This window comes from Silene latifolia, chromosome 1 (assembly GCF_048544455.1).
Source record: "Silene latifolia isolate original U9 population chromosome 1, ASM4854445v1, whole genome shotgun sequence".
NCBI lineage: Eukaryota > Viridiplantae > Streptophyta > Magnoliopsida > Caryophyllales > Caryophyllaceae > Silene > Silene latifolia.
This window is the reverse complement of record NC_133526.1, coordinates 150,566,508-150,638,596: the sequence shown is the minus strand read 5'-3', so window position 1 is coordinate 150,638,596 and position 72,089 is coordinate 150,566,508. Positions and strand designations below refer to the sequence as shown.

The 72,089-nt window shown below is 39.1% G+C and overlaps 1 protein-coding gene and 1 non-coding gene across 2 annotated transcripts; one reads left to right on the top strand and one right to left on the bottom strand.

The window, feature by feature from the left end:
* The first annotated feature begins 18,569 nt into the window (after window positions 1-18,569).
* On the top strand, window positions 18,570-19,498 carry LOC141658068 (uncharacterized). The gene is made up of 2 exons (XM_074465367.1): window positions 18,570-18,719; window positions 18,803-19,498. Exons 1-2 carry the CDS (start codon window positions 18,570-18,572, stop codon window positions 19,496-19,498), a joined length of 846 nt encoding a protein of 281 aa, XP_074321468.1.
* Window positions 19,499-45,786: 26,288 nt separating this feature from the next.
* On the bottom strand, window positions 45,787-45,893 carry LOC141620572 (small nucleolar RNA R71). Its single transcript, XR_012531995.1, has one exon. It is a non-coding gene; the product is annotated as a small nucleolar RNA R71 (small nucleolar RNA).
* Window positions 45,894-72,089: the final 26,196 nt, after the last annotated feature.

The window sequence follows — 72,089 nt, the reverse complement described above, 5'->3', positions numbered from 1 at the left end:
AGACACATCCTTGTCTTGCATGTTGAAATTCACCCGGAATTGCACATATGCCTTGACTTTGGACAAGGAGTGTAGAATCCTATCTACGATGAGTTCTTTAGGGATTTCAACCTTTTGAATTTTCAAGGTCTCGACAAGCTCCATGAGTTTGAGCACATGAGGGCTAACCTTTTGGCCCTCTTTGAAGTCGAGATCAAAGAATGCCGTGGCCGCCTCATATTGGACGATCCGGGGAGTTTGTGAAAACATGGTCACAAGTTTGGAGTAAATCTCATTAGCATTGCCCATTTTGAATTCTCTCCTTTGGAGGTCCGCCTCCATCGCAAATATTAAGACATTTTTCATTGCGGCGGACTCCTTTTGGTAAGCCTCATATGCTTCCCTAGTGGCCACGGTGGACCTAGTGGAGGGTTCGGGTGGAGAGGCCTCGGTGAGGTAACGAAGCTTGTCGTCTCCTTCGGCGGCTAATTTGAGTTGGGCATCCCATTTGGAGAAATTTGACCCATTCTTTTCAAGTTTACATCGATCCATAAAGGATCGGAGCCAAGACGAACTAGCGAGTGGTGTAGCATTAGGAGTTGGTGTTGATGTTGCCATTTGTTATGAAAAAGAAGTGGTCTACAAAACAAAATAGAAGGAGTAAAACAATTGTCGTTTTAATAATACTCGTAAAAATGTATGATTTAAACAAGTTTTAAGCATTTTTCTAGTGACCTCTACCCAACTAGATAAATGATTCCAAGACCCAAATTCATATCGACTTAGGCATGGGGTAGCCGATGCAACCTTTATCAATATAACTAGGTGGATTAACCTTTTAATCGATTCTACTTTTAGAACTCTTGGTCGATAAAATTACTCTAATGTTTATCTATAGCCCAAAACACATCAACAAGGGCACGGGGTAGCCGATGCAACCCTTATCAATTACTTTTGTTGAGTTCAATCCAAATTTCGAATAAATGTGTCCATTATCCAAACCCACATCAACTTGGGCACGGGGTAGCCGATACATCCCTTATCAACATGAATTCGGTGGATTAACATTCATCACCCACTTCCCCTACGTAACAAGGTTTGTACCCCGGGGTAGCCGAGTGCACTCCCTCGCGAAATAGGTTTTCATGGTTTCTACTATTTGGTAAGGCTATGTCTCAATTAATTGTTTTAGCGAGAGGTCATGCCAATTTATTATCTATCACGTTTTAAGTGAACTAAAGCGGTGAACTACGATAATTTGAATTGACACGGTCGATAAACTCGATAAAATAAAGATGCATGTTTTAGTTATGGCGATTTAGCGATGCATGTGACATAAAATAAAATGCAAGCATAAAGATAAATAAATCCTAGTATGGCCTTTCCTAAAATAGAAAAACTATTTAACTATTACATATTCGGAAACCAACTCCATTGGTCCCTTGAACTTCGGTTGTGGCACGCATCTCGAGGTAACACCGTCTTTATGTATCGTCATTCTTGAAGAAATCCGTCTTTTGGAACTCCGGAATGAATAAAATTACATAATAAATTACATAATTTCCTATTATACATTTGTAACTACAATAAAATAAATCTATTAAATTACAAAACGGTGATACGAGATCACAATAAAAATTACAACCGAATCGGTATTCCCATACATTTCGGGAAATACCAATTAAAATCTAAGGCCATACTAAGTAAAATTACATAATTCAAAAATTACATAAATTAAAATTATGACAATCATAAAGAAAATGCAGCATTATAATATGTAAGAACATGCTCAATTTTATGCTAAATCGCCTTTTAATTAGCCAATATCGTATATTACTCGGTTTTTACGGATTTGCGTGATTTCAACAGTTTATAATCACAAAAATACATAAACTCATATTTATGCATAAGTTAATTACCCTAACCTCTTAGGACTCAAAATTTAGTCTTCACTAATAATTTGACCATAATTAACACATATTTTATAAAATTGTTCATAAATGGACCAAAAATTACAAAAATAAGCTATTAAACTTCAAATAAATCACAAAATTTCAAATAAATTCAAAATTTGAAATTTAAACTCATGAACATTCTGGAAAATTTCCATGACACTCATAATGTTCAAAAACTTAGGTTAAAAATTTCGAAAATTTACCGGAAAAACAATGTTGCGGTTTATCGATTTTTAATAAAATAATCATAAAAACATGGAAAAATTATTTTCACTAAATTTTCAATTTTAGATCTGAAAAAGATAATAAAATACAACATTAGACGTTTTTCTTAAGTCATAGATTATGTTTTATTAATTTTCTACTAATAATGTCACTATTTATGCTATTTTTCTTCAAAAATCCATAAATCATGCAAAAAGACTTCTTTATAGCCAATTATTTTACACACATCTTGTAAAATTGCATGTGACAACATATTAATTTTCTATGACCAGATTCGAAATTTAACTCATATTAACCTATTTTTCACCTAAATCCGAATTTAATAATGAAAAATTCATTTTTCGAGCATAACAAGTCCAAAAATTATGAAAATTTACAGGTTATCTCAAAATAATATATGTGACAACATATCCAAAAATCAACTTAAAATTCGAAGTATAGCTAATTTTAGACCAAAAATGACATTTTTACTCATAAAATCACATTTAAATGCCATTATTGTAAATTATGAACAATAAAAATCCGTACAATTAACCAAAATATTCTAAAACATTTTAGGACCAGAGATATTAACATGCATGGATTAATTTCGTGATATCTCATAATAACACAAATTTTACAAGTTTTATTTGTTATTCTTATAACTCGGAAAAACTTTTAACCGATTTGCATGCAAACAACCGTGGCTCTTGATACCGATTGAAGGAGAAGTAGATTCATATACATACTAACATACTCATATATGTTGAAATTAATTTGTCATAAAATTAAATACGGATTTTATGCATGCAAACAAAATATAAATAGAGGAGAAATCATGTCCTTACATTGTGGATTTCGGTTATATTGGACACAAGAGAGATCACCTTTCTCTCTTGTTCTTGAGCTTTCCCTTATGGAAGAACAAAGATCCAAGTATAAGATCTCTCCCTAAGCTTTATACCCAAGGCTTTCTCTTAATTTAATTAATATTACAAGAACTAGTATAATATTAATTAGGTAGAAAATTGAACCAAAATATTTATAAAACACTTATATATTTCGGTATTATGGAGGGAGAAGTAGAGAGCTTTTTATCTCTCTAGAATACTAATTTTGGATGATTGAATGAATGAATAATCACTAACACATTTTAGTGTAATATTAGGTAAAATTGGATGAAAAACCAATGATGGTTTTCTCATCAAAAACCGGGTGGAGGGGGGCTTTTTGGGTAGCCAATGCATGCAAGTGTTGTTCTTTTCAATACACAATAGGCTTGCATGGCTAAATAATAGGTAATCATTGTGTTGCCATTATCTTAATCAAACACAATATTAACCCATTACATCCCCTAATTTCGCCACATTTGGATAACAAGTAATCCATTTTATTTTTGTCAATTGTCAATATGTCACATGTCATATGTGACATAAATTTGTTATGTAATTTTTAACATATTAAAAATCAACGTATTAATAAAAATACGTCACATACAAAAATCGACTTAGTAATTTCATAATTACTTGTGCCAAAATATTTTACCATTTATAAATCACAACAGATTGTATTTATAACAATTCATTCAAATTTAATTGTTACATTAAACAATTTATTTCATCCGAGTAATTATACAATTTAATTACTCAGACCGTATCTCATTTAATCACATTTCAATTTGATACGTAAATTTTACTTCCAAAATCGTCCGTCAATTTTCAAGTAATTTAATTAACTCGCAACATTATACGATTAATTAAATAATCAATTAAGAGTGTTGCCCTATAGGTATGACCAAGGGGGTCAACTGATCACCATCGTCGCACGACAGTAATGTCAAACTCTAGTCAGCCAATCATTACCGATATATGTTGACCAGTTGACAGTAACAATATTACTTCCCAATTGTATTCTTTATAATGAGATTTAAACATGTGATCATCATGATCAACAGTCGTGATCGCATTATTGTCGGAGGACAAATATTCCAACACTATCATCCCAAAAAATCGGACTCCTGCATCTCCTCCCATACAAAGACTCAAACGGAGCCATCCCAATACTCATATGGTAGCTGTTGTTGTAAGAAAACTCTATCAGATCCAACCTATCTTCCCAACTACCACAAAACTCCATCACATAAGCCCTTAACATGTCTTCCAAGATCTTGATTGTTCTCTCTGCCTGCCCATGTGTTGCAGGATGAAATGCAGTACTCATCATCAAAGTAGTCCTGATCAATTCCTGCAACTCATGCCAAAACGTGTTCTTAAGATCCCAATAAAGCTTATCACCACATGGATGCACAGAATATGGTGTGCAATGAGCCTCTGTTATGATTATCTTTTTCAACGGCTCATCCATAGGTACATACCATCTCCCATCAAACCGAAAACTCCCATCAGAATGAACAGAGAACCGAGACACTTTCCCCTTCACTACTCCAGCTCTCCACTCCCGAATCTTGGGATCAAGAGCCTTTTTCCTGTGAATATATTCATAAAGATCCGGTAGAAATATCAAATATCCCCTAGCATTCCCCTTATGGATCACATGTATCCCCATCTTGGTCACTTCATCTATTAGCCTCACCACTAACATAACTATGCAGCTGTGCATAGAGAATGCACACTCTTCCTGCTCAATGCATCAGCCACTACATTAGCCTTCCCTTCATGTTATATAATATCCATGTTATAGTCTCCTATAGGCTTCATCCACATCCTCTGTCTCATGTTCAATTCCTTTTGAGTAAAGATGTACTTTAAACTCTTATGATCAGAAAAAACCTTAAAGGTTGCCCCATATAGATAATGTCTCCATATCTTGAGAGCAAACACAATTGCACCCAACTCTAGATCATGCGTCAGATAGTTCTACTCATAACACTTTAATTGCCTAGAATCATAAGCAATGACTTTCCCTTTTTGCATCATCACAGAACCCAACCCGTTCTTCGAAGCATCTGGATACACCTCAAAGTTCTCACTCCCTTTAGGTCAAGCTAAGATCGGAGCTGTGTTCCAACACTCCTTTAATGTTTGGAATGTCATCACACAACTTTCATCCCAACGAAACATGTTCTCTTTCCTCATCAACGTTGTCATAGGTCTGTCAATCTTTGAAAAGTCTTTCACGAACCGTCGATAGTACCCTGCCAATCCCAAGATACTCCTGATCTCAAACACATTCTTTGGTGCCTCCCAGTTTGACACCGCCTCAATCTTACAAGGATCTACAGCTACACCCTCTTTAGAGATCACATGGCCTAGAAAGGCCACTTTCTCTAACCAGAACTCACACATAGACAACTTAGCATACAATTGGTTGTCACGGAGAGTTTACAACATCAATCGTAAGTGCTCCTCATGCTCCTCCTTAGTCTTGTAATAGACTAAGATGTCATCTATAAACACCACCACAAACTGATCCAAGTACTGGCTGAAAACCCGGTTCATAAGATCCGTAAACATTGCTGGCGCATTAGTCAACCCAAACGGCATCACCACGCGCTCATAATGACCATACCTCAATCGAAAAGCTGTCTTTGGTATGTTTTCATCCCGAATACTCACCTAATGGTACCCCAACCGTAGATCAATTTTCGAAAAGACACCTGCTCCAATCAACTGGTCAAAAAGATCATCTATCCTTTGTAAAGGATACCTGCTCTTCACTATGACATGGTTCAGCTCTCTGTAGTCGATACACAGCCCCAAACTCCCATCTTTCTTCTTCAGAAACAAGACTGGTAAACCCCAAGGCGATAAACTAGGTCTAATGTACCCCTTGTCCACCAAATCATTCAATTGTTTCTTGAGCTCATCTAACTCCTTAGGACCCATACGGTATGGGGCCTTATTGATTGGTCCCATCCCTACTTTCAACTCCACGCTAAAATCGATCTCCCTCTTTAGCGGTAAACCCGGTATCTCATCTCGAAAATCCCCCACCACTGGTATCTCAGCTGCTACCGGTTCCCCCAAACTAGTATCTTTCACATGGCATAGGATAAAATCACACCCCTTCCTCAAGTAAGCCTTCAATGTCACCGTTGTATTCACTTTGACATTAGGTTTGATAACAAACCCACTATAAGACACACTAGCCTCCTTAGGACATCTTATTGAGATTTTCTTTTGGTGACAGCCTATTCTAGCGTTATACTTACCCAACCAGTCCATCCTGACTATCATCTCTAAATAATCCATAGGAAACTCTAACAAGTCAACTAGAAGATCAACTTGCCTAATAACCATGGACACCCCTCTATAAAGTTTTCCACAAGGCACTGATTCGCCAGACGATATAAAAACTTCATCTTTTACAGACTCAAACTCTCTCAAACACATAGACTTAGCATGACTTGACGATACAAACGAGTGTGACTCCCCCGAATCAAATAAAACAAAGGTAGAAATTTTGTTAACAAGAAAACTACCGGTGATCACGTGTGCATTATCCTCAGCAGCTTGCTTTTCCATAAAAAAGAGTTTGCCAATGCTCTTTTGTCCACCCCTTGCAGCGTACTAGCTGATGTAGAAAGCTTGGCAGATGACACCTGATTCGTGTTAGCCGTCGGTCGCTGAAAAGAATTACCACCATTGCGGTTGAACCCGCCATTGTTGTTACTCTGCCCTCGTTGGTTGTTCCACGACCCAGCTGGTAGGTTTCTAGCATAACTCTGCGTCGGTCCCTAAAGAAAGCTCCCCTGAGACTGTCTCTGAAAGCCTCTCCCTACTGCACTACTACACTCATGCCTCTTATGACCAACACCGCCACAGTTGAAACACGAGATACCCCAGCTGCTGGTACTACCATGACCACGCCCATAAGAATATCCTCCACTAAAGCCCGACCTAGAAGAATACGCCCTTGCTTGATTGTGGTTACCCCGCTTGTAACTAAATTGGATACCACCATTACTCTCGGCCTTCCTATTTTCTGAGTTCTTCTACTTACTTTCCTTGGCCATCTCGACCAACCTCTTAGCCTGTCCAGCCCTCTCATAAGCCTCCTTCACATTGGTAAGAGTCCCCGCCTATAGCTTCTCCATAATCTGATAAGTCATCCCTTTCTTAAAGAGAAGTGCTAAATTCTCCTGATTTAGCCCCATATGCTTAGCATATCTTACCTTTTCATTTAACTTATGATAGTACTCTGTCACCGTCATATCGTCGGTCATCTTAAAGGAATCGAACTCATCACGTATCTTGCTGCAAACATGCTCGGGAACGAACTCCTGCCTCATAGCTCTCTTGAACTCAAGACCACGGGATTGCAGCCTTACCCTTCTTTCTATAGATGTCCAAAGCACTGCCCTTCAACTTATCCCACCATTCCCCAGTTGAATCTCTTAGGTGAAACACAACTTGTTCCACCTTAAACTCTTCCGCACAATGTACCATCCCTAGGATATTCTCTATCTCACGGTGCCAGTTGTCGAGCAAAATTGGCGTATCTATACCCACATAGGTAGTGGGGTTGAAGCGAGATATCGTAATGCTCATCTTTGCAAAGTCTGACCCGGCCTCCTTATCTTCCCCCATCTTCTTGAGGGTTTCAGTAAGCACGTCTTGATGCTCAAGCATCTTGAAAATCTCCTCAACACTCATCTCCTGAGCCCTAACATCCAAAGATAATCTCTTTCGTAGCATATCTTTGAGCTATAAAAGGGAGATAAACGTAATCACATAGCCTACGGCTCAAAGCAAATATGACCCTTACCAGGACTTACTCGATCGATTAACCACACATACTCGATCGAGTAGGAGTCACTCGATCGAGTACCCCAACTCCAGAAGCTGTCTAGAACTGACATAAAACGTACTCAATCAAGTCACATATGTAATCGATCGAGTACCAGACACTCGAACGAGTATCACGACTCCATTAGCTACTGCCCAGCGTATACACATGCCCACTTGATCGAGCCCAGCATACTCGATCGAGTTCACCCTACTCGATCGAGTTCCCCCCACTCGATCGAGTCATGCTCACGTACTACACTACCCGCACGCCTTTAAACTTTACGTAAAAATAGAATCCTAATTTTACATCACAACTCCTATTCACATGTTACTAATACCACAACATCATGAATTCACTTTCATCGCATAAACATGCTCTTAATTATGAATCATATTCTCATGCAACAATTACTTCTTCTTTTTCTACCAATTAATCCGTCATACACTTTATCCAACACATGCATACGAAATAACAGTAAACAAGCAGCGATCCCATGATACCGCATAGTGACTAGTTCAAAGTTGTATGGCGAGTTCGGTACTTTAGGACGTTTCCCAAGCCTTTGTATTAGCTCCTAACGACTCTAACCCGGGTTCATTATAATTTGACTCTCTACATTCATTGGGTTCATTAGTTACAGGTTCCAAAATCATCGCTCTGATACCACTTTGTAGAACCCACATACACCAATGTGCCTTAACATGACCACCTAGCGTATGAGAATATTACCATCTCGGTTACCCGAGGCATAGTAGTAAAAAGTGACGATCAAGAAACATAATTTAAGTAAAAAGTTAAAATTGATTACATCAAAACAAACTTAAAATAAAATACAATGTCACCATAGCCTAAATTCAACTAAAAAATGTGCCATGACATAACAGCGGAAGAGTACGACTCTGACTCGTGGTGACTCCATCCCTGGCTAATCCCGCGCGCCTCCAAGATATACGTGCTAAACAACTGCTCACCACCCCCGAATGGATTACCAAAGTTTTCAAACAATTAAACGGGGTCAGTTACTGCATAAACAATATATGACAATACAACAGACAGTTACAGAATCACAATCCTCCAACTCCATCACATCACCAAACATATTACTCCACACTAAAGTGTGTAGCCATGCCAAAATATCTATCGCAACAGATATTCCACACCGCCAGTGGGGGACCGCAACCTTTCCCACGTAAGCCTCCCTCATCTCCATCAAGCGAATAACCGATGTCCATTAATGTGCACACCCCCTTCTGACGGGAACCACGAGGGGCAAATCAAGGGCGTAAAGCCACTCCCGCAAGTGACTTCACTCAGCCGAGGGCACACCTCGCGAACCATAGACAAACAACAACCAACCACAATACCAATGTAAAAAATGCAAAAAACTAGTTATGAAATAATCAACATGCCAGTCAACCAAACTACCATCTTAAACCATTTACATAGTAACTGAGTAGGGAAATCCTACTTGAAATGAATTCACCAATTATCAATCACAAGCAGCAGATCAATATGCTTCCTCTACGAAATCACCTCCTATAACCAAATAATCACATAATTACAATCTATAACATCGACCATCCCAATAATCCGCAAATCACTCAATTAGGGTTTGTAGATACCTGTATCCGTCGATATTGGAATTTACAGAAATCCCGACAAAACACCCGATGATGATAGGACACATGTTTATTTACATCGCTCATTAGCGGATTCCGTTTTGTGATGCGGGACAAGCGTTATTTGACGGTTTTATAATTTAAATGAAACTTAAATTATTTTGAAATAAATGAAATTTATTTCTTCGAGTTTATTTAAAATTTAAAGCTTTTATAAGTTATTTGAAAAATAAATTATTCTTCAAAGTTTTTATTTTAAATTTTTTTGAAATGAAATGTGTGACAGTTTTGTGTTTATTGCTTTATTTTTATTCAAAGAATTGATTTTTTAAGCGGTTTTAAATGAGGTTTTTGAGACGGTTCTAAGCTCGTTTTTTGAACAATTTTGAGCACGAGTTTCGAGGAGTAGCTTTTGCACATCCCATCCTCCCATGGTCACGAGTTCGAACTCCGCCATACACACTTCGCCTTCCTTCTGTTTCCCGCCCAAACTATGACTCAAACACCCCCCAATGAAACCCGTGTCCCCTAATTTCGAGCCCAAACCCGACACCCCAAACACCACCTAACCAAGCTCCCATATATCCTAGACCATACCCACCACCTAGACCATATCCCAACACCTATCCTAGCCCTAACCCAAACCAAACCCGAGCCAAAAACCCACACCCAAACCCCAAACCTGTGCCCTGTTTTGCGCGGCAAAACATGGACTTCTCGTCCCAATTTTGAGCCCCCATCTCAACCAATTCCCTCCCCTATTTCTCTTACTTATTCTCCAAGTATGAGTATGATATGTTTCCTATCCAAACAGCTCACAATCCCCTCAAAACATAACCCGAATATCCCTTCTTTATCTTTTCCTAAACCGACATATTCCTCTCCACATTCCATATTTCAACCAAATTCGTTTACTCCTTCTACAAGCAAGTTATATTAACAGGAAACCAAATCCTAGAAGATTCCCATTTCCTATATAAATGAGCACATATACACCAAAAAAGGGGAGGGACGAAAACACGAGACCATACACGGTTTTTAGAGCATTCGAAACCCTAACATTTGCCCTCCATTCTAATGTTACAAAGCAACCCTTAGCTAGCATCCTCTCATACCCAGAAAAAAGCACATAGTTCATACAAAGGATTAGACAAACATTATACCATCGATTTGCTCTCTTGTTTGTGTTTTCTCACATTTTGGGCTGCTCCTGTTCACGTCCAATTCTTTTCATTTTATAATCATTTTTACATAGTTCATACAAAGGATTAGACAAACATTATAGCATCGATTTGCTCTCTTGTTTGTGTTTCTCACATTTTGGACTGCTCCTGTTCACGTCCAATTCTCTTCATTTTACAATCGTTTTTGGTGTGGGTTTTTTTCTTAAAAATCAAATGTTTGTGGAGTCTAAGGATTCTCAAACATCTCTTGAATTTAGATTTGAGTAAGAAACAAAGTCACAATCTTCATTTGAAAATTGTTGCACGACGTGCCTTTTACCCGAGAAAGTTGTTTTTGCTTTCGAAATCATATTTGTTATATTGTTTCCATATTTTTCTTACAATTGTCGACGACGTGCCTTCTAAGCAGCACTTGCATAAGGGATCCCGATGGGTGTCTAGTCTACATGTAAGTTGAGGGTGGACAAAATCCCCACTCAATATCTCCCTTTTGCTTGTGTTTAGTATATGGCCTTAAGGCCTTTTGTTTCGTTTTTTGCATCGTTCGTTAATTATCGTCTCATGTTAGTTAATATGTTTCTTAATTACATTGCTAATGATGGCTTAATTGTTGTTTAGAATAATAATATGTCAATCATATGTTTGTTTTTCAATTTATGACGCAACATGTTAATTAGAATAATTTCATGTTTTAATTATAAAATGAATCAACTTGCTTTTAAATTGATTAAAATGAAATTTTTATTAGTTTATTCGTATTCACATGTTTTAATGACTCATTTTTATTTTAGCTATGAAATAGTTAGAATTAAAACGCATGTTTAGTTCGTTTTATTTCAAATTACGTTGTATACGTGTTTGTTATATCATTTATCTTTGTTAAATCGCAACTTGGCCAAAATAATATGTAGAATGCATGTTAATTGAATTAGACATTCAATAGGTCATACAAAACTCGACATAGGAAGATTTAATTGAATTTCTTTAAAGAATTTAATGAATTCATCTCTTCTTATGACGATTTCTCGCTAGTTGAATTGCGCATGCTTAGCATCCAATTCATGACACTCGATGACTAGAATAGTCCACGTAACCCCCCATTTTGGCCGTGTGATGCCTCGACCTTCGTGACCCTTGCCTCGGCCTTCGCGCCCCTTTGAATAACTATTATGGTTTATTTCAATTGTGATTGTTTCTTAATCGTTGTATTTTTTTCATTATAATTTTAAGCAATGTAATTTGTACTTTAAATCTGGGTCAAGTTAGGCCATTATTTTTAGTCAAAATGATTTTACAAAACCTTTGCTTTAGTTAGTTAAATTGATATATTTAGCTAATTAAATCAAAGTGAGTGCGCAAAATGATGTTGAGGCCAAGGACGAAGTCCTATGTGAGCCGTGGCCTCACCATATGGCACGTATTTCAAGACGCCTAAGTAGGCTAGTTCGTGTCGTGTGTCGTGTGTCATGTTTAGCAATTGTATTTAGATCGACTTGCATCTTTAATTCAATTGTTTGCACATCGAGTCGACGAGAATCGTCTGGGTTGTAACAGGTAGTGCCCCAATTGCTTCTCTTCCCCCAAGCCATGTTTGTGAATGCCTGTTAGTATAGTTCAAATAAACCTGACATGCTAAATCACTTGGACAAAGTATATTAGATGCATTAAACGATTAGAAACAAAGCTCACATGTTAGGATCAAAGTGGTGTTTTGCACTCTCATATAAGGATTGTAGTCTTATTCGATTAGCCATCATAGTCCCAAGTAGAGGCCGTTATTGCAACAGGCAGGGGTGGGTGTTTTATTAACGAACTTCCCATCACGTTCTTTCAACAACGAACTCAAATATCATTTTAAAAAATGGTTCCCAAATTCCCTTAAATTTGGTGGCGACTCCATGAGGATTTTCAACCCCGTGGATAATACCTTCCATTTTCCCACATCCCCATATTGGCGATTCCGCTGGGGAGTTGTAACTTTAAAAGGAAAATGATGGCTAATAGGATTAACACTATGATTTGATTTGCATTACCCATTCAAGACTTTAGAACGACCACCTTACCCATTGGGTCGATCTCAATGGTTAGGAGATGACGTCAACTATGCCGATTTAAATATCAAGATGACCGCCGAGATATTTAAGTACTTGCTCTTACCATATTGCACACTTCTGCTTATGAGAGGCTTGACTTTCTTTGTAAGGTGGATCATTGGCATAGACCCAATTAGAGGACAGACTGAAACTTAGAAGCATCTAGGTTCAAGCACAATTAATATGCGAATACTTATGTGCTATGTGATCATCCTCCATTCTTTTTTTTTCAAAAGTCTCAACTGTTTTGTCAATACCGTTTTTCCGAAAACCGTCTTCAAATTAAGCATGTTTTCAAACTCGGAATGCTGCCAAAATAAATGTAGGTTTTTTTTTTACCAAAATGAGCTTTTTATAGCCGGTATGCTGCCCATTTAAAATCTCATTTTCAAATCATCCTTTTTCAATCGATTTCAAAATGTTTTCCTCACCGAACCGTTCCAAAGTATAGAATATATTTTGAGTCAAGTTTAGTCGTGTCGTATGTTCAAGTGAACCGTGTGTCTAGCCAATACACGACCCTAGTGAGTCGCCCAAGCCACCATTTGGGTCCAAGTCAAGTATATGAACCATTTGGTCAAAGTCAAACCACGAAACATCTCTATTAGGACACTAGGGACGTTACGATGAACCCATGAACCGTGTTTAGTTCAGTCACATGTTAGTCATACCAAGTTGATGTCAAGTCTAAGTCAATAAGTTAGTTGGGTCGAGTCATAGCCCTTGTTAGGTCTAGACCCCTCTTCCATGTGTCCCCTTACAAGTGAGCCATTTAGCTCATTTCCTGGGCCTAGTTCTGTCTTTGAGTCAAGTTTGAGTCAAAGGTCAAGGTTGTGAGTCGAGTCCTTATTTGTGCTGGGGATTTTGATTAGAGTATTGATTGGTTCAGGGTTTTTCTTGTAGAAAGGCTTCCTCAAACCCGAAAGAAAGCAACGGAAGCTGTCGTCACTAAGTTGGGTGAGACTTTAGAGTTGATGATGACTCGATTGGGAGCCACCGAGGCTAAGATAAATGGGGAAAACACTATGCCTACCCCACCAAAAATGACTGAATTAGAAAAACGATTCAAGCTTATTGAAGATCAACTGAAGCTCTCTCAGGGGGAGATCATACATTATGAGAACTCTAGGACTTATGCTCCGGTCTAATATGAACTCCCTAAGAACTTTGTTCTCACTGACATCCCAAAGTTTAAAGGAATGGAAGACCCTCTCCAACATATTCGGTCCTACAAAGCACACCTTGCACTGAAAGTTGTACCTGCAAGTATGCTCTCTACCATCTTTGCTCAGTCTTTGAGGGAGCACCCAAGGGCCTGGTTTTATAACCTTTAACTGAAGAACTACCCTATGTTTGAGGACATCACCGTAAAGTTTTGCAAACATTATGCTGATAACGCAGAGATCCAAACAACTATGAGGACTCTGGAAGTTATGACTAAAAATGAAAAGGAAGGGTTCACTGATTTTTTTGCCCGATGGTGCGCAGAGAGCATGAAGATAGTCAGGAAACCCGAGGAAACAGAAATGGTAGATAAATTTATGAAGAATCTCCTACCCGTCTACCGTGATGTATTGAAGTATCAAAACTCTAGCACTTTCAAAGAATTGGCAAGGTGTGGGAGGAAAGTCGAAGATGACCTCCGAGCTACTGAGATGGAGAAACTGAAGGGGTATAGTGGGGCCTCTTCCTCTAAATAAAAGGCACGTGCTAGTGCCAACCATGTTCAAGCTATTAGCATTACGGGAGGAACTTCCAAAAGTCCTAAACGCTTTAGTCCAAGAGCATTTACTGAGATAGGGTGTCCCTATACATACGCCTTAGAAAGACTCATGACCCAGAGGAAATTAAACCCCATTGGCCTAACTCCTAAACCACCGTTGTAAAAATGAAATAAATGGTGCAAGCCTGACACATACTGTGCATACCATCAAGGCAAGGGGCATGGCACGAAAAATCGTTTCCATCTCAAACATGAAATACAAGATATGGTCGAGAGTGGAACGCTCCCAATCTCAACGGTCAAACCCAACAACGTGACCGACCCATTTGGTGATCACACGAATGTCGTCTTTACCGAAGACAATATTGATATGACCCATTTGATCCGACCCGTTTGCCGCCTAAAGGGTTTCTTTGTAGGGAAGGAGTTCATTGATTGTTCAAAGTACCTTCCAAGTCCGAAGAACGAAGTTTGATTTGGGGATTTCGGTATCGCCTGGACACCATACATTATTCGGAGTAGGAATGAAATCAATGGAATTTGGGATGATAATGAGGATGATATCTACCTTACCGAAGGAGTGATTGTCCCACGCACCCAAGATGAAATCTTGAAATTAAGGAAGGATGTCCTTGAGTCTAATAATTTGACTCGATCTGGGCGCCCCTACCGAGTTGAGAGGGCGAGCCACACTTCTATTGCCAAGGATGTTTCAGATAAGGGATCCTCAAAAGAACCTACTTTAGTCGAGGCACTTAGTGAAGGGTCGACCTCAAAGGCTTCCCTCATTGAACATCTCCAAAAGACTAAGGCCGATGTTTCCATTGGGCAACCTATCTTAAGCTCATTTGAACATCGTCAAGCCTTACTACAAGAGCTAATGAACATGACCGTTTCCCCAAGCACTACTCCGGATGATATGGTCACGTACGTTGCCCAAAGCTAACCACGGCTCACTAATGTCGTGACCTTTTCCGATGAAGACTTACCTCTATTTAGGTCGAAGCACTGTTTGGCCATGTATATTGCGATGGTATGCCTCAAAAAACACATCCCAATGACCCTTGTCGACGAGGGGTCAGCTGTCAATGTCCTACCATTAAGAACTGCTCACGTGTTGGGCTTGGACAAGAAAGATTTTACTGGAACGACCCAAACGGTTCGGTCATTTGACGGGACGATCCGCCGGGTATCCAGAATAATCGACTTGGTAATTCAGACAGGATATATTGAAAGGAAAGTGGGTTTCCAAGTTATTGATGTAGCCTCATCCTTCAATCTGTTATTGAGAAGAACTTGGATCCATGCAGTAAGGGCCGTGTCCTCCAACCTACACAGAAAGATCCAAGATCCCTTTCAAAGATGGAACCATCACCATTAACGCCACACCCATCGTGGTAGCCGAATGGGATATCACCTCCGAAGTGAGACTAGAAACCGCTAATGATACTTGTGGTTTTGAAGTCATAAGCATGATCGAGTCCAACCCTGAGTTAGGAAACATGGACCTATACACGGGAAGTCACGTTTATGCGATAATCCTCCAAACGGGAAAGTACTTCGGTTTTTCAATGTATCCCCGGAGGGAGGACACGTTTGTGCTAAAACCGGCTGTCGTAAAAGGAACAACATTTGGGCTTGGATATGAGTCCGTTGAAAAAGATCTTTTGACAAAGAAGAAGAAATCGGTCGATGGCCGAGAAATCAAAATGGAACCGTACCTATTAACACTAAATGGGTATTTCGTGAGGGTCAGAGAAAATGAACCATGTTTGGAGTTTTCCAAACCTATTACGACTGGAAGAATAAAAGGATGGTTCCTGGAATTTAAATATTCCAAGACTGTTACTACATCCCCGAAGACGTGCTAGCCGTAGTACCAGAATGTAATGATTCAACCCCTATCAAAGATGGGAGGGCATTGGTTCTCTTTTTCGGAGAAGAAAGAATGAGGGTAACACCGAGCGAAGATTTTGTTAACATGATCCTTCGAATTGACAGGTTCTATCCATCTACCCTCATCACTGATCTAGATCCTAAGAGGACAATCTCTGGATGGCGGAAAACTATTAAATGGACCGATAATAGAGGACTCCTCTTCAAGTTAACTACTGGAGAAGTAGAAATGTTCAAACTGCATGATGGTTCCGACTCTGAGTCTGAGTACGAGTCAGAGTCCGAGTCTGATACGAGTCCTAAGTTTGAGTCTAAGGAGTCAGGTGTCGAAGCCACCCCACAAGTCTTTCCTTTCAATGCGCCCCTTCATAATTCCGGTATCCTGGGGCCTGGCTCGGGTACCTATGTTGTCTCACCACTGACCTCTGATCAGTTGGCTCAAATTTTAGCGCATGTCGCACAGTTTTAAAATAATAATAATAAGATGAACCAGTTTGCTTACGACTTATTTTATTTACATTCAATTCAATTTTTGAAATTAATTATTTTAGTAGTGCATTGAGAATGAGGCCGAAGGCGAGCAGGTTGAAGAAGAAGAAGAGGAGGTAGCACCACCTCTACAATTGGTTAGAGGGTTAGAAGAATATGACCAAAGAAACACGGTGATCGAAGACACCGAAAGTATCAATGTGGGAACCACCCTAGAACCACATGAGCTTAAGATAGGAACTACCTTAGATCCTATAGAGAGACAAGGATTCATTGACCTGCTGATTTAGTTCAAATATGTTTTAGCATGGTCTTATAAAGACATGCCGGGAATTGATAAGGAAATTGCAGAGCACAAAATCCCGATCAAGCCAGGACTCAAACCAGTAAAGTAGAAACTGCGCAGAATGCGTTCGGAGTGGTCTTTAAAGGTAAAGGAAGAAATTGATAAACAGCTCAAAGCAGGGTTCATCAAGGTGTCAGAGTATTCAAATTAGGTCGCCAATGTACTACCAGTACCGAAAAAAAATGGTAAAGTTCGCGTGTTCGTCGATTTTCGGGATCTGAACAAAGCTAGTCCGAAGCACGACTTTCCATTACCTCACATCGATATCTTGGTTGACAATACCGCAAATCATGCATTACTTTCCTTCATGGATGGATATACCGGCTACAATTAGATTAAGATGGCTGAGGAAGACATGCATAGAACAACATTTACACAGTAATGCCTTTCGCTTTGATAATGTCGGGGCAACGTACCAAAGAACGAGAACGACGTTACAACAAGATATGATGCACAAAGAAGTTGAAGTTCATGTCGATGACATGATAGTTAAGTCAAACGAAGTAGTGGCCATCTTCGGGCGCTACGAAAATTCTTCGAAAGATTGCGAAAGTACAACATGAGACTGAATCCGCAAAAGTGTGCTTTCGGGGTCACCTCTGGCAAACTGTTGGGTCATATCGTTAGCCACCTGGCATCAAAATAGACCCATCAAAGATAAAAGCCATTATGGAAATGCGCCATCCTGAGACCGAGAAAGAAATTCGAGGTTTCCTGGGTAGAGTTCAATACATAAGCCATTGCATCGCGAAGTTGACGATGATTTTTGAGCCGATATTTAAGAAACTAAAGGTCGGAGAACACCTTATGTGGGATGACCAGTTTCAGGCCGCGTTCGATAAAATAAAGGAAGGGTTATCTTCTCCACCAGTTTTAAGCCCACTAATAGCCGGGCTACCGTTATCACTATATCTAACTGTTACAAATACAGTGATGAACGCTATGTTAGCCCAAACAGTTGAGTAAGAAGAAAGAGCTATTTACTCAATTATTAAAAAGTTCTTAGACTATGAAGCAAAGTATACACCTCTTGAAAATACGTGTTTGGCCTTAGTCTGGGCGACGGAGAAATTAAGGCATTACATGCTTAGCTACAGTGTGAGTGTCTACTCCAGAATAGATCCGATCAAGTACTTGTTTGAAAGACGAGTGCTAAATGGAAGAATGTCGAGATGGACCCTTATGCTATCAGATTTCGATCTCAAGTATGTACCTTTGAAAGTGATCAAGGGAAGGGCGTTCGCCGATTTCTTCGCCGACAATCCAATCGAAGAAACAGAAGTCATCGACACTTGATCATTTCCCGATAAAGACGTGGTTCATGTCGAGGATGACGTATGGGATTTGTTTTTCGATGGATCATCGAACTATATGGGATATGGAGTGGGCATTCTTCTTATCTCACCAGCTAGTGAACACGTGCCCGTGTCCATCAAACTGGATTTCAATGTCACGAACAATGCCGCAGAATATGAAGCATGTTTGCTTGGTTTATGCAGTTCTCTTGACTTGGGTGTGACGAAGTTTTTAGTACATGGAGACTCGTCCCTTGTGATCAATTAGGTGGGTGGGTCATGGAAAATTAAGATCCAAAGTTTGGCCCTATATCAAACAAGAATCGAAGAATTGGAAAAGTACTTCGAGGATATTCAATATGTTCACCTCCCGAGAGAGGAAAATCAGTTTGAAGATGCGCTATCTAAGCTAGCTGCCTTGATCAACATTCCCGACCATATAAACAGTATGTCAATATGTATCGAACGAAGATCTTCACCTGCCTATGTGAATGCGATTGATGATGCCGAGGAAGGTGAAACCAAACCCTGGTACACATTCATTTTCAAATTCAAGGAAATAAAAGAGTATCCTCGCGACCTTGACACATGTGGGAAGCGCACTCTACGAATGTTATCCACCCAATTCATCAGGACCGATGATGGGCAATCATACAAGAAGACGGGTCAAGGTGTTTTGTTGCGATGCATCGATAAACCGACAGCTGAAAAGGACATGGAGGAAGTCCATAATGGTGAATGTGGGCCACACATGAATGCCTATATGTTAGTCCATAAGATCATAAGGCTTGGTTACTATTGGACAAGAATGGAAACAGATTGTTGCAAGTATGTCAGGCACTGTCAAAATTGTCAGATATTTGCAAGTGTACAGCGTGTGGCACCTTCTATGTTATACAACATGACGTCACCATGGCCATTTTCAACCTCAGGAATTGACATCATTGTAAAAGTAAACCCATGAGGAACAGGAGGGCACTGTTTTATCCTTGTTGCAATTGACTACTTCACGAAGTGGGTAGAGGCTAAGTCTTACAAAGTTCCAGGTTCCTAAAGAAGATCAGGTTCAAGCAAGTATGATTCCCTAGTCATGCTCGACAAGCGGCGTTTGAACGCATTATACCACGTTTAGCTCTACCAGAAAAGGATAGAAAGAGCTTTCAACAAAAAAGGTGAAACTAAGGGGAATTAGTGAGGGTGATCTAGTTCTCAAGTCAGTCAGAGCTCTATTACCTATTGACCTGAGGGGTAAGTTTAAACCAAATTGGGAAGGCCCATATTTGGTAAAGAAGATTTTATCACGAGGCGCTGTTCAATTAACAGTTTCGGACAGGAATGACTTCACAAATTCTACGAATTTGGACCAGCTGAAGAAATACTATCCTTGATAGCCTCATTCTCAAATGTTATGAAATAATTTTTGAATTGCAAATGTTTTTAGAATAAGTTGTGAGTTGTTTTTCAACACTGCATGAAATATTTTATGTGAGAACTACAGACTCGGTTGATTTTGTTGCAAAGCAGATACGTAGGAAACTCTTAGTTAAGAGTACAACCAAAACATGTGAAATAAAAATGAAATTTTCGATGCAGAAAACTGGGGATTTCTAATAAATAATAAGCTTTTGTTTATTCTAAATTCCGGGCGATGCTCGTTACAATAATTTATTCCGGGCGAAGCCCATCACACACAACTAAAAAATGAAAGCACACAAACAGTAACAAGAATAGTAGATAGAAATGTCGAAGACTACTCTTTGCCATCCTCATCCGGCCGGCACGCCCCATCACGACGAAGTCTCACCCATCATCACTCGGGCTCTTTTCTTCGGAGGAATCATCAATTTTTCATGAGGGCCCAGTCTGTCTTTCACACTAGATCGAGGACCAAGTCTTTCTGCAAGTGTCAACCCAATTTTATTCCTTGGACCTAACCTCTTCCACACATTTAAAACCGAAGAGTCAGTTTTAGGAGTCGAGTCAGTCTCTGTTTCGGACCTAGATGAAATCGGAGTCGTCCTGGTGAAGAATTCTCGTTTCTTCTCCCCTTCCTTGTGGTATTTTTAGTTAATGGCTTCGTTCTTGTAAGGTTCCCTTCGGGCTTTGAACGAAGACTCAATAGTCCACTGCAAATAATAAGGTGACACCCAACTAGACGCAAACGGCTCAAAAATATGCCAAATAGTCCTCGAGTCCAAGACTCCAACCATGCATTACACCTCTCAATAGTCACCTATTTGACTTGACCGCAAACAGGCTCAATGACGGGAATCCGTTGCTGACGACCAACTTGTCGAAGAACACGGTCCGGGTAGATATGGGTAGACCACTCCAAGCCCAAAAGAGTAAGATGTCTGGTTATATCAGTTTCAGACAAACCAGTTACTGCAGCAAAGCGGAGCCAAGGTAAGGCCCATCTAACATGTAATGCAGCATTGGCAGAAAGCCAATGTTGCCAGAGAGGCTCCTTCTTCCCAGTATCAAACCGACAGTGACGATAAGTGAAGCTTCTCAACTCATATGTACCTGGAACCTTCGGTGGATCAACCAACTCGATTCTCTCACATAGCCAGATCTGTAAAAAAGGGTCGAGAAAGCGAGTCAGACTACAGGAAATGATGTCAAACCCACTGAGAAAAAAAAGTAGGAAAAAAAACCCAAAAAAAAAGAGAAAAAAAAAACTAAAAAAGAAAAAGAAAAAAGAAAAAAGAAAAAAAAAGAGACAAAAAGAAAAAGAAAAAAGGCTGAAAAAAAAAAGAACAGCGAAAAAGACATGGCTGTAGAAGACGGGTTGATCTATTATAAGCAAGATTTGGGTTGGTCTTCCGAGCATCTAACCTAGAAATAATATCAGCAAGAATGAGCCAAGCTGGTCTCCTGTGATGCTCCGTCTGTTCAATAATTCGGATGAACTTCGCTTGACCATAACGAGTTGGTACCTCAATATGCTCTTCAAAAGCAAATAGATGAAGTATATACATCCAAAAGCCCTGCGACGAAACGTCGTAGGAATCAATGGAGCGTCAGCACGACCAAATTTCTAAGCAATGGCGAGTAAGTTTACTCACTCCCCATCAACGAATGCACACGCCTCTTCACGTGACAAACCAAGGAAGACACGGAACTTGTTAGCCCATCCCTTTTGAAAGTAGGGAATAACAAAAGTTGCCCCAATCTTCGAGCCTCCAAAAATAGCAATTTCTTCTGGAAAGGGACAAAGCTCTCCTTCAGGAAAGGCAAAAACATGATGGATAGGGTTCCAGAATTTTAAGCACTCATCAAGAAAAACAATTTCAGGCAAGACCTGCCTCAACGGGACTAGTTGATGCAATCCCGTATCAACAAGTATTTGAGATTCCAATCCTTCGAAATCAGAGGCCCAAGATGTCTTGGCCTTTCGAAGAGAATTCATGTTTGACAAGAAGTTTTTATGATGAAAAGAATAAGAAGTTATGGTTTGCCTCTTATTATGATCTCCTTGTATAGGAAAATAGGAAAGAGTTTTAGCTAAGGGTTTAGGAAACCATTGCTTTCCGCCCAAGTAACACGGCCGAGTGGCCTTGGGGCATGGGCCTCCAAGTTTCCTCATCACCCATTATCGCTTGTTGCACCAAAGTTCGTTGTCGCGGGCTTTACTTGTGTTTCGTGAGCCAGAATGGCTAATCTTTATTTCTATCCCCCAGCGAGTCAATATTAGAATTAAAAACCGTACACACTTAAAAATACATTTTTATGTTTTACGGGTTATGTCTTGCCCATGTTTATTTACCGGTCAATCACCCGAGTTAGAAACTCGAAACATGTATACCCGTCAAATGCAAAGCTCATCCAAATTTCGAAATCCATAGTTGTTTTCGAAAATGTCATGTCCGAGCGAAGCCCATTTCTAAAATAAAATGTTATGTTCGGGCGAAGCCCATTTTCGAAAGTCAGTTTCGGGCGAAGCCCATATTCGAATGAAATAATTCCGGGCGAAGCCCATTTTCAAAATAAAATATCAATCCCGGGCGAAGCCCATCTTCAAACGTCAAATCGGGTCAGAAACCCAATTCAATGTTTTAGTTCGGGGCTCGGGCCCATCCATGTTTTAACTATGATTTCCGAAAGTTCGGAATAGCATTATGTGCTTTCGTGTGATATATGTCCATGTTTTAGCAGGTACGCTCCAATTAGGACTTTAGACCTAATGTAACTGGGGGCTCTGTCGTTTTCAGCTCCATAGACCTCTATAATTACGAACGGAGGAGTATCCACCAAGTAAAGTAATCCACGTCGGGTTATTAAGATGATAATATTCCCGTGCGGAATGCAACCAGTGATATTTCAACAACGTTGCTCAAATGTTGGGCACTAATGATGAAGAATCGCAGCTCAAGTGAGCTAATGCACATGCTACTCGAAGAGTATAGACATCATGGGAGAGGTATCTCCAATGTATGACGGCAAAATCCTTTCGGAAAGCACCGTTTTAGGTCGAGACTGCAGAATGCCAAGGCGACGGTATGCCGAACTACAATGCGGGTTTGATTCAGCCACATGTAGGCGCCTAAAGATATGGCTCAACCCACCATATATGCAAATTTATGGCTCGACGACCAATGATGAAGATGATTTGACGCAAAAAAATCAAGAGTCAATCCCCAACGAATTTTCTGGTATGATCTATTCTTATGGCTGGAGAGCTTATATACGAAAGTCTAATGGACTAAAAACGACCCGCGGAATCCTCAGGTTGAGAGGGATCTGGGGTATACTTTGACTTTTGCCTTGACCAAGCCCTAGTCAATGTGGGGGCTCTGTAGATACCCGTATCCGTCGATATTGGAATTTACAGAAATCCCGACAAAATACCCTGTTTTAGCAGGATTTCACACATTGATTTAGTCATGCGAGGGATTTAATTGCAGGGCAATCTAACTCAAATAATTAAGCCCGACTAGTACGGCTGATTTATTAAAGAACAAATAACAAAATAAGGCACAAAGATTTATACGTGGAAAAACCCTGGGAATAAGGGAAAAAACCACGGGCACTAAGCTAGGAGGGATTGTTACTATCTTTTTGAGTATCCTGACAGGGAATGTGTATGTCAGGCAAGGTATAAAATATGAGCGTTTAATATTTTTGCTTAAGTAATCTACAGTGATAAAATAAGACTAGGGTTGACTAAATAACTGATGCCCTTATTTCTCTTCTTTGCAATTTATAGTAGCTCCATTTGGTCTCCAACGGTCTTCCCAACGTTTATTAGAACGTTCCTAGGTAATAGGGATCGTGCCCTATTTACCTGGAAGCAAGTATTTGACTTCCCAAAACTGCCCGCCTTTATCTCTGCTTGGTTAACTGCTCTATACTTGTTGTAGGTTTTATTGAATAAGTCCTCCGTGTAAGTAGGAACTATATTTCTAGGGATTAGTTGTTGCCCGACGCGTTCTGGTAGTGCTCCGCATACGGCTGGTGAGATATCCCCTCAGGCCTGGCCTAGTCGATTGTAATGACCCGACCCGCCACAGTCGTAACACAATCCCAATACGATGGGATGCTCCATTTGGGCCAATTATTTGTCCTCACTTAAGCCCAAAAGGAGAAGGCCTTGTTACTAAATGGTAGGTGGAATCTATTATAAGCTTCTCATGATCTCCTTATTCTTTCCATGTGGGATAACTTTCCTCACATTTCATGGGCTGTTACATTCTCTCCCACTTAAGGAGCACAACGTCCCCGTTGTGTCTGGAAGCATAACCGCTACCCAAAATCCTCCCCCGCTAGGTGGGTGATCACAATGGAGCGTATAACCACTGCCTCCGATCACCACACGGTCGTAGGGTTGCTCTGATACCACCTGTAACGACCCGACCCGCCATAGTCGTAACACAATCCCAATACGATGGGATGCTCCATTTGGGCCAATTATTTGTCTTCACTTAAGCCCAAAAGGAGAAGGCCTTGTTACTAAATGGTGGGTGGAATCTATTATAAGCTTCTCATGATCTCCATATTCTTTTCATGTGGGACAACTTTCCTCACATTTCATGGGGTGTTACATAGATGGCCTGACCAGTCTTTGTCTCTTGGCTGTCACTTGATCAAGTGTTGTATTCCTTGTTTTGGTTTCCTTTTACTTATTTGCTAGGTCTGGTGCTTATTTGCCTGATTGTTGTCCGGTCAGGCAGGACAATTCTGGGCCCAACAAATGCGCCTTATCTTCTTATTCCCGGTAGATCTTGCCAGGGATAAGGAGATAAAAATCAGACAAGGCTAAAAGTATAAGAATATTTATTGAAAAAGAGTTTGAGTTCCCTTCAAATTCCTTAATGGCTAGTGATCATAAATGAGGTAGGTTTATCAAACCCTAGGAGAGTCAAAATTGGATTCATCCACTTGTGCTATCCGTTGGATTTTTGCGGTTATAAAATGCTTTGAGCCGTTATTTGCTTTCATATTTCCATTCTTCAATTCTCTAAACTTTGTTTCTCTTCTCTCTAATTCTTTGTGAAATAAACTTCAAAATTCAAATCATTCAAAAATGGTCGGTGGAAGGAGAAGGGTTGCTGCACCAAAGACTGTTGGGGCTGATTAGGCTCCGGTTGGGGTAGATGTCCCAGAAATTATTCCTTAGGATGAAGTTATGGAAATTTTGTTGGAATATGTGTCCTCCGACAATAATACGATAACAACTGTTTATCATGATGATCACATGTTTAAATCTCATTTTAAGAATACATGAGGGATGTAATATTTTACAGTCAACTGGTCCACACATATCGGTAATGATTAGCTGACTAGAGTTTGACATTACTGTCGTGCGACGGTGGTGATCAGTTGATCCCCTTAGGTCATACCTAAAGGGTAACACTCTTAATTGATTATTTAATTAATCGTATGCCGATACGGGTTAATTAAATCACTTAATTGACAGACGATTTTGGAAGTAATATTTACGTGTCTCATTGTAATTTGATTAAATAAGATACGGTCTAAGTAATCGAATTGTTTTATTATTTAGATGAAATTATTGTTTACGGAAACAATTGAAACGGAATGAATAATTTATTATAAATACAAGATGTTGTGATTTATAAATTGGTAAACCATTTTTGGTACAAGTAATTATGAATTACTATGTTAATTTTTATAAGTGACATATTTTATTAATATGTTGATTTTTAATTTTTAAAAATACATTTTATATATATAAGATGTCATGTAATGTGTCACATGTGACATATTGACAAAATCATAAATAAAATGCACTCATCCATTTTATGTGTGTGTACCGAAATGAAGGGAGTATTAGGATAAAAATTGTGTTGATTATTTATAAGTGAAAAACATAATTATAATACCTACACATAGCCTTGCGTACATAGCTTTCTCTTGGGAAGAAACGGAGAGCATGCATTGGGCTTTCTCCCCTCCCCATTTCCGGTTTTTCCATAAGAAAAGAGCAAATATTTTTGCTTAATTTTTCACTCTTACACTACATGCAAACTAGTGTATTGTTCATTCAACATATCTCTCATAAAACTTATAGAAAGATAAGAGAGAAAAACTCCAAAATTCTTCCTTACTCTTGGCCGAATAAACAAGAGTACCAACAATATTTTGGGTCAATTTTTAGTAAGATTAATATTGTTCTAGTTCAAATAATATTATTCTTTTAAGGGGTTATCTTGGGTATTCATCTTTGGGAGGGATTCTAAGCTTGAATCTTTGTTCATCCATATAAGAAAAGCTCAAGAACAAGTAAGAAGGAGATCTTACTTGTGCCCTTTGATCCGAAATTTTATAGTAAGGAAAATGATTTCTTCTCTATTCTTATTCATGTTTGCATGCATAAGATCTAAATTTAATTTTATGAATAAATTAATTGTAACATATATGAATATGTTGTATAATGAGATTAATAAATTCTAACAAATTTTTGCCCCTGCAGAAATTCTGTCTATTACACATAAGGGTGTCACTTTTGCCCCTGTAAAATCATTGTCTGCTTCTTTTCCTGAGGCCAATCAATTGAAGCCTTCTTTCGAACATTATTTGAAAGGTAAGGGTCTTCTTCCCTCCAGTGCTGAGGTCTGGGTCCCTGAGAATGGTCCAGTCAGCGCTAATTGGTGCAGTCCTGGCTGGTTCTGCATCTTCGAATGAGCGTTCAAAGGGGGTTGCAGGCTTCCCTTTTGTCTATTTATGGTTGAGGTTATCAGGCGCATCATGGTTGCTCCTTTTCAACTTATGCCGATGGTTTGGATGATTGTTCAGTCTGTTGAACATCTATGTGCCAAGCACAACTTGGTGATTAATCTTGAAGATTTGAAGAATGTTTACCATTTGAAAAGTAATACCACTGGATGCTTCAACCGTCGAGTCAGGGCTAAGATGACTCATTTGATAACCAACTTTAATTCAGGCGATGATAAGAGTTGGGCCACAACCTATATGTTCATCAAGGCGGATTCTGTTGCCCCTAATCTGGATTATCTTAACTATCCGGCTGTGGAGGGTGGTAAATTCTTTTTACCTGTGTTGAATTCAAGTTATAATAGTACGTAAATTATGTTCTAATGATAAACTTATTTTTCTTGTGTCAAAGTGGCTGACTTGGCTTGTCATCCTGATGCCGAGGGGTTGGCTGACCGGATTACAACTTTTATGGCCTTGCCAGCTGAGGAGAGGGCGTGGCCTTATTGTCTTGGTCAAGAGCCCTTGCCACTCTTGAAGAAGGCTAAACTGAGCACTTACAAGGGTGCTAGAGGTGCCAAGGCTTTAGAGGCCTCATCATTAGGTAGTAAGTTTTTGCCTTCTCTTTGTAGATTTTGATGCCTGAACATATGTTAGTATTACTGATATAGGATTTCGTCGTGTAGCTACCAGGGCTTCTGCAAGGATTGCCAGTTTTGGCTTGTCCTTGGTAAAGGCATGCATTTCTCAGATTACAGGGGAAAAGTCCCAGAGTAGTGAGGCTACAGGGAGTAACAGCATGCTTTAAGTCCAGGTCCCTGCTCACCAGGCTCAATTGGTGTCTCCTCCCCAGGTTGTGGTTGATGTTGATGAGCCTAATCAGGGTGGTAAACGAAAAAGGTCGGATGAGGCTTCTGAGGGGGTTGGTGGTGTGAGTGAGGTTAGGGTGGTCAGGGCTAGGCTTGTTAATGTTCAATTTGCTAATGAACAAATCCAGGCTCACTCTTTTCTAGTTGATGATCCTTACTACAAATATCAGGCTGAGGAAATATCTGCTCAGGCAGTGGCTATTATGTACCGTTCCAGGGATTATGCTGCTAACCTAGTTACCATGCTGCAGGAAGTATGAGTCTTTTCTCCTTAGTTTTATTTTGGTTGTATATTTTTGTTCTAGTTTACCCAATGTTGTCAGGATCGGGATTCTACTTTGGATCGATGGGGAGGGTAGGATCGAATCGGTAGAATCGGATCGTAGAATCGGAAGATTCTACAAACTCACTAAATATAATTTTTTATTTGGTAAAAACATATAATTGAAAATCAAAACACTTATTTATTCATAAAATATTGGTAACTAATGATTTTAGTATCATTGTATGAACAACTTACACGAAATTTGGGTTTTACAGTTTTATTATATAAAAATATATATTAATTTTTTTTTATTATGGAATCGGATCGAGGATCGTAAAATCTTAGGATCGTATTATGACCCCACCTCTAGAAATTTCAAATTAATAGGATCGTAAGATTCTACAACTATGATAGAATCGTAGGATCCAGGATTGGTCAGACATTTTTGGATCCTAAAATCGTAGAATCGTTGGATCGAATCGCGATTCTAACAACAATGAGTTTACCTGATTTGTGATCTTCTTGCAGAATGTAAATGATATTTTAAGGGGTGCTTGTGAGCTAGAATCTTCAAATGCCAAAAAAGGGACTCTGGACTGGGAGGTGCAATGCCTGAAGAAAGACGATGAATCTTTGAAGAAAGATTTAGAAGTGTTGAAAAAAGAGAGTGAGTCTCTGAAGAAGGAGAATGAGGCGGGCAAAGCATGGCTATTTGTGGAAACATCAAAGTTGGGGTCTGCTCAAAATGATGTGAAGTCTATCCAGGCTAAGCTTGCTATAGTCCCGGAAGAATTGAAGGCTGAGAAGCAGGCTATGCAGGATCAATTGAAAGTAAATGAGGAGCTGGCTGCTAGAAGGGATGTGGTGCAGGGCAGGTATAAGGATGTTGCCTTCTATTTCTTTGGCAAGGGTCGTGTAGATGCCATGAAGAAGCATGTTGAAGTTAGGCCATATCGGAACCCGGAGCAAAAAATGGCTGATCTCAATGCCACCTATCCTGATCTTTACAAGCTGCATGCTGATGACGAGGTTGATTCTCCCCCGTTCAAAGAAAAAAGCGGTGAGGCTGACGAGGATGAGGATGAGGATGATGAAGATGAGGAAGCAGCTGATGAGAATATTGGTTCTACTACTGCTTCCAAGGTAGGCTGATAATTTAGTTTCGGGTAATATTTTTCGGCCCATCCATGGGGTATGTTCCCTGAACAAACTATCTCTGAATTTTTCGCTAGTTGGTATTTGTCCTACCAAGGGGGGGATGTTCCCTGGACAAACTTTGAATTTTTCGCTTTTTCCTTAGTATAATTTGAAGTTGTTTTCTTATTCCATTGTATGCCTTGGTTTGATTAGGTAGTACCTGCAACAATGCAATTTGAGCCATTTGTTAAAATAATGCCTGCCAAGAGGGCTTATATCCCCCAATCCGTTTAGGAAATCGGGGCTTTTTTGCATGTCTGAGGGCTTTTTAAGTAAGGTGGTTGCCTGTCAGCAGGGGTTATAGTCCTCAGCCTGTCAGGAGGGCTTTAAGAAAAGTGGTCTGGTTTTATTTCACCATCATACCTCTCTTTTTATATTAAGCTCAGTTTTGTGTATTTTTTAGTTGTGGCAAAAAGCCAAAGTTTGTGAAGCATTTCTGAGATGCTGTTCAGGTTGGGTGGAGTGGCCATCAATCCTGAATATTTGTTTAAGCCTGTAATTATGATGACCTAGATAATTATAGAGACGGCGTAAAATAAGTTTTTAGGATTTAACATGGTAATTTAAAGCATATGGTAAAATTGTAATTATATTAGGCAAGGCATAAGGCAAGAATATAACAGACGGGCAAAATTGCAATTAGCACATATAAGGAGCATAGAAACACCATTGATTATTTCATTCAGAGGGTTTCACATAGAATTTTGCCACGTAATAAGAGATAAAGTTAATAGTCTTACCTGGTTGAAGCATAAGATAAGTAGTTTATACATGAAATAGTTTTAAGTGGGAGATGTTCCAGGATCTGAGGATCATTTCTCCGTCCAGGGTCTGTAGCCTGTAGGCTCCCTGACCTACTATTGAGTCAATCAGGTAAGGTCCTTCCCATGTAGGAGCAAGTTTGCCAGCATTCTTGTCTTTTGTATTTGGGAAGACTTTACGTTGGACCAAGTCTCCTTCCTTGAATACTCTGATGTTAACATTTCTATTGTAGCTTCTAGCTACTATTTGCTGGTAGGAAGCTATTCTGATCTTGGCTACATCTCTTAATTCTTCAGCCAGGGTCAGGCTATCTTGCAGTAGTGGCTTCTTTTCTTCCATGGTGTGCAAGCTACTTCTAGTAGTTGGTAGATGGATATCTGCTGGAATCACTGCTTCGCAGCCATAGACCAGGGAGTAAGGGGTCTGGCCTGTGGATGTTTTAGGTGTAGTTCTATCAGCCCAGAGGACTAGATGAAGTGCTTCAACCCATCTGCAGTTTCTTCTCTTTAGTTTTTTCTTCAGGCAGCTGATTACAACTTTGTTGCTGGATTCAGCCTGGCCGTTGGCTTTTGGATAGCCTGGTGTAGAGGTCACCAGGTTGATATTCCATTGTGCACAGAAGGCCATTGTCCTTTTTCCTACAAATTGAGTGCGATTGTCACACACTATTTCTGAGGGGATGTCATATCTACATATGATGTTTCGCTTGATGAATGATATGATATCCTTCTCTTTGATTTGCCTCTATGAGTCATCCTCTATCCATTTTGAAAAGTACTCAGTCATGGCTAACATGTAGACTTTTTGTACTAGAGCTTGGGGTAGTTTGTCTACAATCTCCATTCCCTACTTCATGAATGGACAGGGGGCTGAGATGGAATGTAGTAGCTCTGATGGTTGATGAATGAACTTAGAGTGAAGTTGACAGGCTTCGCACTTGAGCTGTAAGCTAGGCAGTCAGCTTTTAGGGTTGGCTAGAAGTAGCCTGTCCTTAGAACCTTGCTTGCTAGGCTTCTTCCGCCTTTGCGTTTTCTACAATATCCGTCTTGTATGTCCTCAATATCCGTCATATATGTCTTCAATAACCTGTATGTCTGATTGACTCTTAATTGCGCATATTTAGTCCCCTAATTGAACCTATTTTGCATACTAATATAGCATTTCATGGCCATTTTATCCGTCAATTCCTTCCTATTTGGTTTTCCTAGTGCATTTCGTATGTTTTGTAGGAAAGAAGATAATTAGGCAGAAACTCCCGTCTCCCGTGCATATTTGGAAGCTTTTTGATGATCTTGGATGGACTAGTATGAAGAGGAGGCGAGAATGATGACCAAGGATGTAGGAATAAAGAGTATATAGAAGGATCATAGGCTTAAAAGCAAGCTTAACAAGAAGGAAGCCATTGCAAGAAGAAATTACTCGGAACTCAAACAAAAGGTTGCTTCTTTGGCTCTGAAAGTATGCTAGATGAAACGACATGGAAAAATCAAGTGGTCTAGGCTTTTGAATCACTCCAACAGGAGTCTGGATGAGGAAATGACGTCCGTTTTACAATCCGAGCTCAAAAAACAAGCTGTCCGCCAATCCGCTCGTCCCGAGACTCAAGATGCTCGTCTCCCCCTCAAGACGCTTGGATTGTTAGACAGTAAGAAAAGAGAAGCACTCCTCCCATGATCCGAGCGTCTCCCTAAACAATCCGCTCGTCTCCTCCCCTCATAATCCGAGCGTCCCGCGCACAAGACGCTCGTCTTGCAGCCAGACAATCCGAGCGTCTCTCCCTTGATCCGCTCTGATCTCCTGACAGAACCCACCGTGCTAGCACCAAAGCCGCTCGGGACAAGCATATCTTCCTGAAGACTACCAAAACGGAGATGAGCATCTCTTTGGAGAGGAGCACTTCCTCAACTTTTCACTTAGCAATGCTATTTACTAATCTACTCTTGCTTAACCTAATGATGTACTACTATATATACTCCATTTGTAATAATCAAAGAACCAAGCCCTCTTATGGAGGCAAGTTTCCTTAGATTAGCTTAGGAGTAGATTAGAATAGATTAATCTCAATCATTCCACAAAATTACACATTTAATCTTTCCTTAATTATTGTTCAAGTTTATTGTTCATCCTTTATTATTGGGTAATTGAAGATTATCGGGTTATTATTGGAGAATTGACAACTCTTCATCAATCAATCAAGTTTTCTTCTATTATTCTTTCCTTTCCAATTATTCATCTCTAGTTTGGTATAATCTCTTTACTCTTTACTCTTTATTGTTTATTTCCTCTTTCTCTTATCATGTTTATACTTGTTGTGATGATTGACACCATTAATGGCATGTTTCCAATGATAATGAGTGAATAGTCTCTTAGCTAGGATTAATGGGTAATTAGGGGAAACCAACATGGGGATTGATTCATACTTAATCTAATATGTTCACATAATTTATTTGCTTGCTTGTTGCGATTTCAACTTATGCACATGTTATGTTTGATGAAAGGCGAGCCTATGAATCCTTGCATTTTTTACCCATCACTTATCTTTGCAATGATGCTTGTAAGACATAAACCAACTCAAGCCTCATTAGACCAGGCATAATGTTGAATGGGAAGGATTAAGTCGACTTGTAGGTGTTTTACAATCTAATCGATTCGGCTCCGGGACCCAAACCTTCTTAGGGATTGTAAGATATACACTAACTCGATCCCATCACAACAATAATTGCTTGCTTATCACTTGAGAACATGTTTGTATGATCAACTACCATGTATTTCCCTATGAACCCATGACATCCTAGTGCTTTTAATCATTTGTTTACATCTCTTGATTCATTGCTTGCTTTACTTTATTGCTTTCATTAGTTTAAAACACAACTACAAACCCCATCAATTGTGACACTAGCATAAATTAAAATAGATAGACTTAGAAACCAAAGCACACCGTCCCATGGATCGACCTCGACTTAACCACTAACTTGTTGTTTGTTGAGAATTATAAATGTGTTTGATTGGGCGTACAACGACACGCTCACGATCAATGTCCTCAATAACCTGTTTCTGCAATCAAGCATAGAACATGTCCCGATTCATGCATTTAGGAGATGAGTTGAGTCGGAGCTTGGAAACTACTAATTTGTGATGCGCGTAGAAGTAAAGAAGCTAGGAGAGCAGAAGAAGAGTTTCATATTACTGGTGCCTACTTTTAAGAGCCATATCACGAGGTATACAAATGTTAATCAGGTGATTCCAATTGGATAAGAAAGCTTATCCTCTTAGCTTTCCAACACCACCTAAAATGCCTGATTTGCCCAAGTAACGAAGAAATGGCGGCCGTTTGAAGTTCAGTGCGCAAAGCAGGAATTACGCGCTGAACATTCCTCGATCGAGGGGTTAATCTACTCGACCGACCCCTTTAACCACTCGATCGACCACCTAATCTACTCGATCGAGCACTTAAGTATTCGATTGACCACTTTGAGCACTTTATTGTTCGATCGAGAGCTTTTTAGGAAGATACCTCTCGATCGACTAACTTATAGTTGGTCGATCTAGCAAATCAAGTCTGACGTAGCATATTTCAAGTCGAGACCTTTTAATTCTATCTTAGTTTATCTTATAATAATTATATCTTATAAATAAGAGATTATTAGGTCATTTAGGGGATTCATCTTTCATTCGGCACTAGGGACTGGTGACGGAGACTTTGGTTCGACGATTGCTTTGTTTTTCTTTTCCGGATCTCAAACTTTTGTAATTATTTTCTCTCCTTTATTCAAAGTATTATTTCTCTTTCATCATCTTTACACCATGCTTAGTATTTTTCTATCTTTTATTCTTGTTTTATTTACATTTATGCGTACCTAATTCCTTATTGCTAGGATTAGGGGAGCCATGATAGTAAAACAATAATGTTATAATTTGATTAGACGGTTTTGATTGTGAGAATTGATTTATAGCAATATAATTATAATCGTCTAGTTAAGTGCATGCTTCTAAACTAGTTAATCCGGTTAAATTCTGTCCTAGATCAAAAGATTGGAATGAACAGGCCTGTTACGAACAATAGACTACACTAATGAGGGTGAAAGCTAAGTTTGTAGTATTTTAGGGTGGATAGCGAACCGAAAAGACCTTTCCTTTACCCTTCTCATATCAGACCGACTGACCTTATAATTAGCAGAATTGTGTGATATTATGGTGAACCGACATCCTAGCATCTATCTCCTTATTTGATCACTTCCTATTTCATTTTACTATTTTTATCATTCTCTCTCTCTCTCTCTCTCTCTCTCTCTCTCTCTCTCTCTCTCTCTCTCTCTCTCTCTCTCTCTCTCTCTCTCTCTCTCTCTCTCTCTCTCTCTCTCTATCTCTCTCTCTCTCTCTCTGCTTTACATTTCGTTCAGTAGATTAGTTAAAAAAACTCAAAACCCCCCATTTCGTAACCGTAGACAAACCGAATAACAAGTGGATAGTTACCGCCTCCCTGTGGATACGATACCCGACTTGCCTCTACTACATTAGTTAGAGCCGGTTGGTTTTATTTTTGATAGGGTTGCGACAGCCGTGTCAAATTTTGGCGCCGTTGCTGGAAAGGCAACTATTTTATTTATTTGTTTATTTTAGTCCATCTTTAGCCTCAAGGAATTTATTCCTTGAGGCAGTTCTTATCATTTTCTCTAGTTTTGTTTTGAAAGGTCCTACCTAGACGGGATTCTCGGAGAAAGATCATCAAAGGGAAGGCTTGAGTACCTTTGATTCTTCTACCAGGATGTCTAATGTCTCAAGAATCATAGCACAATTCAAAGCTCAGAATACAGGATATGACCAACTAGAGAGTAGACAATCTTTGGTGGCCGTCCTCAGTTCCATACTATGGCGCAACAAGTGGTCTACTGTGAGAGATGTGGTGCTGCGGGGCACAATTCAGTTATTTGTTTGGTAGGGAACAACAAACTCCATGCATTTAAGCAGCGTAGACAAGCTAAACATTCGTCTGCATATGTGCCGCCACATCCGTCTCAGCAACGAGGCTATCAGAAGCCTCCATTTGTTTGGTCGCCGCAACAACAAACTCCTCCTTCTGCTAAAAAGAATGAAGAAATTGCTGAATTGAAGTCTTTAGTGAAGATGCTTGTACTTCAAGTGCAAGAATATGATAAATCTTGAGAGGCTCATTTCAAGTTATTTGAATCTCAAATAGCTCAATTAGCTGCCGAGTTGGATTCTAGGCACTCAAAGACGGTATATGCTATCTGTATCGAAAGCGGTCTTTCCTATAAAGGACCTGAGTTACCCATGGACGACGATGATATGTATGACTTGGAATTCGAAGGTTTAGCTGAAAATGAAGCATCATATGAAGACTTCTGCACTGTACAGCAACAAAAATTCGATCGAACAACTGACAACACACGATCGAACAGTTTGTACGAGGAAGACCTCGATCGAACACCCTATATTGTTCGATCGAGCACTGCTGAGGAAGAAGACCTCGATCGAACAGTCAGTATTGTTCAATCGAGTAGTTTTGGCAAGGTAACATCTCGATCGAGTACAGGTCCTTCTCGATCGAATTTTTAAGTTCTGGACAGCATTGATTTGTCACTTACGGCCATTACGGGTGACGATAAGAAGTTAGTTGAAGACCAATCCTATCCAATTGGAAGTAATGTTATTCTTTTTGTTGAACCTGATGGGATTCCTTCTATTCCTTCGGTTAAATCATATACTGTTGTTGATTTGACGCCTCCGCCCCAGTTTGGGAGGAAGTGGAAGGAATATCGTCTTGTTTATTCTTATACAGGTCTTGACAGGTTAGAAGACTAGGGAGGAGAATTTGAAGATTACATCCCACATAAGAAAAGGGCCCGTGACAAGGCCAAGAGAGGCGGTTGCATGATTTATGCTGTAAAGAGTCGATGTTCTTTCAATGCTGTGTTGTGGCGACCAAAAGTCAAAATCATGGATGCTCAAAGGACCGCATTTAGTCAAAAACCTTGTTGTGGGCTATTTATTTGCATGGGTGGATAAAGAGAAGAAGGTCAAGCTGGGACCTATCTGAAACTAGCGCTGACCGGGAGGCAACCTAGAGTTTAACACTTTTCCGTTGACTTTCAAACGTTTTTGTTTTCGTTAACTGTTTAATAATTTTTTCCAGACGATAGACTAGAACGTTTGGTTTTGTTTTTGATGTGACTCATATTTGAGCATATTTAGTCCCCGGATTAACCTCGTTCCTATGCTTTCTAGCACTTATTTGGGTCATTTACTATCTTTAGTTTCCCATTTTGCATATTCTATGAGGTTTTGTCTCCTTGGTAGGAAAGGATTACTAATCTTGCATTTATGAGGCGAAATGGAGCTAAATGGATGGCATCTAATGATCAAGCATCAAAGAGAAGACCGACACTAAAATGGGCAATGACGAAAAGATCCTTGCATCCCCAACACGATCCTCGCGGATTGTTAAGGAGCTAAACAAGAGAACTACTCTGCCCAAGTATCCGAGCGGCCCGAGCATGATCCGAGCGTACCAAACTGCCAGTATCCGAGCGGCTTGATCCCAGGACGAGCAGACTGGAAAGTAATGATCCGAGCGTTTCCTCCCTGTTCCGAGCGAATCCCTTCACAGACCAGCCCGTGCCTCAGCACGGGACGAGCGGATCGTGGTAGGACTAACAAGGAGGATCCGCGCATGTCCCTCGGGAGTAGCATTTCCTCAAGTTTTCTTAGGGTCTTAATAGTCATTTAAGCCCTTAGTAACCCTAATCCTTGTACCTAATCTTTAGTATAAATACCCCTTTGTACTACCTAGATTATCATCCAATCTTATGCTCTCTTAATCTCATCTTAAAATAGACTTAATTTAGTTGTAATACATTTCTCAATATTAATCACATCTTAATGTTTCCTTAATTTCTCTTTTGTTCCTCCTTTTATTTGGGTAATTAGAAGATTATTTGAGTTTATTTGGAGGATTGACAACCTTTCATCAATCATCAAGTACTTCTATTATTCTTGGCTTTATTATTTGGATCATCTTTATAGGTATAATTCCTCTTTACTCTTGTTTAATTCTTGTTAATCTCTTTCATTTATTCATCATGTTTTACTTTGTTAGTATTATTGACAACCTTATTAGCATGATAAACTTGATCATGAGTGAGTAGTTCTTTAGCTAGGGTTAATGGGGAAATAGGGAAAATAAACATGGGGATTGATCTATGCTTAATCTAATATGTTCTCTTAATTAATTAGCTTGCTTGTTGTTATTTCAACCTATGCACATGTTATGTTTGATGAAATGTGAGCCTATGAATCCTTGCATTTATTGATCCATCCCTTTTCTATTCAATGAGGCTTGTAAGATATAAACTAACTCGAGCCTCATTAGACCATGCATAGAGTTGAATAGGAAGGATTAAGTCGACTTGTAGGTGTTGTATAGTCTAGACGACTCGGATCCGGGAACCAAACCTTCTTAGGGATTGTAAGATATACACTAACTCGATCCCATCACAAAAATAAGTGCTTACATCTAATTGAGAACATGTTTGTATGATCTAGTCCCATGAATCCCCTATGAACCCATGACACCGTAGTGCTTTTAATCATTTGTTTACAAACCTCTTTAATTGCTTTGCTTGTTTTCATTAATTTTCTTTCATTTTGTTGATTACTTTAGATTACACATCACCTTGACCCAAATTGACACCCTAAGATATAGTTATTTACAATTGAGAATCCTACATCAGTACCCATGTAACACCCCCATACTCCAAGTGCCTTACCAGGACCACTCAGGTATAAGGATGCCACCATCTCGGTTACCCGAGGCATGATATTCATAAGACAATAACGAAACAACTTTAAAAGTAAATAAAGTCTAAAGTGATTACATAGCAATTCCAAACTGATAAAAAGAAATACAAGATTCTCAGACGGTCTACTGCTAAAACTATCAAAGCTATAAAACATCGTTTGACACAACGGAAGACTTCTAACGGCCACGTGATGACTCATCCCAGCTATCCCATACGCGTCATATCATACCTGCTCAATAACTGCTCACCACCCCGGATGGATCACCACAGTTTTTAAAACATTTAAACGGGGTCAGTACTAATCACACAACTCAATATATCAACAATAAGGTAAACAGACAGCTTAACCGTCACACACACACAACCACACTAATCTCAACAATCTCAATCACCGACTCTCCACTGGACCAGCCCTGCCAGTGGGGGACTGCAGCCGTACCCACCAAATCCCCGCTCCTCATAATGAGCGATAACCCTGTCCATTAATGTGCACATCCCCTTCCGTGGCGGGTTCCACGAAGGGCGAAACTAGGGCGTGAAGCCACTCCCGCAAGTGACCCCATTCAGCCGAGGACACGCCTCGAGGACCATAGACAACAATCACAATCACAATCACAACCGTCACAATACAATTACTATATCAAACAATCAATCTCAACACATCAACAATCATCCCATTATGGGACTAATACTGAGTAGGAAATCCTACCTGGAAAGCACAACTATCAGACGGTCTCTACAGCTGTATCAAAAAGCTTCTTCTACAAAACCTCCTCCTATCATACAACATACAAACGGTACCAAATCACAAACTACTCAAAAACCCCCAAATCCCTAGATTAGGGTTTAACCAACTTAAAGGAAAGACAATAAAAAGGGTACATAGATCTTACCCTCGACGCAAGGATCTCAACGGTATAACATACGATAAAAACCGACCTTCCAAACTCCGGGATTTGCTAACAATGCGATTAAGATAATGAACGTACTTGCTTTCTCTCTTTGACAGTAAATTAGGTTTTGCAAAAGTGTTTAGAATGATGACGGAAAAAGGTTATATACCTTAATCGCATATTTAACAAAACCCGAGAAATAACTCCCCGTAAACCGGCTACTCGATCGAGTAGCTAAGGTACTCGATCGAGTGCCCCCTTACTCGATCGAGTATCCTAGTTACTCGATCGAGTACCCAACAGGTCAGAAACTATTTTAAAACGCAACTCACCCTTACTCGAAAGAGTAAGGCCTACTCGATAGAGTACCCAAAGACTCATAAATACGGAGTATTACAGTCTTCCCTCCTTAAAAAGAACTTCGTCCCCGAAGTTCAACCCATACTAAAAAACAAACATACTAACTCGATCAAGACACAACAACGTGACTAAGAACTCACAACAAAACTCCAACCCAAACATGAACTCGTAACACCAACTCCACTAACTATTCCTACCTCCACAACATGGCTCACGACATCGTATCGACTCCATATATATCTCTCACGACACCAACTCCATACATAACTAACTACCATCCTCTAACGCTGCTAGCTCCATAGTATCATCCACTATCAAATCCAAAATCAAGACACTCATAGACATCAAACGGAATGTTACATTCTACCACCCTTAAAAGGAACTTCGTCCTCGAAGTTTACTAACATCATAAACATCATCATCCAACTGTCAACACTGGTGAAATATTCTCACACTCCTAAACATCGAACTACTACAAGCACGGTCATGACCTTTAACAAAATTAACCACAACACGAATCAACCTTTTATTCGACATCAAGACTCAAACTTCCAAATATATTACCATATGCACACCCATCAAAATCTCTTTTATCGCATCCTACTCCTCTTAAGATAAATGTTACGTCCTCGTAACTCGCTAATACTAAATCCTAGATATATCTTTTCATTATCCTTATCACCACCGCATGTCAAAGAATACCACCTATAATCTAAACACTCGCCATGCACATATCCAAGGTTCTCTTACTTAAACAACTCTCATACTTCACTTCACTCGTCACACCACCTAACCTATACCACAAAATCCTTAGCTTAACCCAAAACTTCACTTGTTCCCTATTACTGCAACATGACACACCTCTCTATATAAACTATATAAAACGCTTATCGCCAAAAGCATAACTCACGATCCACACTTGTTACGTACACTCACACTAGATCCTCAAGTTCCTTTCTTTCATTACCGCAAGACTCATACATAACTTCACACGACACTTATTATTCAACACCCTACACTCACAGTCTCAACAAAGGATTATGAACCACCTGCATATATCAGATCATTACCACACATGTTCTACGAATCACTTGCCATGACTATGACTACCGATGCCTCATCTTAAAACAAGATCAAAATTACTGTAACAACTTCTCACAACTGTGTCCCATCAACAGAATGTCACTATACCATGACAACAACGAAAACATGTACAACTCTCTTTCATATCATACTCTACCCTCATTCCAAAACTTAACTGGTAAGAAACATCGATAACAAAACAACTGTATATCTGTACAAACTGAAACTCACAGGAAGCAACATCAAACAAAACAACAATCTATGTATGACTGGTATGTACTTTCGAAACTCGACTCATAATCATCCCGCCTACTCCACCACAACCGGTGACGGCATCATAACACCGCCACCAACAGCCACACCACAGTGCGAAAATACCCGCATCACAACTCTAAATATCGTGCCCGGATCACCACCCGAGGCACCACAACCACATCGATAGTCATCACAACTGCATACAACTCCCATAAATACTGACTTAGAATAACTTCTCAGACAAGAAAAACTTACTCAAATCCACTTTACTAAATCATAACACATATTTTATGAATTAAACAGATAATAACCTCGTGAATATCATCCCCTTACCATATTACAGATTGACATGTATTATGAATACATACAAGTATAGCCAGTCATGCCAGATCACTCAAATTATTACCTTTTTGAATATCATTCAATTAGATTAGCATACTCAACATGCATTACAGAATATTCAAATAACAACTTTATGATAATCACACCATACCACGTCTTGTGAGGTCAAAACCTCACACAAACATTTATATATCACATACCCGTAATCACATCCAACCAGTCAATCCTGATCACGTAAGTTACCACTCAACAAAGGTTACCTGTCGCCCGAGCTTAACTCGCATGCCCCTCATCACATTCTTCCATTCGCATAACCAGCACCTTCTGCCACACATAACTATACAGCTAACACTCACTATGAGAAACCGCCTCCTAAGACTATGTCTTATACCTCCTCACAACCATACCTATCAATCCGGCCTTTGTAAAATCAACCTCTCTAGGACTGCTGTCTTTCTTATCTATCATCACCCTTAACCACTAGTGACAATACCACCACTGCTCGTATATCAAACCTCTTACACTCATATCAAAACAACACGGTTTTTCTCCTATCTTCGGTTAACATCCCCAAACTAACATCCTTATGATAATATCACACATTTCGATGATTCCTTACCTTTATATCACATAACTCCGGTGAAAATTTTCCTTAGCTTACTTTTTACTCTTCTTTTCTCTTCACATTCAACAATACCATTTAATAGCTCAACTCCTTATTACTTCTATCTAATTCTTTAGTGATCCGGTTACCTTCTCATTCCGCCAAAGCTCAAATCCCATTATTTCATGTCGATATCGTCTCACTCTTTCTTACCATGGATCTTTTCTTATTATGCTATCGCTCACACTTGTCACTAACCTATCCATAAAATCAACGTTCACTGTTTAAACAACTTCATTTCATGTCGTTAAATGCCCAAAAAAATCACACGTAGTTTCACCTCTTAATAAACCAAATCTCCTAAACTCACTCACTGTCTACAAATCCACCTCGCAACATGTCTCCATAAAGTTCACTATATACCACTCTTCTCAACCCCTTTAAAACGAACTTTCACTACATATATTCTTGACCCACACGACTCCTAACCATCTCACTCCATAATTCTTTACACATCTCATGTTGCCACTATCCAAACCTTCCTTTCAATCTTTTCATTCTCACGTTCCTTAGACCCCCATCATCCCTTACCCACTTTCACTTACTTTTAAATCACTCAATTTCGCGATTTATTCACTCACCACGTCTCACCAAAACTTGCACCATGCCCAATCAGCTCATCAATATTTTTTTTCTTTTTCCACTTCTCAGCACAACCACATATAGCTCATCTCCTCCCACCAAACTCATACTCACCATAAGGTGCCACTCACCACCCCATAAGATTGGGTAACTTACGTATCAAGACCAACTTACATGTAAAACAATGCATAAAGAAGTAAAATAACAACTTTGAATTAAACATAATATGCAACAAATGTCAAAAGATAAGCATATGACCCAAAACAGAGGTCACTAGATCGAGTACCGGCCACTCGATCGAGTAAGGGACTTACTCGATCGAGTAGGTGAAGATCAGAAGCACGTAAAACAAATCACCAGGGCTACTCGATCGAGTAACTAACGTACTCGATCGAGTTCCCCCCTACTCGATCGAGTACCAAGGCTACTCGATCGAGTACCTACGCATTTCTCAGCACTGTCCAGTTTTCGTAAAACAGTCATAACTCACTCATTTCTTGGTCGTTTTGGGCGTGTGACCTATCGTTAGAATCGTAAAAGAACAAGCTATCACCTCCAATTGGAATCACATTAAAATCATTTACGCATCTCAAGTTATAACAGTTTGAAGACAACCTCTTTATAATCGAAAAAAAAAAACATAACTACTTGATCTTACTTCCAAACAACTTAAACGACAACAAGGTAAACAAAAACAACCCAATACTCATGAAACCAGTAGCCCCAATCACATATTACTATTTTCGAAAGCAAAGAAACAACATTCATCATGCACTACCCACATGCTTTTATTCTATAGCCTTTCGTAAGACAAAACATACTCATACATTACAAATCCTATTCCATGTTACTAATACATCAATATTACAAATACACTTCGTCACCTAAACATATTCATAATCACAAAATTCGTATTCTCATGTTATTGCCACTCCATCTTTTCCAATCAAATCATCAATTTCAACCACATTCTTCATACAACATGTACATATGAACAGTAGTAGACATGTATATGAAATCATTATATAAAATTACACAAACAAAATTACGTATAATCACATCACATATGAACTACTCCCTTTTTCCACCACATTACTCATCATTCTCATACACTTTTCTAACAATTCCAACCCACATTTTAAACCAACTATCATGCAACATACTTTCAAGCGACAACATACGAAATCACATCATCACCATCTTTTCTACACATTCCCTATTCTCCACATACATACATCCACTGATTCATACCACACATCACTATACAAATACACAGTTCACAAGATAACCACATAGCGATCCCGGCTCATATCCCATGGTGACCGGTTCAAAATTGTAGGGCGAGTTCGCGACTTTAGGACGTCTCCCAAGCCTTTGCATTAGCTCCTACAACTTATACCCCGCGTTCATTTTAATTGACTCCCTATATTCATTAAATTCATTGGTTACAGGTTTCAGGATCGTCGCTCTGATACCATTTGTAACACCCCCATACTCCAAGTGCCTTACCAGGACCACTCAGGTATAAGGATGCCACCATCTCGGTTACCCGAGGCATGATATTCATAAGACAATAACGAAACAACTTTAAAAGTAAATAAAGTTTAAAGTGATTACATAGCAATTCCAAACTGATAAAAAGAAATACAAGATTCTCGACGGTCTCATGCTAAAACTATCAAAGCTATAAAACATCGTCGACACAACGGAAGACTTCTAAGCGCCACGTGATGACTCATCCTAGCTATCCCATACGCGTCATATCATACCGCTCAATAACTGCTCACCACCCCCGAATGGATCACCACAGTTTTTAAAACATTTAAACGGGGTCAGTACTAATCACACAACTCAATATATCAACAATAAGATAAACAGACAGCTTAACCGTCACACACACACAACCACACTAATCCCAACAATCTCAATCACCGACTGTCCACTGGACCAGCCCTGCTAGTGGGGGACCGCAGCCGTACCCACCAAATCCCCGCTCCTCATAATGAGCGATAACCCTGTCCATTAATGTGCACATCTCCTTCCATGGCGGGTTCCACGAAGGGCGAAACTAGGGCGTGAAACCACTCCCGCAAGTGACCCCACTCAGCCGAGGACACGCCTCGAGGACCATTGACACCAATCACAATCACAATCACAACCGTCACAATACAATTACTATATCAAACAATCAATCTCAACACATCAGCAATCATCCCATTATGGGACTAATACTGAGTAGGAAATCCTACCTGGAAAGCACAACTATCAGACGGTCTCTACAATTTGTATCAAAAGCTTCTTCTACAAAACCTCCTCCTATCATACAACATACAAACGGTACCAAATCACAAACTACTCAAAAACCCCCAAATCCCTAGATTAGGGTTTAACCAACTTAAAGGAAAGACAATAAAAAGGGTACATAGATCTTACCCTCGACGCAAGGATCTCAACGGTATAACATACGATAAAAACCGACCTTCCAAACTCCGGGATTTGCTAACAATGCGATTAAGATGATGAACGTACTTGCTTTCTCTCTTTGACAGTAAATTAGGTTTTGCAAAAGTGTTTAGAATGATGACGGAAAAAGGTTATATACCTTAATCGCATAATTAACAAAACCCGAGAAATAACTCCCCGTAAACCGGCTACTCGATCGAGTAGCTAAGATACGCGATCGAGTGCCCCCTTACTCGATCGAGTATCCTAGTTACTCGATCGAGTACCCAACAGGTCAGAAACTATTTTAAAACGCAACTCACCCTTACTCGAAAGAGTAAGGCCTACTCGATAGAGTACCCAAAGACTCATAAATACGGAGTATTACAGTCTTCCCTCCTTAAAAAGAACTTCGTCCCCGAAGTTCAACCCATACTCAAAAACAAACATACTAACTCGATCAAGACACAACAACGTGACTAAGAACTCACAACAAAACTCCAACCCAAACATGAACTCGTAACACCAACTCCACTAACTATTCCTACCTCCACAACATGGCTCACGATATCGTATCGACTCCATATATATCTCTCACGACACCAACTCCATACATAACTAACTACCATCCTCTAACGCTGCTAGCTCCATTGTATCATCCACTATCAAATCCAAAATCAAGACACTCATAGACATCAAACGGAATGTTACAACCCATCCCTTGGGATCCGACCTTTACTTACCTCTTTACTAAGAGTAGTCTGTGAAGTTATAAATATTGTTTTGGTTGATAACTTTGGACGACGAGTTTAAACCGGACCAAAAATGGCGCCGTTGCCGGGGACGGTGTTAAATTGATTTGATTTTCATTAATTGTTTTTAGTTGTGTCTTTCTTTACCTTGGGGAAGTTAATCTCCTCAAGGTTGTTCTAATAGTTTTCGAGTTGTTTGATATTTTGCATGACTAGGAGATCACAAGGTAATTTATTATCTATTGATTTCGAGATTGAAAGAACCTTAACCAACAATAGAAGAGTTGCTAGAGGTACTTCAAGAGTTATAGGTATTGGACAGATTGTGGACATTCAACCAAATAACATTGAGTTCACCAACCCTTTTGCAAGAGAAGGAGAGAATAACCCAATACAAAACCCACCATAAAATCAACCCACAATGCTTAAATTTTCATCACATTCCGTACCAACCGAGGAGAACCTACCAAATAGTACTCCTACACCACAACATTTAACCGGTAATTTCATTGCCATATCCGCATTCATAAAATAAGTTGAGAGAAGTCAATTTGGAGGGATGCCTAGTGAAGACCCTCATTCACACATGGAGACTTTTTGTGACTATTGTGATGCAATTTCTCAAACCGGAGTTACTCAAGACCAAATCTGATGCGTATTATTTCCTTTTTCTTTGACCGGTACCGCAATGGTTGAAAAGCCTAGACAAGGCTACCCTTGGTATTGATTCATGGAAGAAGCTAGCACTTGCTTTCTACAAGAAATTCTATCCTCCGGAGAAGACTAATATGTTGAGAGCCCAAATCACCGGGTTCAAGCAAAGGGATGAAGTATCATTGTATGAAGCATGGGAGAGATTTAAGGACACTAGTCGTTCTTGTCCACACCATAGCCTTAGTGAGTGGTTCCTTGTGCAACAATTTTGGAACGGTTTATATGAATATTCCCGCAATATCCTTAATATGGGATGCAATGAGATGTTTACCGAAATTGATGACAATCAAATATGGGCCAAAACCGAAGAGATGGTGGTTCATAATTCCCAATATAGCAGGCCTCGAAAGGCCACTAGAGGAGAAAGGCATGAGGTATATTCTATGACACAATTGGGTGCTCAACTAAGTGCTCATATTGACACCATCAATTTGAAGTTTGAGAAGGCCATGGCTAAGCTTGATGAAGCTTCCAAATCATCCAAACAACATGTTAATGCTATGGTGGCATCATCCTCAATTCGAACTGGAGTATGTGAGAGTTGTGGAACTTTGGGACATGACCAAAGAGAATGTAGGGGAACAAATGAACAAGTGAATGCTTTCCAAGCATACAAGAATGGTACCCCTTATTCCAACTACTATAATGAGAATACCAAATTTCATCCAAATCTTTCATACAAGACCAAAATGTTCAAAACCCCTAACCAACATACACCCCACCTCCAATGGGAAATAATGCTTAAAGACCCTTTTACAACCACGGCCAAGGTTATCAAAATAAACCTTCATACAATCAATCCAATGACCAAAGCTTTGATGTTCAAAACACGGTCCTTCAAATGCAAAAGAACCAACAAGAATTTTTCACCCAAATGCAAAAAATAGTCAAGTCAAAGATATCACCATCAACAACATACTAGCCCACACCAAGATGTTGGAAAGTAAAATAATGCAATTAGCTTCTTCTAGATCTCAAAGACAAAAGGGGCAATTACCACCTCAAAGTAATCCTCCAAGACATGAGACGGTGAGTGCCATCCATTTGAGGAGTGGTACAAGATATGAAGGGCAGAAGAGGCCAATTGATGAACATGTTGTGGACGGTAGTGACAAGAAAAGAGTTGTGGAGAACTCTAAGGAAGAATAACCCACCACCAATGAAGTTTCAAAGAAGAAGAATGAAGATAAGGCTAAGGAAAAAGATCCTATTGTGATTAGACTTCCATTCCTAAGTCGTCAAGCTAAGCCTAAGTTTGATGAGCAACTTGGAAAGTTCATGGAAATTATGAAAAACATAGAAGTCTCAATCCCATTCACGGAATTGATCAACCATGTTCCGGCTTATGCAAAATACATGAAAGACATTCTTACCAAGAAGAAATCCATCCGAAAGCTAGAGACTATTGCCTTTACAAAAGTGAGTAGTGTTATTCTACAAGGAAGTTCCTCTCCAAAACTCAAAGATCGGGGAAGTTTTTCTATTCCATGCACCATTGGCGACACTACAATCAACAAAGCATTATGTGACCTTGGAGCAAGTGTAAGTGTCATGCCATACTCAGTGTGAAAAAGGCTAGGAATGGGAGAGCTCAAATTCACCAACATTACTCTTCAAATGGCAGATCGATCAACAAAGATACCTTTAGGGGTATGGGAGGATGTGCCCGTGAGAATAGGCAAATTTTTAATCCCGGTAGACTTTGTTATTGTAGACATGGAGAAGGATTCCAATATTCCTATCATTTTAGGAAGACCTTTCTTGCATACCGCGGGAGCGGTAATTGATGTGAAGCATGGAGAGCTCACAATTGAAGTGGGGGATGAGACAAACACTTTCAATCTTGACAAAACAATGAGAGCTCCCCGACTACATGAGCCATGTTTCATGGTCGATCATTATAGCCGAAAAAGTGATAGGAAAAAATTAGAATCTCTATGCAAAGATCAAGCTATGGGTAATAAAACACCACCCATATGGAAGAAGAAAGTGGATAACTTCAAGTAGCTCTATCCGGAGAGCAAGGAAATTTCACCAACAAGGATAGCTTGAATAGCTCACCACCAATCATGACAAGTAATGAAGAAGGCCTCATTGGCCATGACAACAAGGAAGAGGAGTTGGTCTTGTCAACTCATGACATCATTGGGGAATAAACTAATGATGTTTGTGGTCTATGTGATGACGAATTTTAAGGATTAGTCAATCCTTACATTGGCAATGCTATGACCTTAGACCAAGGCTTTGTTGATCCTTGTCATCATCTTGACTCGGGTCACCACCATGAAGAGAACAATGTGCAAAGATCTATGCAAGATCTTTATAATGAAAATGAGCAAGCCTTCGAATACTTCTACAAGGTGTTGAGCAACATCAACAACATCTTGGCTTTTCCCCCTTGACATCTCATCAAAGAATTAGAGTTTGGTGGAGTCCTCCCTTAACCACCATTTGTAAATATTCTAACCCCTTGACTAGCATATTTCCTTTATTGCATCTTTGTCATTTTTGGATTTACATTTTTAATCTTTGATCAAGATTTTCGACATGAGAGAAAGTGAGGGAGGTATTTTAACATGTTTTAATGTGTTGTGTTTGATCGAGTGTGGGGATGGCAAGTGCCTAGGCTAACCAAGCCTTTGTAGTGCACCCACAATGTTCAACAAAGGAAATGAAGAAAGGATGACTTGGGAAAAAAGATCCCCACGGGCAGAACTGAGCTCGTGGGAGCAGAGGAGAATCCGAGCATCCCTATAAGGAATCCGCTCGAGCTGAGGATGATCCGGGCATCCCAGAAGAGGATCCGAGCATCCTGGCCTTAGGACGCGGATCTTAGGAAAGCTGGAATTGAATAAAGTATCCTGTATCAAAATCCGAGCAGATCATACTCAGGACGCTCGTCCCAGGCTATGAGCCGCTCGTCTTGAGACTAATCCGCGCGTCCTGGTATGCTTCAAAATTATGAATTCACGCTGTTTGTAAATCTGCACGTCCTCAAGAGGATCTGAGCGTCCCTAGAAGTAATCCGCTCGTCCTGAAGTGGATCCGTGCGTCCTGGCACGGGTTGGCAATTTCAGCACGTACTGCCTGAGGATCCGCGCGTCCCGTCTTGAATCCGCTCGTCCCCTGCTGCTATTTAACGAAAACACGAGATTCATCCCCTCCTTCCCAAAATCATTTCTATCTTTTACAAATACAAAGACACATCCTTTGTCTCTCAAACCCCTCAATCCCCTCATTCAAAAACACAAATTTCTCAACCAAATTCACCACCATCAATACAAAACTTCCTCAAAACAAGATTAAACAACTCCTTTATCAATGAAAGACCATCTACACATCAAAATCCTCACAAATTGAATCAATTTTCTAGGGTTTGGGTACAAATTCGAAAATCCTAAAATTAATTGGGAATTGATTGAAGCTTGAGGAAACATGGAGCATTCAAGCACAATATTGGTTTGTTGATATAAATTAGAGAAGGAGAACATAATGGCAAGAACAAAAGGCGGAAACAAGGCACCCAAAACCTCAAATTTATCAAAGAGGCAACAAGTACTTCTTGCCTCAAAGGCTTTGGTAGTGGTGCAACCAAGGGTGGACATCCAAAAAATTGCAACACCTATTGAGGAAGCTACTACACCTACTCCGGTTATAGAACAATTGCCAAATTTTCCGGAGGTAACTTTCTTAACCGATGCTCATAGGAATGCATTTTTGTCCCTTACTAAGAAGACTATTATAGCTACCAAGTTTATATGTCAAGATGCCTTAGAAAAATTGGGTGGGCTTGAGAGAACTAGAAAATTTTTCGAGTCCATGAGGTTGCTAATCCTCTTTGAAATGGAAGAATTGACTTACCCTTCACTAACCATGGAGTTCATAAGCTCCTTGAAGGTGTTTAAGGTAGAGGCTCAAAAATTTATTAAATTCTGTGTTGAGAACAAGAGTATAAGAATGACTTTGAGTGAGTTTGGTGAAGTGTTTGGTCTTTTACAACATTATCACTATACAACGAAGCCTTTAAAATATGATGCCGCACCCCTTTGGAAAGCGATTACTGGGCGAAAATTTGACTCTTTCCGGTAGTGCCATATTCTATATGTCCACCATCCGAACATAAGGGTATGGCACAAGTTTGTGGGAAACACTTTGATTGCAAGAAAAGGCACCAATCACGTTACTGAGCTTGATTTTGTCTACCTTGAGTCTACCATAAATATCAATGGAAAGTTCACCAAAGAATACAACATCCTTCAACTTTTACTTGATCGGTGGCTTGAAATTGATAATGGGAAAGGAGCAGCATTCATTGTCAATGGAGGCTTAGTAATGAGGTTTGCCAAGCATTTTAACCCGAATTTCAACAAAGATAAAACCCACAAATTGGTTAAAGGGAGAAACCTCCTTGATATGGCTACTATGATCAACAAATTCCATTAGGTCAAGAATGACAATCTTGACAACTAGTATGAGTGGCTTATCAAAGAAGCTAAGTCCTTCTTCTTGCCTAGCAAAATATGTCGCATCGTCGTCCGTAGCCCAAACTACCGTCTACCCGTCTCCGAGGAAGCCGAAATGATCATCAAGCAACATAGGGAATTAAATGCAAAGCCCTCCTCCTCCTCCATTGTGACTCCACCATATCCATTTGCCTACCAAGAATTCAAACCAATTGGCTCTAATGTCATGGTATGCAACGACTACTTGACCCAACTAATGCAACATATGCATAAGGAAGCTCATGAAGATCGGGTCAATGCTTACCGTGCTCAATATCCGCCCCTCCCACATCTAGCTAGGCAAGGACTACTTGATCCTTCATGTCCTTTGCCTAGTTGGGCGGATAGGGGGGTATTCTTCCCAAGTGCTTCTAAAGATGCCAACATGGATAGTCGAGTTGCTAGGGGGAAGGAGATTGTTGTTGATGACGGGGAAGGTAGTGACTCTTGCCAAGAAAAAGAAGAGGAAGCAGAGCAAAGTTCAAATGATGATGATGAGAGTGGTGAAGCCTCTGGGTCAATGGAGGTAGATGATGAGGATGATGAAGAAGAGGTTGATGATAGTGATGAGGATGTTGCAATGAGCGACAATTGAGGATTGACAAGCTATTTGGATGATGCCACATTTGCGGGGTTGATTACTTGACTTCAACCTATTCCATTGTGAGTTTCCTATACCTCTTCTATTAATTTTTATATCTCTTCTTTTTAAAATTTTCAATCTTGATCATTTGTTTTGAGTCCTAGCAACACTTAAAGGACTCCCACCTCGGTTCCATTGAGGTGTCTCATTTTGTTCCCACTTTTGAAAATCCAAAATGACAATTAATTTCATGCATTGCATACTTGTGCATGAACTTCCGTAGAAATAGTGTCTTACTTGGTTTGGGAGTCCTTACTAGTGTGGGGATGAGAAAGTCTAACTTGACTTCATGCATTGCATATATATATATATATATATATATATATATATATATATATATATATATATATATAGAGAGAGAGAGAGAGAGAGAGAGAGAGAGAGAGAGAGAGAGAGAAGAGATCAACTAAGTCCCTTATATCATATTAAGTTCATAAGTCTTAATGTGGGCTGTTGGATGAAGCAAATCAATGGCCAAGATTGCACACAAAAAGCGAACTAAAACCCCTCAACATATATTTCCATAATTACCTCTTTCCTCTTGCCCACTACCCCATGCATGCTACTGTTATGTCCATCAGACCATCAGTCTTTTATCATTTCCCTCCTAATTTCCCATAGAATTCAAAACAACTTGCGTCTTTTTTCCCCTCAATTTCCTGTCACTTCATCTTCCGTTTATTTTCTTCACAGTCCTGATAATTCCACTTGCCATTTTCATCTCCACCAATTAATTCCAACTCGCAATTAACTCCACTCGCCATTTTCATCAACACCAATTAATTCCAACTCGCCTGCAAACCGCCATTCTTTGATAAGGTTTTTATTCTATTTATTATTTAGTGATTTCTACTTGTTGTTTGTTAATTATTGCCTTATTAAACTATCATACAACGAGTTCATTTGATTTTTTCAATTTTCAATTATGGTTTTGCTGTTGTTGATTTGTTCAATTGTTAATTATGGTTTTGCAGACGAAATACGAGTTCATTTGATTTGTTCAATGGTTTTTGCCAAGAAAATTACCAAGAAACCTGAATCAAAGGTAAACAATCTCGTCTTTTTTGTATAACTCTTATGGAATGATGTATAACTTCAACAAAATATATGGATAATTTGAATCCCAACTGTTTGTCATCTACAAATGGATGATCTAGAAAGTATTGACAAGGGACCGGATACCAAGGTTAAAAGTTTGTCTTTTTATAATTGCAGTCAGTCGTTGTATAACTCTGATTTAATTTTGAATAACTTTTGTTTTCAAAATGTATAACTCTTGTTATTAGATGTATAACTCTACTTTTATTCCGTGTAACTCTTCTATTAGTTTTTGTATAACTAAAGTTATACATTTTGAAAACTAAAGTTATACATTCTATGCTTAGAGTTATACAATGTATGCCTAGAGTTATGCAATATATGTCTAGAGTTATACATTATATACTTAGAGTTATACAATATATGTCTAGAGTTAGACATTATATGTCTAGATTTATACATTATATACTTGGAGTTATACATTATATGTCTAGAGTTATATATTATATACTTGGAATTATACAATATATTTCTAAAGATATACATAATATACTTGGAGTTATACATTATATGTTATACATTATATAACATTAGTTTTCAGAATGTCTTTTTTGTATAACTCTTGTTATTATATGTATAACTCTACTTGTATTCCGTATAACTGTTTTGATTATCTCGTCTTTTTTGTATAACTCTTATAGAATGATGTATAACTTCAACTAAAGTATGGATGATGCATAATTTGAATCCCAATTGTTTGTCATCTACAGATGGATGATGTACAAAGTATTGACAAGGGACTTGATACCAAGGTTAAAAGTTTTACTTTTTATTACTGCAGTCATTTGTTGTATAACTCTGATTACATTTTGAATAACTTTTGTTTTCAGAATGTATAACTCTTGTTATTATATGTATAACTCTACTTTTATTCCGTGTAACTCTTGGTATTCTCTGACTAACTCTACTTCCAGAATGTATAACTTTACTTCTATTTTGTATAACTCTAACTTTTTTTGTGTAACTTTAATTCACAGTATGTGACTTTTTTTGTATAGAACGAAAGTAAACAACTAGTACGAAAGAAAAAGCACACGAAAAAGAAAGAGAGACAAATGACACAAGCAAAATGGTGATGCAGGAAACCTAAAATGTGGGGAAAACCGCGGGGGGAATGGTATCCCGCCAATGATCCACTAGTAGTAATAGTTTTCGAGGGTAAACCTAGCTGGAACAATCAGGAGGAACAACAGTAATCTCCAAACGACTAAGTACAAATGATACGAAAGGTGTACATGTTTCTAAGTGTAAATTATTATTTGTTGCTGGTGATGAATGTTGTTTCTTCGAGTGGAGTGGTTGCTGTCTTTGTTAAAGCTTCTGCTGATAACCGCAATGTTCCTGCTGACCGTTTCAACGTTCCTGATGCTATTTGTTATTTAGTTCAACCGTGGCCTTTGCATTACTTGAATGTCCAGGTTCATCCCCCCTTGTTCTTCCTTGCGTCTTGCAGCCTGCTGCCTTGTTATTAATCTGTGTGCCTCTATCTTACCCAATAGCGAGTTCCCATGTCATGATGAAAATGAGAGGGTATTTTTACCCATACACTTACCACTAGCTATATTTTTAGTAGTAGTATAGGATTTATTTTGACTAAGGCAAACGACTGAAAATAAACTTATCAGTCCACGACGGAGAATACGGCCCTCACATGAGCGCAATGACGCTGACCTGAAAAATCATGCTATTAGGCTACTACTGGACCACCATGGAAGCCAATTGCAGAAACTACGTCAAACATTGCCACAATTGTCAAATCTTCGCCAATGTACAACACATACCACTATCCCTTTTATACACCATAACATCACCATGGCCTTTCTCGATCTGGGGCATCGACATCATCGGGAAGGCCAACCCGGTGGGCACAAAAGGGCATTGATTCGTCCTCGTCGGCATCAACTACTTCACCAAATGGGTGGAAGCACAGTCCTATGCAGTCTTGACCGCCAAAAATATGGCCAAGTTCATCAAGGACAACATCATCTGCAGATATGGGGTACCCCATGAAATCATCAGTAACCAAGGCTCTCACTTCCGGGCGGAAACACAAGCCTTGCTGGATAAGTACAAAATCAAGCGACATCGATCAACCCCTATGGAGGCGGAGTGTTAGAGACAGCAAACAAAACTCTTGTCACCATCATTAAGAAGATTCAAGATAATTACCGTGATTGGCCGAGCAAACTCCCATTCACGCTCTGGGGATACCGAACCTCCATTCGAACACCCACATAAGCCACACCCTTTTACCTAGCATACGGTATGGAGGCGGTCCAACGAGTAGAGTTGGAGGTCCCATCTCTACGTATCCTACTGGATATTCTAGTTCCTGAGGCAGAATGGACCAGCCGAAGGTTCGAACAACTCACGCTTCAAGACGAACGGCGACTCAATACCTTGCACAATGTCCTGCTATACCAGTGACGTATACAATGGGCATTCAACAAAAAGGCAAACCCAAAAAAATCATAGAAGGCGACTTGGTCGTCAAGTCGGTTCGAGCACCATTACTCATCGATCCGAGGGGAAAATTCAAACCCAATTGGGCCGGGCCATACTTGGTGCAGTGAGACTGAGTTACCCAGACGGGGAGGATTTTACAAACCCGGCCAACCTAGACCAACTCAAGAAATACTACCCTTGAATCCTAATAGCCAACAAACCTTGCCCTAGTTTTACAACTAGTAACCACAATATCCCTTTCAAGTCGAGTTACTCAATGCGTTCTGATTTAAAATTGCATGTTTTATCGAGTCTAAGTTGCGGCACCTTGCCATGTTTCAAACGTCCTTTGATCTGTCAAAGGCAACATCCATTTGCACTCAAACCAAACATCTGAACTACGAGCATGGTGGGATGTAACCTTTTCAGGTGGATACATAGGCAGACCTTTCTTACACAAGAAGGATACAACCACAAAACCAAAATAAAACTTTACAAAATATTCGAACTACGGGCATGGTTTGATTTCGCCTTTTCAGGCGGATACGTAGGCAGTGCTTTTTTACACAAGAAGGATACAACCATACCCACATACGAAAAACATCACCCATATAAACTTCAAAAGAAAAGGAGGAGAAACATTCCCTGTCTCATAAAAATTCAAAGAAGAGCCTTTCTCCCTTCCCACAAAAATCCCATTTCCCAAGTGCGATGTTTAGGATAATTAAACCGAATTGCCTTTACAAAATGGATGGAAGAAACAAGCGTTCACAACTCTTTTAACACAAGCAATCCTCTTATGTAATTAATAATGAGAAGGATTACAAATTTGATAACAAATGAAGCTAAGCAAGTCTACAACTTGTCAAAGCTAGAATGTCGACTAAAACATCTCACCTAGTAAAACTAGCACATAATACACAATACATAGCTAGTACAACATAATAAAAACTCACAACACTAAAACAACATAATAATAAAACAGATAATAGAGGTATTCATTCTTCCATTCTACCCCTGCCTTTTCCCTCAGGGTACATCTTCCCCTTGTTCTTCTTGTTGGCCCGCCTAGCATGAACTTCCTCTTCGGAACGTATCCTCAACGGATCTACAACGGCGACGGCCTCCGGTTTCTTGCATGACCCCAAACTCGGTCTACGTCGAGCCCATACACGGCCCACTACCTCTTTGGGACCCGAGCTTCTCCTCTTTGGCGGCCTCATTAAATCCGGGCTAACATCATCGGCAAAGTCGTCAAAGAAGGCACGGTTGGCCGTGCCGACCTCTCAATACTTCAAGTCAATGACCTCGTCCTTACGAGACTTGTACCTTTCCTCCAAGGTTTGAGCTCTTGACAACTTGACATAAACGGGAGGCACCCATGTCGTGGCAACGGGGTTTGGTACCTACCAAGTCGGCCGAGTGGCACCACCTTGAGATGACCTCCACAAGCTCGGAGTTTCGAAAAATAGTCTCTTTGACGAGAGAATCTTGAGCGGGCACCTTTTATTGATGCCCCATTTGCCTCATAAACCTTTCGAGATAGATGAAGGAAGCAACCTTCAAACCCACCACCATCAAAGAACAAGAACTAGCGGCCGAAGAGCGCAACCCCGTGAAGGACCTCAAGTGCCACCATGGCACCACCCAACGGATATTGGGACCACCTTCCTCCACCAATCTCGAGGTCCGATAGGCTTCAGTGGATGCAAAACTATCCAAGAACAACTTCTTCCTCATAGAAAGGTGACGGAAGGAGTAAGAAGAAGAATCGGCCGGAGGCTCTACATACCTTAGCCTCTCCAATAGATACAATTGGAGGATCCTTGGAGATCCAAATGAGGGAGCTTCTACGCAAGAGCCCTTCTTGTCCAATGCTTAGATGATCTCGCCAAGCACCAACCATGATGGATCCCAACCGTGCTCCATTTACTATATCACATGTACAAGGGTCATACAACCATAACACTTTGGCCCCTCCTTTTTCAAGGCATCAACAAGGAGGTATGCGTGCACTAACCAGAAGGCAAGAGCCCTTCTCTTAGCTACCTCCGAAACATTAGCATCCAACCGGTTTGAGAAAATGTTGATAAGAGCCAACATATCCACACCATGGGGGGTAAGGAGAGAGTTCCCTTGGCCCGTTGACAATCCCAACATTGAACGAACCCTCTCTTTATAACACAACCGGGTTGGAGGAAGCACCGGAGTACAACCCGGCCATCCACCAATAGCACCCACTTCCTCGGCAAGAGGGAAAATTTCACCTTTCGGGAAAACGAAAACATGATGTTTCAAATCCCAAAACCGAGAGCATGCATCAAGGAACGAGGATTGCACCTTGACTTGACGAAGCACCAACAATTGATGAACTCCCATTACAATGATTTGATACTTCTTGGGAGGTGACAAATCCTGACACCAATGTCGCAACCTATTTTCGAAAGCATCCATGAATTATTTGGTGGAAGAAGAAGAAAGTTTTTCGTAGAGATGTTTTTCGTGTTTCGGATGATGAAACAATGAAGCACAAACGCCCCTATTTATACAAAACAATCAGCGCTTTTTTCCGAAAAAAGGGGAAGCTCACTTCCATCGCCCATGGCCTCGCGCCTCTTTGGGCTGGTCCTCAGGATCCGCACCTTGATTTGTCCTCATCAGGTTGTGTTTCTTCCTGTCACCTAAATCCTCCCGCCAAAAGGTTCGCGCCTCTTCGGGCCTATCCAGGAATTTTTTTGTTTTCTCATACTCACATTTCCTTGTTTTCGCGTTTTACGAAATCCGACACGGTTTCCATGGAGCAGCTTTAAACATACGGGTTTTTCTCCACTTTTTTAGGTGGGAAGGGCTAGTTGATAAAGTAACTGTCCTCAACAATAGTGCGATCACATTATTAAATCTCATAATAATAATACTTAAGGAATGATTTAATTATATAGTCAACTCATCAACATTTATCGGTAACGATTGACTGACTAGAGTTTGACGTTACTGTCGTTTAACGATGGTGATCAGTTGATCCCTTAAGGTCACACTTATTGGACAATTCCTTTAACAGTAAAGTCAATTAATTATATTCGATACAAATTAATTAATCCCTTAAATTTGAACAATTTTTATTTGTAAGTGAGAATATTATATCTTATTGTAATATGATTAAATAAGATTCAATTTAGTAATTAAAATGTTATATTACTAAAATTGATTAATGTTTATGAAACAATTGAGATACGAATTATTAGTTACTTATAATTACTAAATGTTGTAGATTATATTAACTAAATTTAAAATGGCCCATTTTACATTGATCATGTAATTATGAATTACTACTTAATTTGTAATGTGTGATTTATTTGATATGTAATGATATTTAATTGTTAAATATTCATTAATATGACTAACAACATGTCATATGTCACATATTACACATTCTATGACAATTGACAAAATATGTAAGATAAAATGGAGGTCCATTTTGAAAGGGGACCTGTTTTTTAATTCGGGTGGTTAGGGTTGTGATTAGTTGGTTGTTTTAATGCATAAACAACATGATTACTCTTACATACCTAAACCTACACTAATGTTTTTGTAAGACCAAAAGCAAGAGTAGGCATGCCCTTCCCAAGGGCCTAAAACCGGCACACCCCCTCCCTTTTAATGAGATTAGTTCTCATTTTTAAGATATTGAAGATTCTCATGCTCTCACTCCTCCTACTCTCATAAATAGTTTATGTTCATAAAATTTGTTCTAAATCTAATATTATCACAAGAATACTAATGTAGTATTTATATTAATATTAGATTTAATAATTTAAGGATACTAATAAATATTATCTAGTTAATAATTATATTAGTGTTGTGGGGATGTCTTTGGTGCAACTAAGAGATGAGTTCCAATACTTGGAACTATGGTTTTTGGAGGATCATCCTAATGTTATTAAGCTCAAGAACAAGGCTAGGAAGGAGTCCTATGTTGTGCCCTAAATCGGTCCACCATTTTGTAAGGATAAATTTATTTTCTCCTTATTTCATTTATTTACATATTACATGCACTAGATTTATTATTCTAAATTAGTGAGTAATTTAGAAACTAATTAGAAGAGTCTAATTAGGGGCTAATGAACCTAACAAGTGGTATCAGAGCTTTGTTGTTGCATGCAAATCATATTATAGGTTTTTTACGAGTTATAAAATAACCAAAATGAAAACCAGGAAATTTGTGTCAAATATAGGATATGCACGAAATTTTTGATGTATCAATAAATTATGGTCCTAAAATGTTTTAGGTCATTTTAGATGATTTATGGGATTTTATTGGTCACTTTTATAATTTATTGGATAATAATAACATTTTAATGAGTAAGATAGTTGTTTATTAACTAAAAATAGTTAGACTTCGAAACTGACCACGAAATTTTAATATGATCTCACATAAATATTTTAATTATTTGATGTAAAATTTGAGGTTCATGTCATTAATTTTGCATGATTTATGATTTTAATGGTTAAAATGGAATAAATCGAGATTATATAAGCTAAAAAGAGCTAAAACGAATTTCATGGCATGAGAAAATTTTATATGTTGCATTTATATCCTACATATCAGATGTGAAGTTGGAATATTTATTAGATTAATTTTCGTATCCTTTAAGTATTTTATTTGATAAAACCGATAAATCGCAACTATATTTTTCTCTTAATTAATTTGAATTTTTAACCCAAATTTTTGACATTATGAAGGTCATGGAAATGTTCTAGAATGTTCAAAATTTAAATTTCAAATATTTAGATTATTGTAATTAAATTTGGAGTTATTTCATAAATGTTATGATAATTAGGGTTAAATATGAGCAATAATATAAAAACAAGTTGAATTATTGTAAATCTTAGTGGAGACTAATATTTAAGTCCTAAAATAGTTAGGGTAATTAATTTGGGCTTAAATTTGATTTATGTATTATTTTAGTGATTTTAATAAGTTAAATATCACGTATTTCCATAAAACCAAAGCGATATACGATATAATCTAGTAGGGTGATTTGGCACATTCATTTTGCATGTTTAAATACATATATATTGTTTCATATTTTAGGGATGAATGCCATTTAAATTTATGTCATTTTTTTGAATAATGAAATTTGTTTTAGTATGGCCTTAGTTTTTAATCGGTGTTACCCGTTATGTAAGGGAATATCGATTTGGTTGTAATTCTAATATGATTTTGCATCACCGTTTTATAATTTAATAGATTTAAATTTCATTACAAAAGTATAATAGAAATAGCTGTGTATTTTATTATTATTTTGTAATCCCGACGTTTCCTAAAGACGGTGCCATTCGGAAAGGCGTTCCGATCAAGACGGTGTTATCCTTGGGAGGCGTGTCACATAAAGTTCAAGGGTCCAAAGTAGTTGGTTTCCGAATTTGAAATAGATAATTAGTTTTTCTATTTTTAGGAAAGGCCATACTAGGATATTGCTTTTCTTTACATATTCTATTTTGTATGTTTGCATGCATGCCAAATTGCCATAACATCTCATAGATTTTTATATCGAATTATCGACCATATAAATTATAATTATCGATAGGTCACTAATTTAGTTCACTTAAAACAGATAGATAATAAATTGACAAGACCTCTCACATTTTATAAAATTGAGACTTAGGCTTACCAAATAGTAGGAACTCATGAATCCCAATTTTATTAGGGGTACAATAAGGTATTTTACTATACCGGGGTGCTTTCTTTTTACGTTCGGTAAGTGGGGTAATAAAATGTTATTACATTTCAAAATTTGGTTGATCTCAACGGAACTATTAGAGGGACCGTTGTCTCAATAGGTCCGGGCTAAAGATGAATTTATTGTAATTTCATCGACCGAGAGTTCTAAGTGAATAATCGGTTAAATGAGTTAACCCACCAAATTATATTAGTAAGGGTGTAAAGGGCCCGTTGGCTCACAACCGAGTTAATATGAATTTGGGTCTTGGAATCGTTTATATAATTGGGTGGAGGTCATTATATAAATGCTAAAACTTGCTAAAAGTCTTTCAATTATTACGATGAATGTTAGTTTTCCCACTATTTCGTTGTTTGAATTTGTTCCATATCATTGCTCCTAGACATATATGATATCATTTCGATTTTAACATATGTCTCCAGTAAACATCTATAGTTAAAGACAAATAGAATCTCAATTCTAAAAGACAAAATTGAACCATTTAAATAGGGCATGGACTAGCTCCATAGGAATCGTTCTATTCCATAGAACTCCATAGGAATTGTCCTATGTCATATAAGATTAGCATATTAACTTCCTAACATACCTATCTATGATCTCTTATGAAGAAGTATGAATAGAAGAAATGATTAGTCAAAATACGTTTTGATAATATCTTCTATGCATCCACGGTTCAAAAGACTTATTTTTGAACCTAAACACTTGTCATCTAGCACTTAAATTGTTAAGAACATGACAATGTTAAATTGGTAAATTGATTTGTTAGAAATTTTGATTGACCAAATACCACAATAGAGTTAACCCTTATGAAGGATTGACTAGGAATTTTAATGAAGAAAAGTTTTTATCAATTAAAAATTATTAGAAGTCAGTGGAAGCGATAAGAAGAAAGTACCTATTTTAAATTGTTAAGGATAGAAGTAGGCTCAAAAGAGAAAGTGTTAGACACTAAAATAGATACAACCCTAAATTAGTAAAGATCAAAGAAGTTGGTTGTATGACCCCAACATATTCCTTCTTGAATATCTATGACATTGACATTGCAATCTTGTCAATTACCACATCATGAGTATTTGATACAAATTTGTGGATTTCATCATAATATTTGGCATTATCGTATGACGACTAGCACGAATAAATATACAGAAATTTACATGAATGGAACTAAGGTAGTTGCCATTTCATCCATGAACATATAAATGTTATAGTGTACTCATTTTAGCTTTGTATTTAGAAATGTACCTCAATAATTGTTATGATGTACACTAACTCTAAATAAGAATATAATTCATGTTTTGTATAAAACGCAAAGGGTTTCACTATTATGTAATTAAAACAGGCGTTGTGCCCTTACATATCACGATTAGGATTATGGTTATACCATACAAATCAAGGAAATTATATTTTAATTCAAACTAGAAATAAATTTCATATATATAAGACTCAAGTTGGTGACCCCAATCATTTCTCAATTCTCGATTGAAAATCACATTTAGAAACTAGTTTTGACTAGTGTCCCAAACCATTTGATTAAGAATCTTTTGGTGTGTGCGAATCTTGTAGTCAAAGCAAGATAATTCATGACTTTTTCTTAAAAAAGATTACGAATAGAGCAAGATATTCATCCTATTTACACTTTGAAGTGTATGGTCGAATACAATTTCAATCAGAGAAGGTTATTATTACTTCTTCATCTGTTTTACCATCGAACTAGGTAGATACTTCGTATCCACTTAATGAGGTAAGAAGAGAAATTCTTTGAATAAATTCAATGAATTTTTTTTATAAAGTATCAAAACCTAGAGATTATAAAACCAAAGTATTAGTACTTTGTTAAGGTAGGGAACAATAAATTAATGACTTTGATTTGCACTTAAAGGAGTGTGATATGGTATCACATGTTCACCTTCATAAGCACTGATACTGTCATTTGTGTACCAAAAATAAACCTAATTAAAACTAACAAAGAAGCTAGTGATAAGCAGGGTCGATCTACACAGGGAGGCAAGATATCTGTCTAAAGGTCCGTCTATTAGGTCACAAAGTGGGGGTTTTAATATTGATTTCTAAACTAATAAAAGATTAAGGAAAGGAGAAATAAAACAAGAATAATAAAGATAAAAAATGTAATAAATATGATCAATAAAGAGAGTATGCCAGGATTTCGGTTCACCATGGTAGTTTATCGACTCAGCTGCAAATAGCCTAGACAATCTACTGTGAGAGGGATATGAGAAAGGTCCTTCCGGTCCACTTTCTATCCTAGATTTCCACTAACTTAACTTCCGTTCTCATTAGGGTAGTCTACTGTTCATAGCAGGTCTATTTAATCCAATCTTCTTATCTAGGAGTAAAGTTAACCAGATTAATTGTAATTTAGAAGCGTGCACTCAACTAACTTGATGTTACAGTTAAATTGCTATGAGGACAGATTCTCATAAGTTAACCATCTAATCTATTTGCTACATCGTCACAATCCTACCATGGATTCCCTGGTCCCAACATTAAAGGAATTAGCTACTCATAATATTAATGGTGTCAACAATAATAATTATAAGTAAATTAATGAAAGACATAATGAAATAATAACAATTAAGCATAAACTAGATTAGGGCAGAAATAATAAAGAGAGAGAGAGAACAACGATTAAAGCAAACAAATTAAAATAGTATTAGATTAAGGAAGAAAGAATGATTACAATCTATAGCAATCCGGCGTAAAGATCAATCCACTAAAGCAAAAGTGCGAGATTAAGAGGTTAAGCAGTAGGTTTAAAAGCTAAAGTAGAAGAAGAGTATGTGAAAGATAGATCCTAATGACCTAATTACGTTTCCCTTAAATAGGGAAATACAAACTTAACAAATATAAAATATCACGGGTTACTAAAGCCCGCGTAGACTAATAAACCTCTCGATCGAGGTCTTCTCCAGCATTTCCTCTCGATCGAGTAAATAACCTTCTCGATCGAGGAACTCTCCAAATCAGCATTTCGATCGAGCATACAGAGTTACTCGATCGACCTCTCGTGTCAGCCAAACCACTCGATCGAACCATAAAGCTACTCGATCGAGTGCTTTTCCTCCAAGTCAGCCTCTAACTCGACTTTGACCGCTTCCTTGACCTTCCTTCACGCACTCGAAGGCATATCTCTTGCTCTAACATTTCCGTCTCCTCATAATGCATGCTAAATAGGACGAATAGAGCACGGTTCCACCACTTTCAGGTTCATCTCTACAAATTAGACAAAACAAACCAAAGTAGCCAATTCGGGGCATTTTGCAATACATAACGATACAAAAGGCATAGAAATGTGTGCAATAAAAGACTAAAAAGACTATATAAATTGCATGTATCAATTATCCCCAAACCGAACCTTTACTTGTCCTCGAGTAAACTAAATGCAAACTAATGGAACGGAAATGAGAACTCAGAGCTAGATATAACTTGTCTACTTGAACTAATTTAATGCAAACAAAAATTGACAGTCATAGCTACAGCAGTCAATACGCAAACGAGTTATAAGATGTCCATAAATAAATCTGACCTATCGACCTTGCATGACCAACAAAATCAGACTCTCACGTGGTCAGTCTTCTCTCATGAAGCAAAGGGTGAAATATATATGTATAAGAGAGAAAGAGGAACAGTCACTCACCTAAACTGCGACCTACATAACATGCATGCAACAAAAATGATAGAAGATTCAAGTACTATGCACACATTCCAACCAACAATGTCCGTCACAGCCGAGGGCTTACAAATAATATGGGAAAGTGAGGCTCAGGTGAGAAAGGGCAAAACAAATTATGGGAATGGGAAGGTAAAGCGTCAAGCTAGTTCCTAAACAAGACTATATAAGACCATCCGAATCTCAACTTACTGAAAATAGAGCACAAGTACTCTTCATGGCACAAAACTCACAAACCAAATACACTATCTCCTCAAAAAAAAATATATATGAATAAGAACAAAGGAGTGGACCGTCACAAACTTCTCTTTTTTAATTCGGTCCTATTTTCAATTCCAACTCTTTTCAAAATTTTTTCTTTTTTCGTTTTTTCTTTTTGCTTCCTGTTTCACCATGTGATTTTATATTTTTTTCATTTTTTTTTCTTTTCTTTTTTTTTTCAATCACACATTTCTTTCCTTTTTTTTCTTTTTCATGTCTTTTTTTTTCATTCCTTCTCAAAATCTCATCCTTCCTCATTTTCCTACCAACTCCAAACAAATGGACAAACGAGCCAAACTCGCAACATGGATCAAAATACCGCAAAAGTCACACTAAACTACCTTGACAAGGCAGGCTTAATTATGGGTGTAGCTAATGGGTCAAAGAGGCTAAATTTGGCTTAAGTGGAGCTAAATGGATGTAAAATGAAGGAAAGGGGAATTTGCAAGCGCCTCCCTGCATGTGACACCGACCACAAACCCGAATGTATGCAAATGACAAGAAATCAAATTTCATAAATGTGCAAAAATGATAAACATGTTATGCAAGGAGTACTACTCTCAATTCCTATGTATACTGGTCATGAATGTCACCAGTTATAAGGCTCTAAAACTCAGAAATTGTAAGTAGGTTGCCAATTTATCAGATCAAGTCTACACGGTCAGCTAAATTTGAACAAAAACTCGTAGATATGCGCAAGACTCAGCTAATAACTGTCAATAAAGTGCAAGGCTCAAGTAAAAAGGACAGGTTACAGTGCAATATCATCACGGAACTCAACCGTTCCGACTCAACCTATATGCAAAATGAAACGTGAATTTTTTTTGAAATTTTTCTAATTAAATTTTTTTGAGTTTTTTTTGAAATAAATAAATACAATGCAAGCAGAAAAAGAAAAGGTGAATGCAAATGCAGACTCAAAGGATGCATTACCCTCCCCAAACCAAAACGGACAACGCCCTCGTTGTCCTCGAGCATACACCAGCAGATATATAAAGGGGAGCGTGAAAATACATCCGATAAATGCATGAAAAATAATAAATAAAAGGAGACAAAAAGAAATAAAAGAGCAAGAATATACATACAAAACACTAACTTCCCCAAACCAGCCAGAAAACTGGGGAAGTTAGTAGACCAATAGCTACTCGTCAGCCTCGTCCTCCAGCGTGAAGTCTGGGTCCACCTGCTGCTGCCTTCTCCTCGTCTCCTCAACTTGGACTCTCTCCTCCTCCTCAGCGGCGTCTACCTCGCTGGCTGGCTGTGGGTACCCTAAAGCTGGGTACCGGTAGAAAGACGGGTGCGGCCAGCCCTCAGGAGTAGGACGTCCTCTCCTCATGTGATACTCGTATAAAGGGAACAAAGCAAGAACAATGTCCCGCTCCATACGAGCCTGCCTGGTAAGAAGCTCAAGAAGACAACCGTCACGGCGCCCTTGGTCCAAGACCGCGGACGCCTCAAAACGTGGAGGTGGAACGAAATTAGCAAGATAGACCGGCTGTGTCTGGTCTGGTGTAGGAGTAGGAGTAGGAGTAGGAGTAGGGATCGGGGTAGTAATGCCCGTGGAAGTCTGGCCACCCGTAGAAGGTGTGGATCCCTCTCCGGTCTCAGGTCTGTTCCGCTTCTTCGAAGCGGCCATGGTAGTAGGTGGAACAAGGGGAAGCTGAAACATGGGTAGTGGTGGAGGTATCCTGCCCTTAACAATGGGCAGGGGAACAAGACGGGGCAGAGTGGTACAAGGTGATACCCGTCGTTGTGAGCACCAAAAATAATATTTATAATTTCCAACTACAACTATAGATAGCGGTCGCAGGGTCGAACCACAGAGAGGCAGATGTAATTGATAGTTGTCTAATTTCAGTCTTAAGGTAACGGATATGTGGGGGTTTGATTTGATTTGATCTATGAGTAAAGGTAAGGAAATATAAACTAAACTAAAGAAATGTATTAAATCAAATATAAAGAAGGGTACTAGGATGGTCGGTTCACTATAGTTTCGGCGGCAGCATACTAACTAGGTCTAAATCAAACACATGAGGCGGGAAAACAAGAGGTCCTCTCGGTCCACTCTTAACAAGTAGCATCTTCCGATCTTGCTATGGGTCCCTAATATCACTAGTACTGACTCTCATCCTGAAAAGTGACTAATAACCTAAACTTTACCTATCTTTCGATCTCAGCATAGTTTAGTCATTTTAATTGGTGGTCTAACAACTTCCCCTATCTTTCGATCTAATGGGTCAGTCAAAACCTAAACATTCAACTAGTCGCGTGCACTCGATTCGTCAAATATAGAATTAAATCAATTAAAACGAAGGTAACACCTCACGTGGTCAGTCGATCGACCAGGTATGGCGATCGATCGACCAGGTATGGCGATCGATCGACCAACACGCGATTTCAGGCCAAATTAATTCTAATGCCGCCTAACTACAGATTCCCTACATCCTAGCACAAGCTATTTAGCTACTTATACTGGGAATAATAACAACAATAAAATTGACTAATAAAACTACAGAATTCATGATTAAAACGGCTAAATAAACGATTAACATAAGATGATAATTCGGCTTTAGGAAACTGATCTAGCAATTCTAAATCTATGAATGAAAGCAAAACAATTGAATAAAATCAGGAGAGTACCGTGTGGAATTGCGAAGGAAAAGAACAAAGCCGAACGCGTAAGATAATTTTATTGAATACGAAACAATATTGAAACCCTAATTATTTGATATTCTAAAACCTAAATAAAACTGAATGAAAACTCGATGTAAAACTTGATGATGATTCTGAAAACCAAAGCTACGTTATATAGAATACAACGTAGTACTTATTTCCTAAACCTAATGTACTATGGGCTTCAAATTCCTCGATCTTTTAATTCACGTCTAAATCACGGTCTGGTCGATCGACCATGCAAGGCAGTCGATCGACTGCTCTTCGCTGAACAGTGGCTACTGGAACTCGTGGGTTGGTCGATCGACTATGGGCAGCGGTCGATTGACTAAAGTAGCTGATATTTGACTTCTAACTTCTCGTGGATTTGTCTTTCGGGCCTCGGAATGCGCACCAAGCTCGTTCCTTGAGCAAATACTTCATGTCAAATGCAATGCAAGTTACTCGGGGACGGATTTAGCTCAAAATCTACTCATTTCCGCATAAATCTGCAATATTAAATAAAAATACGAAAGTGGACAAAATGGGGCAAATAGTAGCATAAACTACGTAAATGAGCTCTGAAATGCGTGTAAAATGAGGTGTAAAACATATTATAAAAGACACGCATCAAACTTCCCCAAACCAAACCCTTGCGTTTTCCCAAGCAAGAACTAGACTCGATCCTAAAACCTAATGGAACGAGTTCAATCTCAGAGCGAAATGCAAACCGAATAGCCTAAACCAATTTAATGCAATAATCAACAATCAATTAGTGTATGAATCATGCAAACGAGTTATGTAGTCGTCAAAAACTGCTGAACCGTCAACTGTAGAGACTTATCAAATTGGACTCTCACGGGTCGCTCAAATCACTCAAATAAGCACAAGGTGAAAATATGTAAAGATAGAAAGAAGTAATATTGTAAAGACGCTCACCTAACTACGACCTATGAGAACATGCCTGCAATTTAATATGAAAGTAATCTCTACAACCGTACATATGCATTCCAACCGAACAAATGACCATGACACATGCCGAGGTAAATAAGGGATATGTGAGGTAATGGGCAGGAAAGGCAAAACATTATGGGAGTGTGGAGGTACAGGTGATCAAGCTAGTACCTAAACAGAACCATATGATAACATCCAACTTCTTGCTCAAAATTCAATAAAACCGGTGCTAATGATTAGCACAAATCTCGCAATTTCCAAAATAATTGTAATCAATCAACTCCCCATAAGATATAAATGCAACATGGGAGCAAAAATCGCCAATTAAATAAGGACTTGAATCATGCGAATTGATTCTTTTCTTCTTTTTCTCGGACCTCAGTCGATCGACCTATGATGCCAGTCGATCGAATGCTTCAAACAGTACAGTACTCGTTTTTTTCTTTTTTTCTTTTTTCTTTTTCTTATTTCCCTTTTTTTTTCTTTTTCTTTCTTTCTTTCTTTCCTTCCTTTTTCATTTTCCCATCAACATCTCAAAAGAGCATATGCCACCAAAAACAAAGTAACAATCCCAATAACTAAACTACTAGCCTGACAAAGGCAGGCTATGTGTAGGATGTAGTAACGGGACAAAAAGGCTATTTTTGGTAGTGTGGAGCTTATGGGCAGAATGAATAAAGGGAAACCTCTACCACATGTGTCAACAAACCACAAAGCGAATGCATACAGGTTTTAAGCAGATTAAGTTCATATTTATGCATATTTATGTAACATGTCTCATAAGGAGTAACTACTCACAATCCTAGATGAACTGGTCATGAATGTCACCAGTTATAGGCTCTAAACCTCAGAAAATGATGTAGTTTGCCAAAATCTAAGTTAAGTCTCAAGTTCAGCAAGAAATTTAACGAAAACTCGTAGATATGCAATAAGATTCTACTAGTAACATGTCAATTTAGCAAGGCTTAGGCATAAAACAGCTGCAAATGCAATGTCATCATTGAAATACTACCGTTCCGACTCGACCTATATGCTAAAATAAACATGCTATTTTTTTTGAAATTTTTCGTTTTTTTGAATTTTCTGTATATATGAGAAATGAAATAAACAAATGCAAACTGAAATGTAAACGTGAATGCAAGCAAATGAATTGCGACGCAAAACCCTTCCCCAAACCAAATCGCACAATGTCCCCATTGTGCAAAATCATGTAATGAAATAAAAGAGAAATGGGAATTTGCGTTAAATAAATAAATAAGACGCGAAGTAAGGACTCGGAAACTCACAAGACTTTAAGCGCAGAAAAAGGAAACCTTCCCATACTAGCGTGAGCTAGGAGGTTTCTGTAGCCAGCAATGCTACTAATAAGTGCCTGAAAAGACAGAAAATACCACGCATAAAATCGAGAAAGCAAAATTGGGACGCTAAAATTATGTGCAAAGTTAAGAAAATGGAAGAAATCAGAAATGAGTCTGAAAATAAAGTGGAGAAAAGACTCCCTCAATTCCGCAAAACGACCTAACACAGCAGGGAACAGGTACAACAGCTCGGGGCGGTCGATCAACCACATCACCCAGTCGATTGACCAGAGTGAATAGGAGCAGAAACTCCTGAGATGCGCAGCTCAGTCGATCGACCATACTGGCCAGTCGATCGACTGAGAAACCTGTTGTAACTTTCTGATTTCTTTGAATTAGCTTCATAACTTGAGCTAATATGGTCTTTTAACCTGCAAATGCACATAATACCGCGCCCAAAATTGCGCAAAACCCAAAGCAATAGTCTAAAATGTATAAAATCCTAAGCAAACTTAAAAGAACGAAGTCTCGCGCACACGAAAAAAACGGTAAATAGTCTTAAAAAGCAATAAAATATTTGTAAAGCAAGTGATCAACTAATAGTAGATCAAGAACGACCACGGAATGGCCCACATGGTCAGCTCCTGGCTACTAGAGGTAGCCTCAATAGTGCTCATCTTCTCAGCTGCACTCTTCTCAGCTCCAGCATCCGCAGAACTCAACGGATCAACATGTCGGAAATCTTCCCAATCAATGACCTCTTCGGACTCGTCGGAATCCAGATTAGACTCCGTTGCTTTGACTGGCTCATCTTCGGGCTCCTCATCCGTGCCATAGCTAAGGCATCCTAGACCGCCTCTTTGAACGATTGGCTCCTTCACAGCTGGAGCAACATGTGGCTCTTCCTTCCCCAAACCAGCTCCTGCAATGTCTAAAACAGAAGAATCTTCCTCCACTTTGCTCCCAGTCTGGGGCGGAGGTGTCACAACAGGAGTAGGCATAGAGACAGGCATATCAGGAAGTATAAAATAAGATTTCTTCTCAGAAACCGTATTACAAGTGACAGGCCACATGTGGGCTTTCTTCTTAGCTGTCTGGGTAAAGACAATAGAATGCTTCCCTACTTTAAAGGTCAAAGTACCCGAACCAACATCAATAACTGCACCAGCAGTGTGCAGGAATGGTCTACCTAGAATAATAGGAATGTGGGCATCCTCAGGCATATCTAGTACAACGAAGTCAACAGGGAAGAAAAATTTCCTATTTGAACAAGAATGTCCTCTAAGACTCTTATTGGCTGGACCGCAGATCGGTTGGCCATCTGTACTGTCATATCGGTGACTGCAAACCTAGTCAATTTTAATTTCCTAGCTAGACTCAAAATCATAACGCTAATGCTAGCTCCTAGGTCACATAATGCCTTCTCAATTGAGAAGGTACCAATATTACATGGGACTCAAAAACTACCCGGGTCTTCTAGCTTAAGGGGTGCAGTATGGGTCAATTAAGAGCATGACTCCTCAGTGAGTGCGACAGTGTGCGCAGTTTCAAGTGACTTCTTCTTAGACAAGAGATGCTTCATGAATTTCATATAAGCAGGCACTTGATTGACTAACTCAAGAAAAGGAACTTGTACATTTAAGCTACGGATAACATATTCAAACTTATTAAATGATACCTGTTCCTTCATCGGCACTAATCTCTCCGGATAAGGGGCTGTAAGAAGTAACTTAGCCCTCTCCTCTAAATCTCGTATGCCGGCATCGGTGGACTTAGGCTGAAAGTCCACAACCTTCTCCTTGTTGTAGCTTGATCCCTCTTCAGACCGTCTCAAATGTGAACCATTAATCGACATAGGGTCATACTTCGGAACCGGAACGGACCCATCAGCAGTCGGGTCTGTCCTCAATATTTTCGGGGCAGTCGTACCCCGAAACAAGTGGTCCCTCAAGTTATCGGGCATCGGAGGACGAAAAGAATTACTATCAGCAGCACTGTATGTCGATCGACCAGGTTGGTCGGTCGATCGACTGACTTCTGTAGAAACAGTAGCTTCTGGTTGTCGCGGACCAGTGGATCGACTGGGTATGTCAGTTGATCGACTGACATACCTACTAATCGTCTTTTTCTTGTTTTTGTTCGTCACAACCTTCTCCTTGCTTGGTTCCGCCTCATCCTTTTCAGTGACGTCCTCAACCATAATGGGCCCCTCAAGGGTAGACCACTCCTCAAAGTAATTGCATTTAGGGTCTCCTTTTGATCAGTTTGAGTCGGTAAATGTCCCGGAGCTCGAGTTGTATTCTTGCTAGCCAATGGGGCAATTTGGCTCTCCAACATCTTCATCCCGGCCTCTCTAGCCTGGGATTCCTTCAGCAACAAATTCTTCAACTCATTGAAATCAGAACCTTGAGCTTGTTGCTGCTGTTGTGGAACATACGGAGGCTTTTGGTACTGTTGTTGCTTATGAGGGGGCACATAGTTCTGCTGCTGCTGCTGCTATGGAGGTTGAGTCGGATTCAAGACATTTTGGCTACTCCACCTCAAGTTTGGGTGGACATTTGGCTCATAGTAAGTGTTTGTCTGCCTATAATGTTGAAAGGCAGCACAGCGCTCAAAGGGACTAGGACAATTGTCTGAAACATGTCCCTCAGTTCCACATCTTTTGCAGACGAAGGGACTGTCCGAAACAGCATTTACATGGTAAATCCCTCCTTTTGAAGCTCCTCCCAACTCGTACTTATCAAACCTTGCCGTGAGAGCTTCTAATGCAGCTACAGAAGGAGATTCAGCAGCTCTCCTTTGATTTCCCCTGGAATTCCCATACTCAGCTTTGTGGGTGGCCAAGTCATCAATAATTTTCCACCCCTTAGTCTCTCCCATATTCTCCTGGAATCTGCCACTAGCTGCAGCATCCAAGATAGCCCTCTGATCGTCATAGAGCCATTGTAGAACTGATTGCATAGGCTCCACTTCTCTTACCCATGGTGCGGAATGGTTCACACCAGCTTCTTGAAACGGACCCATGTCTCATGAAAGTTCTCATCAGGACCCTGTTTAAAGCTCGTGATCTGAGCTCTAATAGCATTCGTCTTTGA

Coding starts and splice junctions, on each gene's coding strand:
- LOC141658068 (XM_074465367.1), top strand. CDS start 18,570: ATGACGTATGGGATTTGTTTTTCGATGGATCATCGAACTATATGGGAT. Junction 18,720..18,802: donor TGCCGCAGAATATGAAGCAT/GTTTGCTTGGTT, acceptor GTGATCAATTAG/GTGGGTGGGTCATGGAAAAT.